General features: G+C 47.7%; 1 protein-coding gene and 1 long non-coding RNA gene across 3 annotated transcripts; one reads left to right on the top strand and one right to left on the bottom strand.

Moving 5' to 3' along the window:
* Positions 1–858: 858 nt before the first annotated feature.
* Positions 859–30,941, bottom strand: LOC128120494 (uncharacterized). 2 transcript variants are annotated; one of them, XM_052754578.1, is made up of 9 exons: positions 30,735–30,941; positions 27,890–27,943; positions 27,423–27,506; positions 24,757–24,822; positions 23,293–23,523; positions 22,273–22,355; positions 19,622–19,714; positions 2,641–2,686; positions 859–1,552 (listed from the first exon to the last, which is right to left on the bottom strand). In XM_052754578.1, the coding sequence occupies exons 3-9, from the start codon at positions 27,471–27,473 to the stop codon at positions 1,448–1,450; spliced, it is 675 nt and encodes a 224-aa protein (XP_052610538.1). In that variant the 5' UTR covers positions 27,474–27,506; positions 27,890–27,943; positions 30,735–30,941; the 3' UTR covers positions 859–1,447. The 2 variants fall into 2 exon arrangements, with proteins under 2 accessions (XP_052610538.1, XP_052610539.1); XM_052754579.1 differs by lacking the exons at positions 859–1,552; positions 2,641–2,686 and adding an exon at positions 16,989–18,456 and having other exon boundaries at positions 30,735–30,936.
* LOC128120495 (uncharacterized) lies at positions 11,939–17,827 on the top strand. Its single transcript, XR_008221882.1, has 4 exons — positions 11,939–12,070; positions 15,868–16,048; positions 16,915–16,981; positions 17,716–17,827. It is a non-coding gene; the product is annotated as an uncharacterized LOC128120495 (long non-coding RNA).
* Positions 30,942–53,652: the final 22,711 nt, after the last annotated feature.

Raw genomic sequence — 53,652 nt, 5'->3', positions numbered from 1 at the left:
TCCAACTTCAGTTCCCAGCACCCACACTGAGCAGTTCACAACCACCTGTAACTCCAACTCCGGGGTATCTGACACCCTCTTCTGGCCTCTGTGGATACCTGCACTCATGTGTCCACACTCATGCACAGACACACATAACTTAAAATAGCAAATTAAGCCTTTAAAAAGGAAGTAGATCCCTTAATAAACCTCTTGTGACGCAGCTGAGCATTGCTAGAAGTCATCTTTTTGTTTGTTTTTGTTTTTGTTTTTGTTTTTCGAGACAGGGATTCTCTCTGTAGCTTTGGAGCCTGTCCTGGATCTCGCTCTGTAGACCAGGCTGGCCTCGAACTCACAGAGATCCACCTGCCTCTGCCTCCCGAGTGCTGGGATCACAGGCGTGCGCCACCGCCGCCCCGCCGGAAGTCATCTTTTAAGGCTTAAAAGATGAGGCTTAGCTCAAGGACGGTCACTCAAGGAGCAACCTTCACAAGCGGAGTGATAAACAAGGTCCCCTGTCACAAATGTGGCTTCCCTTATGCTAGGTGTGACCGGGCCCCTGGTGCCGCGCATACAGGACAATGAAGATCTGTGCAGACTGTGAAGCCTCTGAGATCTGCCAGAGCAGGATTAGGAGGCAGATCGGATGGCAAAGCGGGCGGTTAGTGCCTCTGTCCTACAAATGATCTGGTTTCTCTTTCACACAACCCCGAAGCTTAGCAAAATGCCAACCTGAGATGTTTAACACTACATTCATTTTAAACCTTTTCCCAGACTGAGGGAAAAAAAAATTTTTTTTTGAAAGGATCATCAAATGAGGTCTTAAATACGGTTTGAAAATGTCATGACTTTTTAACATTCAAATACGGCTCCGCAAAGTCACCCGTGACTGACATTTTTATTCCGTCTCAGAGCTGTTAATTAAGAAGCACAGACATGAGCGGCAGAGATGAAATCAACGGAAGCCGCAAGCCATTCTTAAAATAAAACGCAAGCCCCGTTTGCTTAGATCCGGCACCCCCTGGGTGCCTGTCATGTCATTCACAGGGAGTCCAGTAGGGGGCAGTGGATGATTGTGTCTCAAGCAGGAGGGCGTTCGTGCCGGCTACTGTCTGTGCACCTGAGTGTGGCAGGCGCTTCACACAATGATCAGAGCCGCAGTGGTGACAGGTAGGGAGCAACCAGTCATCGCTCCCAGCGCGTCTGTCAGAAGGATAAGGTGAAATGGGTCATTTGCATTTCCAGCAATGAACTTGCATTCTAATGAGCAGCCGGCGCTGCACGGACCTGTCCTGGCTGCCGTCTTCGGCTTGTGCAGGAAAGCAGTAACCAGGCCAGACCATACCCAGGGAAGCATCCAAGAAGAGGCACGCTGGACACCGCGGACATCGAGAGGCTTCCCTCGGCCACGAAGTCCCTGCCGGCTTCCATTTGCGGAATTCCAGCCTGGAGGCTGTGTAGCACAAATTCAAGACACCCTTCCTGCACTAGTCTGTGTGAACGGCATCCCTCGGACTGGGGCAACGCGTTGCTCGTCCCCTCTTCCTGCACCTGGGCCTTGGGTTGTAGATCGCTGTAGGATTAGATGCCCCCTTCTGTGCTCAGTCCTATGAAAAACCTCTGCATGCATGAAAACATTTCAAGAAGCATAGAGAGACAGCGCCCGGGTGAGACTGGGAAGGGAGGCCAGATGCAAGTCTACACGTGCTCCATTCCCTCTTGTCCTGTCTAAATTAGAAAGGGTGTAGAATATCCTGCCACCCAGTCACAGCTTATGTCTGCATCACTCAGTCTCCTCTGCTGGGGGAACCCGCGTTAAGCCTCCTTTCTAACTGTGAAGCAAAAGGCAGGTGAAGGATTTCTCCATCTTGGCTGGGTGAAGACCCCCCTTTCCCTAGCATGACTCCAGGGGTTTCACATTCCATTCCTAGCCCATGTCTTCACACGTGTTTCCAGGGACATTTTGGGTTGTTTACTCACTTGGTGGCCATTAAGGCCCAGAGCCGAGGGCGTAGACTGGTCACCCAGCTCAGGAGCACAGAACCCTGGACAAGCTGTGCAGCTCCACTGTCCCTCGGGTCTGGCGTTCTTTTTTTTTTTTTTTTTTTTTTTGGTTTTTCAAGACAGAGTTTCTCTGTGTAGCTCTGGCTGTCCTGGAACTCACTCTGTAGACCAGGCTGGCCTCAAACTCACAGAGATCCACCTGCCTCTGCCTCCCAAGTGCTGGGATCAAAGACATGTGCCAGCCAATTTACTCATTCTTGTAAGTAGCCATGGTAACCTCTGTCTTTGTGGGGTGTAGTGATGTGAATAGATAAAACTGAAAGCATCAGACTTGCTAGTGAGCACAGTGGGTGTCTTAGTGTACCCGATTTGTATGTTAGTGAGCACCACGCACACTAGAGAGCACCACAACACACACAAGTGAAGGAGGACCATGCACATTAGCGAGCACCACTCACATGTTAAGGAGCACCACACACGTTAGCGAGCACCCCTTGCATGTTCTCTGAATGCTCTTGTTATTTCCTTTTCAATTTTCCTTCTCAGTCTGTCTCAGCCTCAGGACACAGATGCCCCCATGGGAGTACCCCACCTCACCCCTGGAAAGTACAGCAAACACCTTTCTGGTTCTTGATTCAGTTGCACCCCCACACCTACCTGGTCATCGCCATAGAGGATCAGGTACTTGTCATGCTCCACTGAGCTAAAGCAAAGACATAAACACAAAACATCACCTCAGACAGGGCATGGAGAACAGGAGCTGCCCAAGGCCTTCACATCAAGCCCGGTGTGTCACAGTCTTGGGAACACACTTGTTTGCCTGGGTGAGAAGTGTTTTCTACCTCTCTTTAATCATCTATTTCTGCTGTGCAGATTCATGATTAAAATAAAAACAAACAAACAAACAAACAACCATCACATTGAAGGGGCTGAGAGACTGACAGGAAGACGCCTAGGCCAAGGGTCTTTCTGAGAGTTGGTTATGAACCATCTTAGTGGCCTGGAAGGAGGCTTAAGGACTCCCCCGACATGGCCACCATCCATCTGTCCCATCAGAAGGAGAGTGAGAAGGGAAGGGGAAACTCCCATTTGAGTGGCTGTCTGGCTTTGGATGCCATACTTGTTAGGGCAACTAGAGTTCTCCTAATGGAGAAGGACTTGATTAGGGTGGGGCTGGCGGGGGGTGGGGGGCAGATGTGACAGATGGGGCAGAAACTTAGAGAAGAGAAGAGAGTGGGAACCTTGTGGGAAGGCACTGAGTGTCGTGACAAGCCCCAGGACCCTGTATAGAACTCCCATGATGCTTGAAGTGGCTGGATCCAAGGATGCGAAAGCACCAGCTGCATCCAGGAGTCATCCCTGTGACCGGTGCAAGGCTTGGTGGTCATGCTGTGGCTCCACTAAATGGTCACGGATAACGCATCAGTGAATATCAGCTTTCTTCAGCTCCAGACAGAAAGGAGTAAATGAATGCATTTCTTTCTTGGGTCAGCATCAGAGAACTGCCTGTCTTTGGAATACTTTAATTACAATCTTCCTGTAGATACTGCACAAACCTTACACTGAATGCTGGTTCTGTGTTTCTGGAAATCTGGGCAGCTCAAGGAGAAAGATGGTGTTTGTTTCCTAAGCTTGTCGAGGGTATTAAGGGCTATATTTCATTTATTGATTTTTATCTTCGTGTGTATCTTTCACTTCTGTCTCTGTTCATGAACGTGTGTGTTAGAATCCTATTGCACACGGTCTTCCATGTTCATCACTGTAAATATGTCTGGTCCCTCTTTTGGACAGCAGTGTGATTAATAAACAAAACCACACATAACTACATTTTGCTTGGATACCTTTCCCTTTTACCGAGCAAAATAAAATGGCCTGAAGTTCTGTCATTGTGAACTGTGTTTCTCACATTTGCCTTATGCTCCTGTTTTTGCAAACATTTTTTTTCTCGCGCCCCACCAATATGAAGAATTTCTCCTCACCAACCATGGTGCCACAAGCCTTCAGTCCCAGCAATCAGGAGAAGAGGCAGGGGGATCTCTGTGAGTTCCAGGCCAGCCTGGTCTACAGAGCAAGTGTCAGGCCAGCCAAGAACACACACAGAGAAACCCTGTTTCAAAAACAAAATAAATAAAGTGCTGGGTGGTGGTACACACCTTTAATCCCAGGAAGGCAGAGGCAGGCAGGTGGTTTTCTGTGAGTTTGAGGCCAGCCTGGTCTACAGAGTGAGTTCCAGGCCAGCCAGAGCTACACAGAGAAACCCTGTCTCAAAACAACAATAACAACAAGAACAAAAACAAAAAACAAAAAAACAGCAAAAAAAAAACCCCTATATTTTCTTCTAGCATAAGGCTTAAAAATTTTTCTATCTTTGCTTTACTTGGACTTTTTATTTGTTTCTTATTAGCATGCAAATACTAGGTTTTTGTTACGGAATTTTTTCCAAAACAATTGTTTTTGTTTGAGTTTCCTCCCCCTTCTCCCTCACCCCACCCCTTCCTTTGACCTTTCACCCTCCTTCCTTTGCCTTTCTGCTTCCAGGTCACCTATACCTGTACTTTATTTTCATACCTAACACAGGGGCCCAATATCTTCCCTAGATAATAAGTATTCTAGTTTGCCTCTTTGTTGCTGTGATAAAACACTGACCAAAACCAATTTGGGTTTATTTCAGCTTCCAGGTCATAGTTCACCATCCGGGAACTTGGAGGCAGGAGCTGATGCAGAGGTCATGGAGAAATGCTGCTTATTGGCTTGCTCCTCGAAGCTAGCTCAGCCTGTTATACAACTCAGAACCACCGGCCCAGGGATGGCACCGCCCACAGTGAGCCGGGTGAAAGAAATTAGCAATCAAGAAAATGCCCCATAGACAGGCCCACAGGGTATTTGGATGACGGATGATGGCAGTTCCTCCAGAGAGGTTCCCCTCCCCAGGTTTGTGTTAAGTTGACCACTGAAGCTAACAATGACAACAAACAGTGGTTATACAGCTCTCCCACTAATTCGGGATCTGGATTTTGTTCACAGGGTCGATCTCTGGCCTGCTCGCTCTCCTCTGTAGGTACATCGTACTGTAGCTCTTACCAGCTTTAACTTAATGGTAGGGGTGAGTAGCTCTAATTGGGTCCTTCCTCATTTATTCTGTTTCAACATTTTCTTAGCATCCCCACATATGTGCTCTTCCGAATAAACTTCAGAATAAACAGGTTTAGCTCCAAAACCAAGACGACCTCACAGAGGTTCTGATTGGATGTTGAATTGAGCTCTGGTGTTTGAGCATTTTGACAATGTTGAATTTTCTGTTGAGGACCATGGATGCTTCCTGTACATACAAGCTTTCTTTTATGTCTTTAGAGAGATCATTGTTAAGGTTATTTCCAGGCACATGGAATGTGCCAATCCACTCCTTCAGGCAGAGAGGAAGTGAGAAAGATTGTGGAGTGTTGAGATTCTGTCATGCTCACTGGCAGAGATTAGGCCAAGCTTCTAGCAAAGCATATTTGGTCATGTGGGACAGCAACAATATTAGCTAAGAGTGTTTGAATAATTGAGCCAGCAGCAAAGGCAAAATATAATTTGCATCTGTTAAGAAGGTTCTCCTCAAGGGCTGGAGAGATGACCCAGTAGCTAAGGACCCAGGTTCAGTTCCCAGCACCCACATGATGGTTCACAGCCATCCATGACTCCAGTCCCAAGGAACCTGGCACCCTCTTCTGACTTCTGACCAGGCATACACATAGTGCACATATACACAGGCAGGCAAACGTACTCATCATATGCGTAAAATAAAATAAAAAGATCTGGAAGAAGAAGAAGAGGAGGAGAGGAAAGGGGGAGGGAGAGAAGGAGGAAGAAGAGGAGGAAGAGGAGGAGGAGGAGGAGGAAAGCCAAGAGGGCTTTTTGTACCTGAAAACTGTTTTTCTCTATAGCTCGTATTTCTACTGAAGACTTTAAACAGAATTTAGCCCCTTGTACCCTGCTGTCCTGGTTAACTTTAGCTGTCAACTTGACATGGCCTAGAGTCACCAGGGAAGGAGGTCTCACTGAAGATGCCCAGAGCAGAACAGCCTGAGGGCATGTCTGTGGAGGGCCTGGGCTGTTAATCTATTCGGGAGGGCTCAGCCCACTGTAGGGAGCAGTGATCCTGGGCTGGACAAAAATGCTGGCTAAGCAAGGGTCTGCAAGCAAGCCAGCAAGCAGTGGTCCTCCACGGTTTCTGCTTCAAGTTCCTGCTGAGTGCCGGCTCCCCTCGGCGATGGACTGTGACCTCTAAGCTGAAATAAACCCTTTCTTTCCTCTGGGTAATTTTGGTCCTGGAATTTGTCACAGCAACAGAATGAAGCTGAAAACACCTGCCTGTATTTCTTGATTTTAGTATCAATTTTTTGTTTTGTTTTGTTTTTTCGAGACAGGTTTTCGCTGTTGTTTTGGTGGCTGTCCTGGATCTCGCTCTGTAGACCAGGCTGGCCTTGAACTCACTGAGATCAGCCTGGCTCTGCCTCCCGAGTGCTGGAATTAAAGGCGTGCGCCACCACCGCCCAGCTGGTTTTAGTATCAATTTTAAACAATTCTTCTAGTCTATTGGTCTTTTGTTTCCTTAACCGTTTGCCTCCACAAAGCCTTGCTCGCCTTTAACCATAACTCAGCCACCGTCATTGCCTTGACTTTGTCATTGGTGGTAGCTGGGACACTCCCCTCACATCACCCAGCTCTGAGGCTGGATGTGACACGCTAACACACTTTCTGGTCCCTGTACCTTGTGTGGTATCCCCCCCCCCAACAACCTGGCTTGCCCCACAGCCAAGCAGGGCCGCTTCCTCCTACACCCTCAGCTCCCTGGCTCCCTTCCCTGTTTGCTATGCTTAGCCCCAGGCTTAGGGAAGCTGCTCTCTAGGTTAAGCCTGGCTTGATTTGCCTTTGTCCATATGCAAATGTGGCTGGGGACAGACCACAGGACTGAGTGGTTTGACATGAATTCATGGCCACAAACCACTAATGGGTTCTGAGTGCTCCAGGCCCTTGGTCCTCATCTTTCATTCTCAAAGACATTTCCCTTCTCCCTTCCTCTGCAAATCTCCATTACCTCATCCCCGGTACCCATGCTCGGACAGGAGCTGTCCCAGTTTGCCTCTCTGTCGCTCTGATGAGACACTGACCTGAGGAGGGGGTGGTTTGTTAGGTCTTACAGGGCACAGCCATTATCAAGAGAAGCCCAAGGCAGAGCCCAAGGCAGCAGCCTGGAGGCAGAACTGAGGTCCTGGAGGAACCTGCTTACTGGCTTGTTCCCTCTGGTGTGCTTAGCCTGCTCCCTTACACAACACAGGCCCACCTGCCTAGGGATGGTACCCCCCACAGTAGGCTGGTCCCTCACACCTCAACCATCAATCAAGAAAACGCCCACAGACTAGTCGGATGGAGTCAATCCTTCAGCTGAGGTTCCTTCTTCCCAAGCGACAAAAAATAACCAGCACAGAAACTTTCCAGGGCATGGGAAAGCAGCCCCGAAGGGACCCTCCATCATATGCTACCACACAAGCGCACACAGTTGTTCTGGACCGACCATGCCAGCTCAGCCTTCCCTTGGGTTCCCCCAGACAAACCAGCCAGGGTCCCCAAGAAGCAAGCTCTGATGCACGCCTTGGGTCCCTCCCCTTCTCATCCAAGGTTTCAGCTCAGCATCTCTTCCTCTTCTACATTGCCCACTTTCCAGTTTTGACTCGGTTCTTCCCTCTAGCACACTCGATTTCTCCCACTGGGGACAAGAGGCGCTGTGACATTGTTTCCGTCATCCCTTCCCATGTCTCTTGACGGCCCCCACAGCAGCTGCCCCCCCCCCCAAGTCAGCGGCGGTCCCCATGCTGACAAAGCCCATGGACAGGTTCGGCCCTCTTCTTTCCAGCAGTTGCCCTTGACCCTGGTCTCTGTGGGCTCAGGTACCTGGGCTCAGCCCGCGCCTGGTACATTTGGGCTACTGGTAAGAACAACTGTCAACCACATGGTCAGGAAGCAGAGTAGAAAGGGGCCCGGGCAAGACGGAGTCCCAATGACACAGCTCTACTTCTTTCTTCTCCAGCGAGGCCCTCACCTCCCCTTCACCACTTCCCACCTATGAGTCAGTCACGGAATCAAATTATCCATTAGGTGAGAGTCCTTATGATCTCATGGTCTCTGGAAACTCCCATACACACACGCAGAGGTGAGCTTTACTAATTGACCAAGTCTTTATCGATCCAATCAAGCTGCCAATCAAATTAACCATGGCGTCTTGCTTCCAATTAAATGAGTGTGGCATTTAGCACAGGGCCTGGCATATTCTGGGAACTCTTCCAAATCCGTCTACTATGGATTCTAGACCCTTGGGGCATAATGGATTAGGACTTTCCTATCACGACACTTGGGCTCCAATGGGGGAGGGGAACAGATGATAAAAAGTGGAGCCTAATACACACAAGTCACATGATGGGAAGTACCACGGAGGTAAATGAAGCAGGTGAGAGTCGCAAAGCCTTCTGGGTCTAGGGGTGGGAGAAGGCCTCTCTAAGCAGGGCGTGCTGAGTGAGGAGTGAGTGCCAAGGGGGAGGTTCTTCCTAAAGGAACACAAAGGTACTCTGGGGTGCCCGGGAGTATGGGGTGTTGGGAGAACACAAGGAGTGGGTGCCCCGCAGTAAAGCGAGTAAACATGGTGAACAGCGCTGGTTGGTCGGTGCATGGGCCATGGCTACCAGAGTTAGAATGGGCTTTATTAGAGAGAAGAGGGGACAGGAGGGAGAAGCCAGGCCTGGGGGAGGGAACAGAGCAGAGACAGAGAGAGGAAGCACAGGAAGAGAAGCACAGAGAGAGAGGAGAGCGTGGGGGTCTGCTGTGGGATGTTCTGTATGGCAAATGTGTTGCTGATTGGTCAATAAATAAATCACTGATTGGCCATTGGCTAGGCAGGAAGTGTAGGCGGGACAAGGAGGAGAATAAAGCTGGGAAGTGGAAGGCTGAGTCAGAGAGACACTGCCAGCCGCCACGATGAGAAACAGCATGTGAAGATGCCAGTAAGCCACGAGCCATGTGGCAAGGTATAGATTAATGGAAATGGATTAATTTAAGCTGTAAGAACAGTTAGCAAGAAGCCTGCCACGGCCATACAGTTTGTAACCAATATAAGTCTCTGTGTTTACTTGGTCGGGTCTGAGCAGCTCTGGGACTGGCAGGTGAGAGAGATTTGTCCTGACTGTGGGGCAGGCAGGAAAACTCTAGCTACAGGGGTCCGTGTTGGCTTTTTAAGGCGTGGTTGCCTGCTGATGATGTAAGGCGCCAGACAAGACACCCCCCCCCCAGCTGTGCACGCACAGAATCCTAACACATGGGCCAGGGGGCACCAGCATTCGATGGCATGGTGGGGGAGGGGGGCATAAAGGAAGATCTTCCCCAGAGTAAACGAGCCCTCAAAGCTGGAGGAAAATTAGGCAAAGCAGAATTACAAGAGAAGAGGAGACAGAAGGTTCTGAGTGTACTGCGGGAGGATGGCAGTGAGCACCCACAGAGGAGTGACCGGAGGGGCTGGGGTGTAAAATCACATTTTGAATGGACCCTCACAGGCTCCCCTTTGACGGATCTCCCGGTAGCTGGTGCTGTTTGGGGAGGAGGGTCTGACTAGAGTAAGTCCCTGGGGGTGTGCTTCTGAAGGTCACAGTTAGACCTGGCGGCTTCCTCCTGCACGTCTGCCTGCCACCGTGATATTTAGCCTTACCTCGGGTCCAAAGCAACGGACCCAGCTGGCCAGGGGCTGAAGCCTCTGGAACTGTGATCCCAGGGTGACAGAAGGCTAATATCACTCATAGGTGGAGACTGGCGTGGGCCACTGCATACAGAGCCTTGGGTTGAGATGACGCAAGGCCCGTGTGCTGAGAGCATGCTCCCTTCCCAAGGTGGCACTATAAGGTGGTGATGGGACCTTCCGAGGTGGGCCTTCCAGGAAGTCTTTATGCCACTGAGGATTTGACCCGGAAGGGGTCTCAAGACCTGTAGTGTCTTCTTCTCTTGGCTTTGTTCAGCTATACACTACAATGTACTATGTCACCACGGGCCCGTAACAGCAGGGCCAGTACGAACACCTCTAAAACTGTGAACCAAAATAACAATTTGCTTTTTATAAGTTGATTATCCCAAGTATTGTGGTATGGTGACAGAAAGCTGGCTAATACAACTCATTGGACGCAGATGCTGTCCTATACCATGGGCCCTAGAAGTAAGACATCGCTGAGGAAACCTTGAAGTGGCTGATACTATTCTCATTGACAGGAACTCAAAATAGGGATGAAATTAAGTTTTGGGGACTAGGGTACATCCTACAGACCGAAATCCATACTTGCCACAGTACCCCTGGGGCATGTAAACAAGGCACAACATGAAGTGCGTTTTTTTTTTTTTTTTTTTTTTGGTTTTTCGAGACAGGGTTTCTCTGTGTAGCTTTTGCGCCTTTCCTGGGACTCACTTGGTAGCCCAGGCTGGCCTCGAACTCACAGAGATCCGCCTGGCTCTGCCTCCCGAGTGCTGGGATTAAAGGCGTGCGCCACCACCGCCTGGCTGAAGTGCGTTTTTGCTCCCAGATGTCGATGTGTTTTTCTCAGAAGATTCTTGAAAAAAACAGAACTGGAAAGAATAGCCTGAAGTGGAGATTTCTGCTCACCCCCCAAAGAGTCTCTAATTCTACTTCAAAGAATTGAAATGACCGAGTGCTTTAAGACAGACAGACGGATCTCAATGACAGTTTGCTCTCACACCCCAGCAATGAGCCCATCTTGGTAAAAGAGCCCAGAAATTATTCACACTGCTCCAAAGCTCTGGCAAGAAACCAGATCCCAGGAATGGGGACTGCCGTGAATTTCATTGGCCCTGCAGCAACAGCGGCCTCACAGACAGTAACCAGGCCGGGTTTCCTTTGAAGATTGGAGGGGGCCAAATTTAGGCCTGGGAGGTCCCTCTGCAGGGGTTTCTCACCTGTAGCCACTAGTCTCCACGCTTCACCATCCATGTAGGAAGCAAAGGAAACCATCTCCTTTGAGGGTTCAGGCTGACAAAGCGAGTTTACTTAATTAGCTTTAAACGCAGTGATGGGCAAGAGCGTTTCAGCCCGTCAAACACCCTGAGTGCCCGTAGAGCGATCAGGACAGGGCAGGCCCAATGCGAGCCACTGGGAAGAGCAGGGGGCTGGGACGTCGCAAATGCCTAGCCAGATTTGGACAGACTCCAGTTTCTGTTTCTTTGAACTTTTTTGGAGTCGCAGGGAACGGCAAGGGGGACAATTTCTGACATATCTCAGGATTTGAAATCCCGATGACCTCACCACCTCCACACTGGAACTGCTTTTTATTCAAAGGACCTTTCTTGTTTGTCTCCCTGCCCCCCTCAGCCCCAGCCCCTCCACCCCCATGGGGTGGGGAAGGATGAACTGCAGAATGAATCTTCTGGTTTTCCTCTTCAGGATGGAGAGAATCATTGACTTTAGTTACAAAGGTGAAGGAGAGACTGAGATGGATTGAAAACCTTCTACAAGGGGCTGTTGGCCCTTTGAGAGAGCATACGAAAAAGGGAGAGCGCCCTCTGATTACAGCTCACACTGAAGGGTCTCTAGTTGCTGCTGTTAGATCTTTTCTAGACTCCCAGAAATAACAATCGCACACGTAACCCAACTAAGAAAAGACGGGAGGTCATCTTTGGCTTGATGTGTGCTTGTTAGGAACAAAATTAATGGTACCACAGCCTTGAAGGGCAGCCAGGGTCAGGTCACTTAGGTGCTGTGGCTCATTTTGGAGAATCATTGGGATTGTCGCATCTTGAGAGGACCAGCCAACGTCTTAAATTCCATTTGGATGAAAACCAGAAGCCATTAGACATGCTGATCACATATGCATTTCAGAGTTGCTAGTTGAGAGTGCAGCCCACATGCTGAGCCCAGCCGCAGCGGCCACAAAGGCTCCCTGCAGGAGAGTCAAAGCCCCCTGGATCTGTTGAAGGCTGTTGGGCACAGCTAATCAGACCCACCCAGAGCCGGGGCTCGGTTAGAAAGAGAGGCTAGAAGTCGATCTATCAACCAGCGTGGGTAAGAAAGGATGGGGTCTCAGATGGGGACTCACGAGAGGGCACTGTTAACAGAAATGAGGGGACAGACAAGACGAAGTCAAAGGGGAAAAAGAAAAGAAGCAACTCCAGGAAATTCAAGGTCAAAACCGAATGATGAAATGGAGGTGAAACCATCCATCACACACTGCACAAATAAGGGGTGTGTGTGTGTGTGTGTGTGTGTGTGTGTGTGTGTGTGTGTGTGCACATGTGGAGAACAGAGGTCGATGCGGAGTGTCTTTTTCAGTTTCTCTTGACCCAGTTTTCTGAGACTAGGTCTCCAGTGGAACCTGCAGCTCACTGATCTGCAGTGATCCCAGGGATCCTCCTGCCTCTGCATTCCCAACTCTGAGATTACAGGCACATGACCACCACATACAGCTTTTTTTGTGGGTGCTTGGATCTGGATTCAGCTCCTCATGCTTGTACAACAAGCACTTAACATGCCGAGCCATCCTCCCAGCCCCTGGTGTTTATACTTCATTTTCAATCTCCTCCGACTCAAATTGCCACTACTGGACGGACACAAAGATCCCCAGTGTCCAGAGCAGTGGTCCCACTGTGGTCTTCGATGAGTGGCTAGAGATAAAAATAAAATACCCTGGGTCTCAGAGAAGAAATGAATTCTAGTTCAGAGGATTAGCAAAGGCTTGGGGGGAAAAGATGGCATCTGAGTCGGATTTGGGGGCTGGTAGGATGTTGGTGGTCAGAGGCGGACGGCCAGCATGTGGGTCGGGAGAGAGGACACTGAACAGGATGCTGACTGGACACTGTCCACAGGTGCAGTGAGAGGTGAGTGACCCAGAGGGTGGAACCTGAGCCTTGGGAGAAGCCGGGAGGGGCAGAGTGTAAACAGTGAGGAACGCTCACTGTCACTGCCATAATGTTCAGGTACCTCTGCCATTTCGAGGTGCGGGAAGTTGCGGGGTGAAAGGGTATTTGAATGCATGAGGCAGAAATTTGGAAGAATGGTCTGTGTTAGAGACACAGCCTGGGGGATCATGAGCGTTGTGGTAGTATTTAAAACAAGACGAGAGGAGAAGGCCAAGGGGAGGAGTGCAAACAGAGGCCCAGCAATAGGAACGGAGCATGCTCCGAGGGTGTGAGGTCTGGGAGAAGGGGAGGAGTCAGCAAAGGGGGCTGATAAAAGGGTGCTGGCAAGACGGAAAGGAAATGGGGAGTGGAGTGTGTGGAGAGGGAGGTGAAGAGGTCTATCAAGGGCCTGATTGACTCTGTCTTCGTTACTTTTCTGTTGCTGTGGTAAAACACCAGGACTAAGATTCTTACAGAAGGAAGAATTCGCTTCCCTTATGGTTCCAGAGGGTTAGAGTCTGTGGTGGTTTGAAAGGAAATGGCCCCCAAAAGGAGTGGCACTATTAGGAGGTGTGGCCTTGTTGGAGTAGGTGTGGTCTTGTTAGAGGAAGTGTGTCACTGTAGAGGCGGGTCTTGAGGGCTCCTATTTGCTCAAGATACAGCCCACTGTCTCAATTCACTTCCTGTTGCCTGCAAGATGTAGAACTCAATTGCCTCTCCAGCACCACATCTGTCTGCACACCATGTCCCACCATGATGATAAGGGATTGAACCATGGTCAATCTGGAGAGACGGCTCAGTGGTTAAGAGCACAGGCTGCTCTTCCGGGGGACCTGGGTTCAATTCCCAGCACTCACGTGACCTGTCTGTAACCCCAGTTCTAGGGTTTCTGACACCCTCACACAGACAAAACACCAATAAACATAAAATACATTAAAAAGAAGAAAGAGTTGCCATGGTCACGGTGTCTCTTCACAGCAATAGAAACCATAACCAAGAGTCCATCACGACAGGGAAGTATGACAGCAAGCCACAGACAGGTTGGCCGGAGCAGAAGCTGAGAGTTCACACACTGAGGCAGAGAGGCACACAGGAAATGGTACCAGTCTTTTGAAACCTCAAAGCCCACGCCCAGTCATATACCTCCTCCAACAAGGCTACCTTCCCAAACAATTCCACCAACTGGGTCCAAGTATTCAAATATGAGATTATGGGTCCCATTTCACTCAAACTACCACAATGACTGGTGTGTCAAGTCAGGTGGGCTTAAGAACTGATGAAGGATGCTCAGTGTAAGGCCTGTTGGTACCCAGGGAAGAGCCGCTTGGTGCAGGCAAGTTGGGGTGGGGGAGGTGGGGGTGAGTGGAGGAGTACGGATGACGGGGGGGGGACGGGGGGGGACAGGACGGGACACACCTGGTTACAATGGATTGGAGAGACTAACTATAGCTAATCTTTTTTTTCTATCTATCTGTCTGTCTATATATCATCTATATGTCTATCATCTGTCTATCATCTATCTGTCTTTCATCTGTCTGTCTATCATCTATCAATCAATCAATCGTCTATCTGTCTGTATCTATCTATCTATCTAATTTATTATCATCTATTTACCTACTTACTTATGTTGAGACCTGGCTTCCTTGAGTAGCCCTGCCTAGCTCAGAACTCAATATATAGCCCAGACGAGCTTTAAAACCTCAGCCCTCAGCCTCTGCTTCCCCAGCGCTCCAATTACCAGCACGCACCACCATTCTGTCTGGCCCCATTTGGTTTCTTTTAAGGAGTTCTGCTGTAAGTTGCATGGTTTGGTTTGAATGTGTTGTCCCCTTTCTGAATTCATGGGCTGGAAATTTAACCCCCCAATTGATATGTTAATGGTGTTTGGAGGTCCAGCCTTTGGGAGCTAATTAGGATTGCATGAGGTAATGAGGGTGGAGGCCTGTGATGGCGGTCCTGGCTTTACAGAACAGGAAGAGCCGCCATGCTCGCACTGTGCTGTGTGATGCTCTCCCCCACATTGTGATGCAGGAAGAGGGCCTTCCCAGATGTCGAGTGAGACTCTATTCTTCATAAATTACCCAGCCTCGGGTACCCTAACAACAGAAAACAGACCGAGGTGGGGTATTAACTAGCAGAACAATTGAAATAGAGAGAGGACATTTTTTTTCTTTTGCTTCTTTTTCTGATATGTGGAAACAATAGCACTTTTATTAGCAGATGGCTGGATCTAGTGGGGAATGAAAAGTTCGTGGAAGATGAGGGGAAGGGAGATTTTTTTTTAAGGAGGCGTGGAGTGGAGAAGGCAGACCGCAGGTCACGGTGCTGGCCTCCTGGGAAGCTCCACCTTCCCTCCCTCCTCTCCGGCCGCCTACACCCTTGTTGCAGCCTCTATTGGCCAGCTTCAGCCCCACCCAGCTGGAGAATCACAAGGGAAAGGGCTGCTGGGTATGGAGTGCATGCTACGAGCCATTCAATAGTTAAGAAGCTGATGGGCTGCCCACGAAACAAACTCCTCATTTTACAAGTGAGGGACCCAAGACAGCTGCAAATATTCTCCCCACTGATCTCTCTGACCCCTCACTAACACCCTCCTCAGTCTGTCACCAGAGTTCATTTCCTTTATCATCTACTTAAAACATACATGCTGGGGCTGGAGAGATGGCTCAGCTGTTCCGAGCACTGGCTGCTCTTCCAGAGGTCCTGGGTTCAATCCCCAGAGTCCGTATGGTGACTCTCAACCATCTCCAGTTCTAGAGGGCCTGGCGCCCTCTTCTGGCCTCCTGGTCACACTAGGCATGCACATACATGCAAGCAAAACACATGTTCTATACATCTATAAATAATACATTTAAAACAGACACGTTCTTAGGATCCAGGACAAAATTCCTAGCAGGACAGAGGTGGCCCTACATTACCAAACCTGACCATGTTGACTGGCCTCTGTTTCTCTCCTTCCAATAGGTCCTTACGCCAATCTATTGTCTTCTCCAAAGAATCCAAGTTCGCCCCCCTACCCTGCATTCCTCGTGTTCTGTAGACCGAAATAAATACACCTGTCACCTCCCTTCCTGGTCCTCCAACTCAAAGGTGTTTCTTTAGGAAGGCTTTGTGGTGAGCCTCATCTCTCCAGTAACCCGAAAAGGTGAGGACCCCCACCCCAAGCCCTTGATCCCCAGTTGTAAGATGGATGGATGTGGATCTGAAGGGGTAAGCCCCCTGTCTGGGTCTTTGATTCCCACCTGTAAGGGGTGTGTGTCCACCTCGTCCACAAGAGTGCAAACACATGCAAATCGGAATTTTTCAACAATCCATACGTTAGAGCCCATTTCTTAGAAAGTGAGCTCCAAGGTTCAGGTTCCTCTTTCATGCAGAATGGAACTGGAAGCCCTTTAGGGCCTGAGGTCCACCTCCGTTCTCTCTGCTATACCACTGTAACAAGAGGTTCTGAAACCGTATTTTATGTCTTGTTCGAAAAATCCTGGGCATAGTTTAACATCATGATCCCTAGTTTTTTTGGTTTTGTTTTGTTTTTTGTTTTTTCGAGACAGCGTTTCTCTGTGTAGCTTTGAGCCTTTCCTGGAACTCACTCTGTAGACCAGGCTGGCCTCGAACTCACAGACATCCATCTGCCTCTGCCTCTCGAGTGCTGGGATTAAAGGTGTGCATCACCACCACCCGGTATGATCCCTGGTTTGAAAAGGATTTTTTATTTACTGCCTCTTCTTTAGCATACAAGAGGTCAGCATCTTTCTCTAGGTGAGCAGATAGTAGGTCAGGCTGGAAAAATAAAAATTGTTGCTAAATATGTTTATTCATCCTGTCAAAAGTAGCTCTTGAATGTCGTCTGCCCTCTGCAGCCTCTATGAGATAAGCATTTGTCTCATTAGCAACGTTTCTGTTGGGGATCTGGCTCAGGGGTCGAGGGCTTGCCTGGCATGCTTGCCAATCCAGACTCCATCTTAGAAAAAAGAATTCTCTCACCCCCTTCTGCTTTATTTTTGTGTATAGATGTCTTCTGGCTGAGGTACACCTCAGAGTGTGTCTACACCGGAGTGAACACAACCAAACAGAAACGGTATTACATTTGAAATCGTGCATTATAGGTAATGATAGAGTGGGCCCCGAAAGCGGTAATTAGCTTACAATGTGCTCCCAGGAAAATACTCAGACACCCTGATTAATGTTCCCTCAAGCAGCCAGCCCCCGTAAGGAGCTACCATTGTACTTCCCAGAACTCACTCTCCCAGGATATTATGATAAATACCACGTTGGGTTGTGCTAAGTGAATAGGTCTGGGTGCGAGAGGGTGGCGAGATGAAAGGGAGATGAAGTCCAAGGGCTTGCTTTTCCTGCTCTGCTAGAAAGGAAGAACCAGCCAGCCATAAGGGGGGAGGGGTGTTTCAGAGTCCAAGGACGCAAGCTGAAGCCCTCCTGGTGCCTGCTCAGTCTGTGAGATTATAAACTGCTGTTCCAAATTGGTTTCTGTGGGGTATGCCAGGAAACTGAACAACAGAAAGAGAAAAGCGGGGTCCCCTTCAGAGCAGCAGAGAAGCACCCTGAACTTCTCTTTGAGACTCTTGGACAACCCTTCCCACAGGATGCGGGATCATAGACTGGCTTGCCTGGGTCTGGCTCCATCCCAGATGAGCTTCTGGACTGTGGTTGCTGACCAGGCCAAGGCAGGACATACAGCTGCAGGCCAGAAGCTTGTGCTCAACTCGGGGATTCTGTGACTCGGGGAGAGAATGGACCAGGAGGGTCTGAGCAGCTCTGAGGGCGAGGACTGTCTACCCCTGTTTCTTTCCTCAGAGCATGTGAGTTGGAAGAGGAGAGTGCTCCCCTGTGGGAAGTGCATGCTGCTGAGTGCTGTGTCAGGGGCTTTATATCCAGGAAGGCTTTGATCTGCTCTGTGGTGGTTGCAGATAAAGATGTCACCTGTCCAACTCTCCAGAGGTAAGGGGGCTGAGGGTGTGATTCAGAGCCTCTGCGTGTCTTCACCACCCAACCCAGCTTCCCCGGAGCCCTGGAAGTACCTGAAGTAGAAAAGCCACCTAGGAGTGGCCGGCTCAGCAGGATAAACTACATCCCCGTGAGTTTCCTATATGGCCCCGCCTCAAAGCAATGTTAGCATTCCATGTCATTTTGGGAAACTGTAAGTGAACATGGTTTGTTTGTTTGTTTGTTTGTTTGTTTAAAGCCATTAATGCCAACCATCACCAAGGAAACTCCTGTAGGCTGGGAGCCTGGGCACGCATGCTGGGAGTGTTTGAAGCGCCCCCCTCTGGCCTGACGGTAGACTGCAGGTGGAGAGGAAGGGGTGCTTCTGTCGGGTGGAGGATAGGTACTGTGTGCCCAAGGTTTCTCACTCCTAGTACCTGCCGATTGGTGTGTAGGAGCCAGAGAGTAGCAGCAAAGCCCAAGGTGCTACTGTCACCCATGAGTCACCAGCGGCTGGGTGCAGGAACAGCGCAGTCAAGAGCCAGGGGAGCTCCTCGGGTGCTTTAGGTCTGAAGGTGCCTCAGGGGAGTGTTCACAGAGATATTACATGAGCTGTGGAGAATGGCAGCATTTCAGTGGGAGCCACCTGCTCGGAGCCTTTATGGCCTCGTGGGAGCCGGCTCTTATTTATGAATGTGCCCCGCCCCCTCCCATATTCAACGACGTGGGCCCACAGTGAGTGCTCAACAAACCCTGTGGGTAGCATGGTTGGAGGAAGAAGCTGTGCGGGGGAACACTGGGAGGTGACTCTGTGTGGCATGCGTTGGGGGAGTCCTGCTCACTAGGTTATTGTGCCCAGGACTTGAAAGTGGAATGGGAGGTTGGGGAGTCAGAGGAGGCTGGGATGCCATCTGCACTAGCTTGAGTATTTATATTCCCCACCAAAACTCATGCGGGGGCTTAGTCCTCACTGTAGCAGTGTTGTGGGGTGGGGGCTGGTGGGTGTGTGGGTCATGTGGGTCAAGACTGGCTGAGTTGCCGTGAGAGACACTTTTGTTCCAGAACAGGTCTAATCCTTGGGTTTTCTCTCCCACACCCATACACTTCCCTTCCCGCTGTGAGTTAGAGCAGCAGAAGTCAGAAGCAGGAAGCCGGAAGCCCTCTTCAGAAGCAGAGAGGATGCGGGTACCACACTGGGATGCTTCCTGGACCCCAGAGCCTCAAGTTCAAATAAACCTCTTGCCCATTCTTAGGCATTCCGTTACTGCAACAGGAACCTGACGAAGGCCCTCCCAACACAGTCAGCATGGCTGGACAGGAGTTGGCAGACAGGAAAAGCGGACTACTGTGGTCAGAGTCGAGTTTCAAGAAAATTAATCTAGCCACATCTAAAATACCATGGATAAGTGCATGACTCAGAAACCAGCTTCAGCTCTTTTTGAGACAGGGTTTCTCTGGGTAGCCCTGGCTGTCCTGGATCTCGTTCTGTAGACCAGGCTGGCCTCGAACTCACAGAGACCCGCCTGCCTCTGCCTCCCGAGTGCTGGCATTAAAAGTGTGCATCGCCACGCCCCAGCTCAGTTTCACTTCTTTGGTGGTCATCTCTTTGCTTGGTAAAGGATGGTTCCTCAGCCAAGCAGAACCGGGTTGTACGGCATGTGGCAGCAGGCTGTGTGGAGCCCTAGGGTGTGCTGATGGAGTAGCCACCCAAGGAGCAGTTCCTCATGCCTGGTGGTGAACCACCCACAGGCAGCCTCCCTGGAGTGGCCCTTCTTACCAGCAGTCCAGTTTCAGGGGGACAGCTTCCAGGCCACCAATCTGACAGTAAGGCTCCAAGTTTGAGAGCTCATACAGCTGTAGTTCCCGGCTCCTGTTCAAGGCAAGCATAGTTGGTGGTGACTGGGAGCTCCTCACTCCATCTCTGGCGAAGTCTTTTAAATCCCACGGATCCCATAAAGAGAAAGCCCCCCAACCAGCGAAAACCCTGCCCTATGGGGCCTGAATCCCAAGGCTTCCTGAAGCTCTGTCTGGAGACTTCTTTTCAGCTGGGTGCTAAGCCTGGCCACACAGCTGGCCCTTCTCCATCAGGGCCTAGCTGCTACAGTTTTCTGCCACCCAGGCTCTGGAGCTCACCTCTGAGTTCCCTTCTCTGAGAACTATGGTCCTAACAATGTCTATATTAGGGATGAGCTGCTGAGACACCATGAGATGATACATGAGAGAATAGTGGGTCCAAAGCCTGGGGACTGTTGAGAAGGATGTCAGGGCATCAGACTTGAAGAGGAGGGGTGAAGGGCTCTTCACTAACTAAAACGTTAACCTGATCTTCCCTCTATGCCCCCTTCCCTAGATCGTTACAACTAGTACCGTGACCGACCCTCCCGCATTTGACCTACCTTGGGAAGCTGAGAGGAGAGCAATTTTGTGAGGGTAACAAAAACAACTGAGAGTTCACACCACTCGCTATTCCAGGCCCTAGGCCTGAGCCTCCTTGTGCTAAATCTCACTTTCTTCCTTTCCTTTCTAACGGTGCAGTTCCAATGTGGTTCCCTGGCCCCTGGTGAAGTCTGCTGTCTCCTCTTTCCACCGGCCAGTTCAGAGTGTTTAATGAGCTACCACATCAGCCTCTGAGCCGTGGTGACACCATGCACAATAAGGTCTTTCTCAAAACTCAAACGGTGGGGGGAGGCCACCATGCCAAGTGAAATGTGCCACAGAGAGAAAAGACAGACATCGTGTGTTCTCGCTGGTGGAGCTGACACACGTGGACCTCACGGAACTGAGCTGGGTCGGGGCCGCTGGAGACTGGGAAGGGCAGTGGAAAAGGGGGTGTGGGGGAGGGTGGAGAGAATTTAAATTAGGAACACTGGACACAAAGAGGAGTAATTCTTATTTTCTCTAGCACTGCAGGGGGGGGTGTAACTATTATTTAAAATAAACTATAATAACTTTCATTTTCTCAGTGACTAGAAATCTCCAACACATAAAAATGATTAACACTTGACTGATGATTAATTGAAGTAAATATTACCACGATTTGCTCATTACACACAGTATCCATATATCAGATTAGTATATTGTATCCAATAAAGGTGTGCAAATGTTATGATTTAAAAAAGGGAAATAGGGGCTGGCAAGATGGCTCAGCTTGATGCTCTCCACGGGTCCTGAGCTCAGTTCCCAGCACCCACATCAAATGGTTCACAGCTACCTGTAACTCCAGTTCCAGTGGCTCTGATGCACCCTTCTGGCCTCCCTGGGTATTGCACTCACATGCATAAACCCGTACACAGAGACAGATACACACACACACACACACACACACACACACACACACACACACACACACACAAATACATACATAAATAAATAAATAAAATTTTTAAAAAAAGATGATAAAAAATAAATATAGTAAAAAATTAAAAAATCGCCGGGCGGTGGTGGCGCACGCCTTTAATCCCAGCACTCGGGAGGCAGAGCCAGGCGGATCTCTGTGAGTTCGAGGCCAGCCTGGGCTACCAAGTGAGTTCCAGGAAAGGCGCAAAGCTACACAGAGAAACCCTGTCTCGAAAAACCAAAAAAAAAAAAAAAAAAAAAAAAAAAAAATTAAAAAATCAAAGCAAGCTGAATTTATCAACTTAAATTTGTTGTTTAGTAGTTAGCATAATACTAAATTGATTATATTAATTATATTGATATTTTAATAAATATATTTTGTGATGATGAACTAATAAATATAGGAAGCATTTAAACAGCATGAGCAATTGTATCTAATAAAATAACTGGGATAGGCTGGGGTTGGGTTAGCTATTAGGTCATGAAAGTGCTTAGAGTAGCTAAGGCCTAGAGCCCCAGTGACATGTGGAAGAGAGTGATGGAGAGGGCTTTGCAGCATGAGGGGCTTGTATGGTAGGCACAGCCCGGAGCTTAGCTGCCTTCAGCTTCCACACTCCTCTGTGATCTTAGTTCACACTCCTGCGGGGGCGGCGGGGGTGGGGGTGGGGGGGGACCTTCAGGACCTCGCTCTGCAGCCTCAGCAGTGACAGCAGCAAGGGCTCCCTTGTTGGCACTGTGGACTTTACCCTTTGACTTCATCCAGTGCAGTCAAGACTCAATTTAGACGGATAAGAAAACAAATACACCATTTAATCCAAATAAAGTGTACTTAAGAAGTACTCAGACGGATCGTCTCCTCGTGTGGCCCTTTCTTGGTTCCAGAAGTATTTCCTACAAGAGGGCATCCTCTGAGCGAATGTGATCACTGCAAGAAGCCACACAAAGTGCATCTCTGCGCAGACATGAGGGTTCTAAGACTTTGGAGACGCTCACTTTAGCCCCACACTGCACATGCATACGTTTGCGTGATCTCAGGCGTGGATATGCATCTCATCAAACCACTCGCTCTGAGTTGCAACTTCCCATACTTACCCAGTCCCGACGATTAGTTTGTTATACTGTGGCATGCTGGCAATGTCTGTCACCCACTGGGACTTCTGACTGGGGGACTTGCCCTACAGGATAGAAGGTGAAAGTAAGCGGATGCACGTGCCTTTTTAAAAGAAATTGCATTTATTTAATATAAATTTATTTTTTTATTGAAAAGATTTTACTTTTGTTTTATGTACATGACTGCTTGCCTACACATATGTATGGCCTCTACATGTGTGCCTGGTGCTCTCAGAGGCCAGAAGAGGGCGTCAGTTCTCCCTGGTCTGGAGTTACAGATGGTTGCGAGATTCCAGGTGGGTGCTGGGAATTGAACTCAGGTCCTCCAAAAGAGCATCCAGTGCTCTTAAATGGCCATTTCTCCAGCCCCTGTAGTTTTCTTTATTGCTTTTCTCCTTCAAGGGGAGGAATATGTTACCTTTGAAGAACTGATCCAGTGCCCTCCCCTGGAAGGGGCTATTCAGCAACCTGAGAGGCTTAACTGTAACTTCCAGTTCTAAGCTGCCGAGGGGCAGAGACAGGGCTTTCCATCCCAACACGCCGGTTTTATCACAGGAGCTCAAATATTTGTTGAATGAGAAGGGCGGTGGGCAGAAATGGGCCGGGCATTCTCTCTTCTAATTACACTTCCCAAATGCACGTGGGCTTCCGAGGTTCTGATCAGCGATTCAGAGGAAAGCCTAGCAGAACTGCCTCGCCACAGGCGGGCATAACCACGAAAGGGGGCGGGACTCAGTTCCATTTGTCATCGAGAAAGGCACGTGATAAATTACATGACAGAAGCATGTGTAATTCATCATTTCATCTGGTGTTAGAAGCAAAACGGAGCATTATCTCGTACTCTCGTGTTTTATTTGCATCCCAGAGACTCAAAAAAATCTGCCACGAATATCTATTCAAGGGCACAATTTGTGTAATCACGCCACTTAAGGAGCAGTTTAAAATAGCAAATAAAATCAAATCGTAGCACTCAGCATCCTTATCAAATGAAAAATCACATACAAAAATTGGCTTTTTTCTTTTCAACTTCAGCTGCGGGGACCAGAAATAAATGGCTCCATCTTCTCGGATGGTGATTAAGGTGTCATCAGGCATAGAGAGGATGCGCAGCACGGGCCTCCCGTAGGACAGCCTCTTCTGTGTGGCAGGCAGGAGGAGGGCAGCCTCTGCCCGCCGAGCCGCGGCCTTGGCTTGCTCCGAGTACTCTAGCTGTAGGTATGTGCAGAAGCCATCCTGGAGAGCAAAGGACAAGCGGTTAAGCCGTGCTGTCTTTGGGGGCTTTCAGAAATTCTCTTTCCTGTCAGGGACTGGATAGAACTCTTTTCTTGGACATTGATATAATTGTTAGCGCACACTGCCAATTTGGGGAGCGGTAACTGTGGGGTGCCTTCAGCTGGTCCTGGAGGTCTGTTATCTGTCTTCCTATACTTTCCCTCCTCCTCGAAGGGTGGTTTGGGGGCGAGGTGGGCATCTCAGCAATGGCGGTGGTTGTTTCTAGCCACGTGCCATGCGTGACCCACACAACATGGGCCTTCACCTCCATTCTCAATAGGAATATAGTTTGTCCCTTTTTACAAGTTGAAAGGCTCAAGCATGGAAAAGTCCAGTGGTTTGCTTAAGAACGAATACCTAAGAAATGGCTGGCCAGGGACTTGCCCCCTATCTGCCCAACTAGACAGTCCACGTACCTCCCTTAGGATCTTAGCAGTATGCCCACAGAAAGATACTTCGCGGCTCAAGAAAAGGAAGGTGGCCCTTGAACCTGAGACGTGGAGATAGATAGCTTTGGACAATAGGAATTTTTATTTCCTATCAATTTCTCCCAAGCCCCCACTTTGCTGGACGCTTCCTTTTTGTGCACCCAGAACCTCGAATGCTCCCTTTCAAACCAGATGACAATCCAAAGCACTTACATCTGATTCGGTTGGTGAATTGGCCAAAGGTCTGAATAGAGATGGCTTCCTGCTCAATTTGTCATTTTTAAACTTAATTCATCCCCAGACAATGGAAGGGCATTGATGGGCAGGATGGCAAGAATGGTAAAAGCAGATGTCTTACCTCTTCATCATCACACATTGGAAACTGAGTAATATTGATGACGGGGGTGGTATTTGTGGAGGACTTATTCTGTGACAGTCCTGGCTCTAAACCCTTTGCAGGTGCTCACAGCATCGGCCACCAGCGGCCATTGCACCCAAGGGACTTCTTGCTTCCTGTTCTCTCTTTGGCAGTTAGGTGAAGTGGTGGGCGTGTCTCCAACTCTTGGTTTTAGGGTAGCCTGTGTGCAGCCTGCCTGAGCTACTGAGATTCCCAGGTTAGCTCCCTCATAGAAGAATTTGAAAGTTGCAAGCAAGCACTTCTCTTGGGCTCAGCTTTGACTGGCCAAAGGGACTAAGCCAGCCTCCAAAGGATGTGTCATGTGCCTTCCTGACCAACTTTACGTTGGATTTACACAGTGTAACTTACCCACTGGATTCTCCCGACTGCCTCATGGTCTATTTTCATGAAGAGTTGCTCTATTTGTCCAGTACTCTGGGGAGGAAAAAAATAGGTTTATAGACTTCTCTAGATTATTAGAAAAAGATGTGCTGATATGGCAGACAACACCATGAACACAGGTTTAATGAGGTTTTTGGAATGTGTCTAAATAATCCCTTTCACCCCGAGGGATGGTCTCATAAGAGCTTGAAAGCAGAGATGGGACAGAAAACAGAAAGCTCATGGTGATAGCCACCACAGACTGCATACAGCCTGCCTGTCCAGATCACAGTGGAGCCTGGGAGATCTTGAGTGTGTTCAAGGGTCCCTCCCGGGCTCTGGATGAGGCAGAAACATAGCTGTGCAGCATTGTGAGTCATGTTGTAAGGATGTGGGCTAGCAAGATTCACCCTGCTACCCTGTAGCTGTACCAGGAGTGACCCAGCCTGAGGAAGCTGGGATCAGCCCAGGGTTGGGGTACACATGTTACTGAATGAGTAGGCCCGATCTCGTGGGCCACTGAGGGGCATTGAGCTCCCCCCTTCATATTAGTCAACTCACTGAGAAACCCCACAGTGAGCACCGAGGGTGTGGCAAACCCTGGGAGAGGTCAGGGCATCAGAGCTGACAGATGGAGGAGTAAAAGCCTGTGTCTCACAGGGGCCTGGCTGGGTGACGGCTTTCTGTCATTGCAGTTAGAACGGAACCAACACATGGACCACACACGAAAGATTTTCCTCATGACATGAGTTACAAATGATAAAGGACAAGCTGTTTGGACTCTGTCAAGATTTCATAATGGTCTCTCATCATACAAGAACACTCAGCTTGAAGCTCCAAGATGTGGGCTAGAGGCTGGCTCAGTGGTTGAGGGTGCTTGCTGCTCTTCTAAAGGACCCAAGTTCAGGTCCAAGCAGCCACGTCGGGTGGCTCACAACCACCTATAACTCCAGCTCCAGGGGATCCAATACCATCTTCTGACTGCCTTGGTCACTGCACACACACACACACAAAATGAGAGAGAGAGAGAGAGAGAGAGAGAGAGAGAGAGAGAGAGAGAGAGAGAGAGAGAGAGAGAGAGAGAGAGAGAGAAGGAGGGAAGGAGGGAGGGAGGGAAGGAGGAAACTTGGGAATATGGTTGTCGTACACAGGGAGAATTCAAGACAGATATTGCACTGTCTACAGCCATTTATGCCGAGTGAAATGTGGCCCGGAACATTATGAAGGAGCCATGAAGCCCTTTGCCACTTATTTACAAAGAGTTATTGATTTCTGACTGTCTACTCACATGGCCTCAGGGTCTCTGTGTGTTTTATTCCATCAGACCCCAGAGTGGCAGAGCAGCCCCTGTTCAGGAGGCATCTCCCTCCCACTTCACCACAGAAAGAGAGGCTTACAGCGGCTGAGTCACTCCCCTGAAGTCCCTGGCTTAGAAACAGACTTGGGTGAAACAGCCCTTAGTGCCTCCAGCCCCGGATCTTAGAGCTTCGTGTTGAATTTTCGTCTGTAACCAGAGACTGTTATGAAACCTTGACGGACAGTACCTCACCAGCGTGTCCTTTTTCGTGTATAACTGTCGTCGTGAGTAAAATCTTAGGTGCGTAGCGTGTGTGCGAGTACATGTTCAGGTGTGCAAGCACACGTCTGCACATGCGTACAGAGGGTTGACACCAGGCATCTTCCTCTATGGCTGTCCACCTTATTTTTCAAGACTGTCTCTCACAGAGCCTGAAGTTCACAAATCCAGCGAGACTGGCTGGCCATCAGGCTCCCGGCATCCCTGCTCCTGCCCCCGGTCTCCCCCCATCCTGCACACACACACACACACACACACACACACACACACACACACTCCGTCACCTCCAGCGCTGGAGCTACAGATGAGTGCCACTACACCAGCTCATTACTTGTATGGCAGGGAGCTGAACTCAGACCCTATGCTTCTGCAGCAAGCACTTTACCAACTGAAGATTCCCCCGGGCCCCTAAAGTCTTGCTCACTAAGACTTTATACTCTAGTGAGTTGCCCAGGCTTCAGAGAATCACCCCACCCATGCTCATGGAAGCAATCCTAATTAAATTCAGGGGGCCACCAAACCGAAAACCCAAAAAACCAAACCAAACAACAAAGCCGTGAAAGCAGGAGGGAGCTGCCGGGAACAGGAAGGGTTTAGTAGGCATAGAGGAGGGGTAAGGCAGGTGCGAAAAACGACCAAAATGCATTATATACATTCTATGTGTGTATGATTGTCAAAGAATACAAAAGAAAATTAAAAAAAAATAAAATAAGAAAAATGTTAGTATTCTGAGCTAGCCAAGATGGCAGCTAATGAGTAAACTATTGGACTCCAGCTGTCAGGGGGGTGGAGGAAGACCTAAGAGAAATTAAGTGGTTGTCTTTGGAATAAAAGCATATATATAATTAAGCAATAACCTAATAAGAGTCTTGTTCTCCTCCTAAGAAAAGGCCCTACATGTCTCATTGCTGTAGTCTACGCAGTAGTTTAAAACCCTCCCCAAGGTAGCTGTCCAGTAAATCAGCCAGGTTTTAGTAGAGAGGAGCATCATTTACAGAGATGCCGGGATATAGTTGGCGTGTGTGGTTACACCACTAACTGCGCTCTCCTTGATCCGATGTTTATAAAACCCACTTACGTGGCCATGCGACCTCATACTCTGCTTTATTACGCATTTGAACGTTTCCATATCCAGCAGATGTCTTCCTTTCTTTCCATGTTCCTACAAGTAAAATAAAAAGAAAGATAAACACTTGGCTGAGAACTTACAGACATTGTGTTTTGTTAAGTCTAGGAGTGAAAGTCCAAAGAGTTGAATGTCTAATTAGACTCACCTAAGACTGCTGATTTCTCATGGGATTTTTGTTTTGTGCACTTTTTTGAATCAGTCAAAAATTAAACAATTAAAATAAAAACAAATTAAATGGTGAAAAGAAAAGCAATGTGTTTTTAATTCCGTTAAGAAGTGACAACCAAAAAGTTATTCTTCGTGGTTATTTTTTTAGAAATTTTAAAAGTCTGTACTTTGTAGTGAAATATCAAGTACCAAGAAAAGAATCAAATCACCCAGATAGGTGTTTGAAAGTTTATCTGGCTTGTACCTACCTGAAAGAGTGTGTGTACGTGTTGGAGCTCATCCAGGGTCACTTGATGCTCAACCTCATCAAAACAAAAGACAACAAATTACGGCCAATAACGCAAAGAATAATACCCATTAAATGGAATTTCTCGTCACTGGTAATTTATTTTCCCATAAAGCCCGTGACAGGAGGTGGTGGTGCACGCCTTTAATCCCAACACTTGGGAGGCAGAGCCAGGAGGATCTCTGTGAGTTTGAGGCCAGCCTGGTCTACAAAGCAAGTTCCAGGAAAGGCTCCAAAGCTACACAGAGAAACCCTGTCTCGAAAAACAAACAAACAAACAAAGCCCATGACAGAGCTGAGCAACCCAGTTGTTGGAATTTCTGTGTTCGGAGCCTCTGCTGGTCCTGTTCAGCGCCCATCCCCAGATTCTGACATCAGGTGGGCTGGGCTGGGCTGGGATGGTAGAGAAAGAGGACGTGAGAGAGGATGAGGGTAGGTACCAACTTGGAGGAAATAAAAGAAGGGAAGAGACCGGAAGCTGGACCGGAAGGAGAAAAGGGAGAGGGAGACTACTTTGCCTTGATTCTAAAGACCCTGTTCAGTGACCAGACCCCGGCCCAGGACCCCTGTGCCTTCCAGCTTCAGGGCTGCCGGGGATGTTCTGGGGAACGAGTCTCTCCATCTTTTCCTGGGCTGAACGTTTTGGCGGGAAAGAGGCAGGTTCTCTCTTAGTCCACCCCCCTCAGCTCAGTACACAGATCACCAGCGTACATTTCTCACTCCCAGTCTCTTATCTGCTATATCAAAATTTTGTCTTTTTATCCGTACAAGTCCCCAAACTTCTGACTTAGAGTGAAAGGCAGTGAGTAGGGATGAGTTCAATTGCAGAGTGACCTATGATAGACAGAGACGGAGAAACTGGCATTTCTAGGGAGCAAATTCAGTGTTTTCATCAATCAGACTTTGCTCGGGATCCACAACAGATGATGCAACTTTCCCAGGCTCGTGGACCATACAAATGAGAAAGTATGTCAGCTGAGCTTTCACAGGAAAGCCTCGGGAGGACCAGGTAACTACAGGTTTGTACAAAGCGATTAGATAGATAGATAGATAGATAGATAGATAGATAGATAGATAGATAGATAGATAGATGGATAGAGATAAATAGATGATAGGTAAATAGATAGATGATAGATAGATAGATGATACATAGATAATATAGATAGATAAATAGATGATAGATAAATAGATCCATAGATGATAGATAGATGATAGATAAATAGATGATAGAAAATAGATGATAGATAAATAGATAATAGATAGATGATAAATAGATACATAGATGATAGATAGATAAGTAGACGATAGATAAATAGATAGATGATAGATAGATAGATAGATAAATAGATAATAGATAAATGATAAATAGATACATAGATGATAGATAGATAAATAGACGATAGATAAATAGATGATAGATAGATAGATAGATAGATAGATAGATAGATAGATAGATAGATAGATAGATAGATAGACAGATAGATAACATATATTTTGAAATGGCTGGGCATGTTGGTGCATACCTATAATCCCAGCTTTTCAACTGACTAAGGCAGGAGGATCATTTGAGCCCAAGAGTTCAAAGCCACACTCAGCAACACAAACAGACCCTGTTTTAGAAGGAAAAGCCCAGAGTGCCCACGTGTTAACATGGGCCTCCATCTTTCTACTGCCCGGAGAAAGTTTTTCTCTGTCTTAATGTTCCTGAAATTTTACTTTGTCATAAAATAGGTAGAGAATTGGTCTTTCACATTCCTGGACCTCCATTCTGGAATAAACCAATTAACAATAGCAACAAAATATTGCCCGATACTGAGGGCTCCCCAATCCGGAAAGACACAGACTTCTATTTGCTCTGTGAATGTACTGGAAATACTGCTGAGAGAGCGGAGTGAAGGCCTTCATTCATAACGGTAACAAAGGATGCGCAAGCCAGTGTGGTTGTATAATTGATAAAGGCCTCCACGGTAATTTTCATTTATGAGTATGACGTGACCCTCCCCAGCTACTCCCCAGAGCCAGACCCTGAGAACACAGCCTTCTCCCAGCCACCTCCAGTATCCAAGCAGGATACACTGGCAGCCTTTTTTGGTGCCGGGCAGGGTGTGCCTCGTACCCTGCTGGTGTTTCTGTACCTTTACCTCCTGACTATGCGTGGCACACAAACCTTCCTGCCTGCTTCTCCACCTTCCGTGAAAGGAAGGGACAGAGTGCAGCTAGAGAAGGCTTATCAGTTCTTGTCAGACCCTGTTATCTGAGTCCCCGTTGCCCTTAAGGAAGCCATCTTTAGCTCTCGGAGACCTCATCAAATTTTCATCTGGGACCAAGGAAAGTGGAAACCCGAGGGATTGTTAGCCAAGTTCTTGGGGGGGGGGGGGGGCAGGGGAGCAGCAATAAACATACGTTTTTAGAAAAACACTGCAACAAAACAGCGCCATTATTGTGCTGTTCCTTGAAAATATAAATCAGGCTTTCCTGTAATTGCACGTTTTTAAGGCATATTTGGAACACGAGTCAGAGAAAACATATGTCCCTTCTGGGTGCTCCTGTGCTTGGCAGGGCTTAAAACTTCCTAACTGCCATCGCCATCGAGTCACATTCCATCACTAAGATACTTGAATGACGTGTTTTCCTACAAATAAAACACAGAGGGGAATGGCTGACTGTTTTACATCCAAACTATCGTGGCTATACAGTGATAATCATAAACAAGTCAGTCTGCAGTCACGGATTGGACTTTTAAAGACACCAGCCACTGCCAAGCATTGCATTTGCTCCATTCAAATGCAATTTCGTGGAAAATTTACCTGGATCCTCCCCTTGCAGGCCCTATTAGAGGGAGTTGGAGGAGCCGCGATTCTGCTTGTCCACACGTGGCAGTCTCCCCAAGGCAAGCGGGCTGATGAATAGAGTGGTTTTCCCAGAAGGGTTCATTTGCCTGCTGGTTGCTCATTTACATTGCAAATGAGCTCTTCTATTGTTAACAGCCCAGCATCATTTTGCTTCTTGCAGTAAGAGTCTCCTCCGCCAGTGTGGTTTAGAGATAATTTCTCTTCTAGACAGGGGAATTGACTAATTAATCGAATAAAGTATCCCTTTGAAAATCTATTTCTTCCTACTGGGCCTTCCCGCTTCCTGCCTCTGTCTCAGGATAGAGTCCCTTTTGAAAATTAAGCATTATAGGAAAGAGAGGAGGGGGATGGATGGATGGATGGATGGATGGATGGATGGACGGATGGATGGATGGATGGACGGATAGAAAGAAGAAAGACAGTCAGGCCAGCCTATATCATGAGTGGCTGTCCCTACAATTTCAGAAAATGACATGACCTAGCAGTCCTGAGAGTCTTAGAGAGAAAGATGATTCCAGAAGGGCAGGGAGACAGGTCCTGAAGGGAATTAGCTTCATGGAATTATGATTATTTCTATAAACTGGATCTGAAGCATATCTCAAAGGCCCAGGTATTAGTCTTAGTCCCAAGCCTATGGCATTCTTGGGAGGTGGTGGGGCATTTAAGGGGTGGCGTCAGGTGGGAGGAAGTTAAGACATTAGGAGAATTGTCTTGAAAGGAATGTTGAGCATCTGGTCTTCCTTTGCCTCTCAGCCACCCTGAGGTGACTGGGACTCCTCTGCCAGATGCCCTCTCTACAGTGGACTGGGATGCCACAGACTCAAAGCAACAGGCAGGGTCCATTTACCATGGACTGAAACTTCTGACCATGTGAGCCAAAATAAACCTTTCTTCCTTTTAAGATGCTTACCTTGGGTACTTTGTCACAGCAATGGAAAGCTAGTACAATTGTGAAAACACTTTTTTCTTTAAAAAAAAAAAAAGAAGCCGGGCGGTGGTGGCGCACGCCTTTAATCCCAGCACTCGGGAGGCAGAGCCAGGCGGATCTCTGTGAGTTCGAGGCCAGCCTGGGCTACCAAGTGAGTCCCAGGAAAAGGCGCAAAGCTACACAGAGAAACCCTGTCTCGAAAAACCAAAAAAAAAAAAAAAAAAAAAAGAAAAGAAATCATCATATGAGTGAGGGAAAAAGGTAACGTCTGGTCTGGGAGATTGTGTCAAGGCCTCTCAGAATCACAAGGATATGAGGTCTTTTTTTATTTTTTATTTTATTTTTTTTTCCCCACCCCGAGATCTTTTTTTTTAAAAAAAAAAAAAAAAAGAGTGTCTTGAGGGCCAGAGAGGTGGCTCAGTGGTTAAGAGCACTTGCTGCTTTTACAGAGGACCTGAGTTTGATTCCCAGAACCCACATCACAGCTCACAAACATTTTTAACTCCAGTTCTAGGAGATCCAGAAGGCACATGCATGGTACACACACATGCATGCTTACGAAGCATTCATACACATAAAATAAAAATTTTTTAAAAAATTAAAAATAAAAAAAGACTGCCTTGCTTTAGGAAGGTTGAAATTGGAGGGTTGGGTGTTCAAGACCAGCCTGGGCCACACAGAAACAAACAAACAATTCAAAAAACTTAAGCCCAAATCATCTTTTTTCTTTTTACCAGGTGTCAGAAGATGAGGAAAGGGACTTCAAGGCTAAAATAATTCACACAGGCTCAGGCCCCCCTCTGCTACTCTCTGATCCATTGCTGAGATTCTCGTGCGTCACACGCTAAGCGTATTCCGTGATCGTGGCAATTGCTAGCATATCTGGCCTCCAGTTCACGTCACCACTGCAAAACACTCCCAAGAGGGGTCTGCCAGAGGAAGAGACACACATGCAGCAGGCCAAATCGCCCCAGTCACCCTGCCACACTCATCTGAGGTCAGCCCGTGTAGCTTTGCTGTTTCCCGAACATGTGAGCCAGCCACGCACTGGGCACAGAGCTCTCTGATGGACGCAGGCATGGGAGAAGCCAGAGCTTCTGGTGCCCTTGAGAGTCTGTGGTTGTTAGACAGCATTACCAGGCAACAGATAGCTGATACACCATCTCTTAATGCATGCCAATACTTGGCTGCATCATAGACCTGGAATATCACTCCCCCCGGAGGTACGTATGTGTGTACAGACACATACACACAGCATTACATACATAACATTTGTGAAGTGCATTTATCTTAACTATCTATAAGGCACTGTGCGACTTTGCTCTCATTCAATTCTGTTTTTCCTTTCCCTAAGTTGGGCTCATTATCTACTGAACTGATGTCCTAATCCCGGAGTGGCCAGGACCTGCAGTTTGGAAGTCACAGGATGCTCTATAGGAAGACTGTGCTGTGTTAGCAGGTGGGACTCAGTTACCATGGAACTCTCAGCTGTAAACAATGGGCATCGCGGGCACTTAACAAATATGTGAGAAAAGCTTACAGCTACCAGCTTCCTGGGTTTGCCTCCGGACCCCTCCCCCACCTCCAGGATCTGACCTTCCCCTTTTAAGACTTCAGAGGTACAACCATGATTGTCTCCTTCGGGGAACATTTTAGGAGTCATTATCCCTAGCTGTAACTAATGGACGAATCTTCAGTAGTGCTGGCCACGATAGTGGCTGGCTGGCTGCCCACACCATGACAGACCTGTCCCCAGAAACAAGAATGACCAGAGTCTGCAAGACTGTTTAAATGAGGCCGGAGGATGGAGTCTACTGCACATAGTGGCTCAAAAACCACCTGAGTGAATTGAAGAGATCTCATGCTTCTGACTTTTATTTTATCACCAAAGGAAGGAAATTCAATCTGATTCCTTCCACCTTTGAAAATCTAGCCCCACGGGTCACCAATCACGTCACCAACCAAACTAACAGACTGCAGAAGAGGACACCATGGCCTGGATAGGATCCTTTTACCGGAGGATCCCAGTGTGGCAATGTTAGGCTGTGGGACCTTTAAGAGGCGGGGCCTAGTGGAAAATAAGGAGGTGGAGGGGTGCTCACGTGATTTGGTTAGTTCTAGAGCGAGAGGAATCAGCTCTTCTGCACGCTGCCTGCGCTTCTGCCCTGTCGTGGTAGAAGGCAACCAGCTTGGTCCTCTCCGGACACAGCGAGGGCTCTGGTGTCATAGGAATCACGAGCCACACAACCCTCTTTGTATACTGCACAGCGTCAGGTGTTTTGTTACAGCATCACAAGCTGCCTGGGACAGTAGAATGCCATGTTGTGCGTGCCTCAGCCAGGGATGGTCGCTGTGTGTGCCTCAGCCAGGGATGGTCGCTGTGTGTGCCTCAGCCAGGGATGGTCGCCGCCCTGACAGCTCTCCCACCAGCTGTGACAGATAGTCCAGTTGCCGACCACACTTCCGGCTGTTTAGCTACTCAGCCTTGCTGAACAATGACAGTGTCTTCAAAGGCCTGAGAGAGAACCCTCTAGAAATTCCTTGGGAGCCAGATGTGGGGAAGGGTGAAGTGCAATATGAAGAAGCTGGCCTAGGGCGGTGGGAACAAGTGTGGGCTCCTCAGAGATGAACGGAATCCGATGTTTCTAGTCATAAGCCGGGGCCGGTTCACACGTGGGTAGGTCCTAGTTATAAACCCGGGCCGGGTCCTCCAGCCCACTTTCATCCTGGGCTCTTTGCTGCCATCTGTCAGTGGAGACATGAGTCTGACGATATTTTCATTTCCTACATCCAAAGCCAACATTCTGCCCTATGAACAACTCCGGCTCTTGTCTGTTCTAACATAAAATTGAAATAGCTCCTGCGGGCTTGTTTTCCCACAGTGGATTTAAATCCGTGCCATTTTTAGGCTGTCTCTCTTGCAATGATATCATCCCACAGCCCCGACACTCTCGACTATGTGCTGGCTCCCACACCCCCACACTGGGAATTTCTGATCCTATCATATTTCTGACATGGCTAAAAAAAAAAATAAAACTCATTGTGGCTATAAGCAAAATGTCTCAGGGAAGTACAGTCCACAGCCAAATGGCATTCCATCCCTCAGTTATGCCTGAATGGTTCTGTATTCACAGGGATTCATCTTTCTCTTTAGAAACCTCCTCTAATTCTTTTCAGGTGAACCCAGGGGTAGAATCACTGGCTCTTGTGGCATTTCTCATCTTAGCTTTTTAAAGGACCCCCCTCCCGTCCCCCCATGAAACCACCATCCCAAAGATGAGTTGGTTCTAGCGATCTGCTGTGTAGCATGGCATAGTGGCCAGAACCATACTGGACTGTGCACCTAAAAATTTACCAAATTGGAGGGCCTCTAGCTGGAGACAGCTTGGTTGGTAGAATGCCCCCTATCATGTATGGGGCCCTGGGTTTGATCTCCAGCATCTCATAAACTGGGTGTGGTAGCACATGCCTGTAATCTCGGCACAAAAGATGGGAGACAGAAGAATCAGACATTCAAGGTTATCCTGGGTTACATAGGGAATTTGGGGACAGCCAGAGCTACATGAAGCCTTTTCTTAAAAACAAACCAACAAATAAACAAATGAAGTGAGACCCTTGTAAGTAAATGTTCCTAACCCATACACAGAAGGGTCACGGGGGACTTTTAGGGCTAATGGATGTCAGTTACCCTGACTGTGGGGACAGTTTCACAGGCCTCAGCTTATGTTCAAATGTGTATGCCAGACATGTGCAGTGTATTGTACACAAATCACACCACAGTAAAGCTGTTTGGAGAGAGGGGGACCATGAATGGCAGCTGTATGAGCCAACTGGAGAGACGACCACAGATTCCCAGGAGACCCACTGTGGCTGGGAGTCTCAGCATGAGGCAATGGATCCCAGGTGTTTTCACCGTGTCCATTTCACACCCTGACTCGGCACTCACGTAGAGAGCCAGAGTCCCATGATGCACTGCCTATGCTTATGCTGGAAGACACTCGGATGTTACCTACCATGTGGAATTATTTTTGATGGCCGCCATAACCCAGCCCATCAATTTCCTGACCCACTGATCTTACCCACAGTTTGATGACCCTGCCCACAAGGAAGCCCCTCTAGTTATACTGTCCCTTATGCCCACAGCAGGAAAAGTTAACCCAGTGCCTACCGCCTTCCCTCTCCAGTCTCACCTTCAACACAGGACCCATTTCTGCTCCTCAGCTGCTGTGGGCTTTAGTTACTTGTCCTGTTTCCTCTGCTCCACACGGTCAGTGGAAACTCCTAGACATCCCTCAAGGCCCATCTCCAATGCTACCCTCCCTATGAAGCCTTTTCTAGGTCTCTTGGTCATTTTCTCCTCTTTGGGAGCATGGACATGGTTTTCGGACACATGGCTTCCTGCCTTGTAAAAACCAGCTGAAGAGTCCACCATCTGCACAGATCTCGCTATTTCTGAGTTGCCTCCCAGATATTCTTCTTTAAATGGTCTTGGTTGAAGATAGTATGTAAAATGCTATCTTCCTTGGAACCATTCTGAACAAGAGTAATCATTAAATCCTGAATGTGACACGCTTGTTATCACCCCAGTGGTCAGTCTTAGTTTAAGGTCTGCTGCTGTGATAAGCACCATTACCCAAAGCAACTCAGGGAGCAGAGGGTTTCTTTGGCTCACATGTCCCAGTTACATTCTTTGAGGGGAGTCAGGGCAGGAACTCAAGACAGGAACCTAGGGGCAGAAACCGAAGCAAAAGCCACAGAGGAACACTGCTTGCTGCCTTGCTCTCCATGGCTTACTCAGCCTGATTTCTTATCTAACCCAGGACCACCTGCCTAAGGGTGGTACCACCCACAGTGGGCTGGGCGCTCCCACATCAATCATAAATTAAGAAAATGTTCCACAGGCTTGCCAATCTAATGGAGGCATTTTCTCAGTGGAGGTTCCTTCTTTCCAGATGGTCTAGCTTATGTCAAGTTAACAAAAGAACCAAACAGGACAGACATGTACACTAACAAAAAGATCCCTACCTCTCTTTCATTCCTTCTGTCTTTGCTCAGAACCAAACCCAAGACCATGTGTTTGATAGTCAAGTGCTGTACCATTAAACTAAACCCCCCATTTATTTATTAAAATCTCAGCATGCTGTCACCTACAACTACCTTTGAGGCAAAGCTGTGCTAGCCAGGCCAAGTTCTGGGCTAGAGTCTGTTAAGTGTGGTTTTCTCCAGGGCTAAGCTCACATATCCTCTCCATAAATGTTGGGGACTGGGGTCACTGGGATTTGTTTAGACCCATAGAGTATCAGCATGGCTGTAATTTATCCTAGGAGCTAAGAAAGAAAAAAAATGGAGCTGGGCCTTGGAAAGCTGTGGTGGGTGTGGTGGTTTGAATTGGTATGGCCTCTATAGACTCATGTGTTTGAATGCTTGGCCCATAGGGAGTGGCACTATTAGGAGGTGTGGCCTTGGAGGAAGTGTGTCACTGTGGGGGCAGGCTTTGAGGTCTCATATGCTCAAGCCACACCCAGAGGGACACACAGTTGCTTCTGCTGCCCATGGATCCAGATGTAGAGCTCTCAGCTCCTTCTCCAGTACCACATCTTCCTGCACACCAGTATGTCCAGCCATGATGATAATGGACTAAACCTCTGAAACTGTAAGCCAGCCCCAATTAAATGTTTTCCTTTATAAAAGTTGCTGTGGTCATGTGTCTCTTCACAGCAATAGAAACCCTAAGACAGTGGGCATCTGAAGGGAAGAGAAGAAAGCATTAGAGGCCAGCACGGCCCTGGGGGTGTTCCAGCAGCAAAGGGGTGGCCTCCAAGTAGATGCAGAGGGATCTGATTATGGCCCTAGGTTTTTACTGTGTTGCTGGCAGTCGGTAAACTCCTGATATACCTAGCGGATCCAGTCCCAAGCTCTGCTAGAGATGGCCCTGGGGATGAGCATGCAATCTGCTGATTCTCCTGATATACCTAGGGGATCCAGTCCCAAGCTCTGCTAGAGATCGCCCTAGGGATGAGCATGCAATCTGCTGATTGCTTTCTTACCTTTTCGGTTCTCAGGCTCTGGGTCAGGTCTGCATGGTGTGGAGTTGTCTTCCTCAGTGTGGGCTCCTGGATGCTGACTGAATGGCTCCGCATCCTTTCGTGAGTGAGGCAGGCCCGCAGCAGCCAGGCTGGGGGTTGGACGCTCTGCAGTCCAGGCTCCCCTGAAGGCTGAGGCCTTGTGGGAGATGTCTGAGCTCGAAACATCACAGGCTCCCCCAGGATGGCTGCTGGTTTCAGGATGCTGCACGGACACCAGACAGACATAGTTCCTTTAGGGGACGCCGAAGGACTTAGATTCACCCTACCTGGCATGTGCAACATGCTGAGCAGCATGGACAGCCATGGCTTTAGATAGGACTCTCAAATTCAGAAAAGACTTTTAGGGGTGTGAGGGCAGGGTCTCCACCTTACATGACCAAGAAGGGGAAGCATAAGCTGAGCCCTTCTCACTGTGGGGAGGAAGGAGGGAGGGCGGGAGGGAGGGTTGATCCTAATACCCAGGTCCTCATAAGTAGTTTCCCTTCTGAACAGAAAATAGCAAGGAAGCCAGGATGCATTCAGGCAAAATCTGTGAAAGTGAAGGATTGTAATTAAATAAAGTCAACAACAAAGTGAATCTGACACATATTTCATGATAATTTTTATTGTAGTACATAGTAATTAGATATAAGTGACGGGATGCTTAAACAATAATCCTAATTACAGTTCATTTTGCCACAGTGTCACGGAATCCCCAGTGGTGCCTAGGATGGCTGGTTCACCCAGAGAGAGTTTGCATCTTAAGGAAACAGAGCCAGTGTGGGTTTGTAGACTTCTCTTCTGAAACACGGAGCTCTCTAGGTATCTGTCCTTAGAGTGGCGTCCGCCAGTCCCCTGATACAACACTACAGTGCAAAGATCTTCCTTGTTAAATCTTTTTTTGGTTTTGTTTTGTTTTTGTTTTTGTTTTTCGAGACAGGGTTTCTCTGTGTAGCTTTGCGCCTTTCCTGAAACTCGCTCTGTAGACCAGGTTGGCCTCGAACTCACAGAGATCCACCTGGCTCTGCCTCCCGAGTGCTGGGATTAAAGGCATGTGCCACCACCGCCTGGCTTAGATCTTTTGATAAACATATGCTAGAGAGAAAGTTTTCTCTTTGGCAGCCCAGCAAGGCAAAAGGAGTTTGTAATCCCATTTCTCCTTGTCTTAAGCGTCAAAAGACAGATCAGTTACTCTGTGGAGAGGCTTTGCAGAGGTGGTTGGCCATACCACGGTCTTCACTGGCCCTGCCTTCCAGTTAGAAACCAGCCTACGGAGCTGAGCTCTATCTCAGGCTACACCGAGCGCCTGTGCCATCCATTCGTTCTCTACCTGTTCTCATCGCCTGCTGACCCCGGACAGCTCCTTCTTCTACCCTCTGCGCATGCCCAGCCTGCGGAGACACAGAAAGTATATCAAAGAAAGCCGGCGCGCGAGGGGCTTAAAGAGCGCGAAGCAATTCAGACAAGAGCTAATCCAAAGCATCACAGGGGTGCGTTTGTGCGGCAGCCAGATCAGAGCCAACCCGGGCGCCCTGGGCTCCCTAGAACTCTGTCTGCCAAATGTGCTCGCAAGGCTGGGAGACAGCAGCCTGCTTCAGATCATGAGCTGGCATGCCCTGGTTGCCCATGGCAACCCAGCTGCACTGGAGTGCTAGCATTTGTAAATGTGTGTGTGGGCTTAAAATTGTATTATTGATTCTGTCTGAAAGACGATAGTCTGATTTGTATATAGCTTGGAATAAATTAATCGTTATCCTTTACAGCCAGCAGAACATGAATTTCCTTTTTCTCCACCTCGCCTTTTTTAGTTGAGAGACAGCAAATTGTATCAGCAGATGTGAGATGAAATGTTTCCCATAACAACCACACTAGAGGAATCAACATCCAGAGCAGCCGCCTGGAGAGCCGTCCGGCATCACGGAATAAATAACAAATGGACCGGAGTGGGTTGGAGCCAGCATTGGGGCAACCTCTTCTAAACAGACTGCAGGGTGTGGTTTGAACTGCAGTGAGACACAGCTGTGGAAAGAGAGCACGCTAGGTCTGCCCTGGGCACCCTGGCTTCACACTTGCCGGGGGGGGGGGGGGGGTTCTCTTCTGTTGTCTTTAACACACTGTATATCCCCGGGCAGGTTGAGGTATCATTGCTCGAGTTCCCCACCTTCTCTCTGTCCATGTCCCTTGCCGGTAACTCTGTGCATCCTCCCATGAAAGACGTCTTGCATTGCCCTTGACCATGGCCTTGGTTTTGTAGCTTGCTTTGACTAATTTGACAAGGTGGCAGAGAGCCAGTTCTGAGTCGAGGCTTTAAAAGGCTTCAAGAATTGCCCTGCTATGCCGCTGTCATCCCTGTGAGAGGAGTCTGCAAAGGAAACCTCTGCACCTTTAATGGGAATGCAAATGAACACATGGTAGACAGCCACCATCCCCACCAAATCCAGCCCCCAGACCTCAGCTTGGAGAGTTCCCTAGTCTAGACCAGTTAGTTACTCCAGTCAAGATGCCCATTGCTGAACGGATACACGCCCATTGCCGAATGGATGCATTCCCATTGCTGAATGCAGTCAAGGTTTTGTAGATGCTTCTTAAGAAGATGTAGCTGACTAAAACTGCCCTCCAACTGCTTATATCAGGGTCATCAGTGATGCAGTTTGAATGTGGTTTGTCCCCTAAGGCCCACTGAGACCAAAGGTCCCATCTGTAGGGTAGTGGTGATGGGAAGTGCTGTGGAACCTTTGGTCATCATAGGCATGAGGTGACCTCTTGGGTTCTTCAGAGAGCTCTGTGGAAAGGAGCAAGTCTGGCCCTTGCTTTCTGCTCCTGGTTTGAGGTGTAAGGATTGGCTTGACCCTATGCACAGTCCTGGTATCTTCTAGACCATGAGGTGATGAGGCCAAGGGGTGATCTTTGTTGAGCCTTACACTGCTGTGAACTAAATGAATCCTTTCATGCATTGTTAGAATTTCAACTCGCATTGAGTGTTCACTGTGTACTGTGCCCTGAGACATGGTATCACTGCTGGGAGCACTGTGAAGGCCAGTGACCCTCAAAGAAACTTGCAAGATCCTTATCCCACTTCTGTGCTTAGGGAAGTCCACCCACAGATGAGGAGGGATATGTTTGCATTGGGGAGAATGGATGGTTTTATCCTCCTCAGAAGGTATGGTAAACACTGCCTTCTATCCATCTCAGAATGAACATTTCTACAGGATGTCACATCTTACCCTTGTGCTTTTTCTATCCTTCTTCTTTCCACTTCTCAGAGTGTCTCATTTTAGACATGACCATGTGACTCAACTTTGGCCAATCGTATTTGAATGGACGCCCACAGAGTGGCTTTTGGGTAAGATTGCTGTGTCTGAGACAAAAAGGAAAAACTATCTCTTCACTGAATTTAGGTCGAGATGCTCCAGCTTCCATCTCACGGCCGGGAAAGCACCATCACCCAGGTTGATGTTGGGAAATAAGTACTTCTCTAAATGTTTAGGCATAGTGACATAGTCAGGAGCTGGTGACTGTGCCTCCACAGATTAGGTGATGTTTAGGCCATAATTCAATGGTTAATTTAACTTATTTGGGAAAATAGAAATTGCTCGCTGCTTCAGAAACATTGTTGGTGGTCTTATCACTAACTTAATATTATGGTTGCAACAGTCAGAACAAACATTTTTCTTCCACCATGAGAACATATCACCTCAGAAGACATGGATTTTATTTTATTTTGAAAGCAGGATCTTATATAGGTCAAACTGGTCTCAGACTCAAGAGCCCCTTGCCTCTGCCTCTGGAGTGTTAGAATTACGGGTGTGCACTCTCAGGTGCTTAAACACTTTTTAAGAAGCATTTCATCAACATTTGGCAAATGAGGAGGGTGGGCTGGAAGACTGCCTTGCAAATATTCTAGAATTTATTTTCCTGTAAATGTGGAAAAGATGCATGGTAGGGCACGAGACACACACACACACACACACACACACACACACACACACACACATACACACACTCACGAATCCTCATGGTCAGAAGATTAGAATCTGACATAGAAAGTGCTCATGAAAACATCTGTGATGACAGTTAGCGCCCTGAGCAAGCAGCTTCTGAGGCCATGGCTGTTGCATCTGTAGACGTTCAGGACAGCCCTACACTTCTTTGGATGGTCTTCTCTTCATCCAATTAATGCTCCTGAAAGAGCTTTAATTTTGCATTAATCAAAAGCTCTCTTGTTTTCAGGATTGACTCCAGTTCAAGTGTGTGTGTGTGTGTGTGTGTGTGTGTGTGTGTGTGTGTGTGTGTGTGCAATTAAGTTATCAAGGCAGAGGGTCTGATTCTGAGGAAAGATTCCATAGCAACAGTCAGTTAAACACACAGAGCTGTAAGCGTTACTGCGCATGTTCTTCTTGCCAGGCTCAGGGGGAGCTGGTCACAGTGAATGGGACAGATGTCTCTCCATCTTCCTTGACAACATAAACAGTTACCTTCCTTACATGGCCTGTTTTTACAGTAAACAGACCCACGCCTATACCCCAAGCTAAGAGAATTCTAGAATTTTTTCAACAAAAACAAAATATACTTTTCCTTACCTGTTATCCTGAGATGTTTCTAATCTTCCCAGAGCAGAGCATGATCTTTGCCTCCAGCTCATGGCAGCAGGTGGCAGGAATTCACGGGGACCCCTTCACAGATTGGAATCGTGTCCACTCAGCCCTTTGGGACAGTTTTAGATGACCAGAGGGATGCTTCATGAAGAAAGTTGTGTGCTTTCTCATTGGGAGCAGCCCATGTTGATGAAGTCTAGACAGGACGGAGGCTCCGGTGCCCACTGTCTGTGCCAGGATGTGTAACTCAAGTACCTACGGGCTGTAGGTTCCTCCTCCCCCTCCCCGTAATCCCTTCACAGGTGTCAGTACCTGACAACATGTGACACTGTGGGAAGGGAGAAATGTGAACAGCTCTGGAAATAAATACACTCTGTCACCTTGTCCAAAGTACGCTCAGTGTGACATAACACAAGGTACCATCCTGCCACCCAAGACTGAACCCTGGTTACCAACCCCTCTTTCCCCCACTTTCCCCATCTCACATAGCAAACTTCATTCTTGAGGGGTCTTTGGGTAGAGACTCTGCAATCACCGGAACCCCTCTTCCTCGCACTAATATACACCGAGTCCTCCATGAAGTCCTGTTGGCTTTACCTCTGCTGTACACCCATCCACGACCCCAGTCCTCTCAACACCCACTGCTGGCAACCCTTCTCCTCTGATGTGCAGTTTGGCACAGCCTCCAATGTCTCTCCCTGTCACATGCCTACTTCCCTTCCAGACAGAGAAGACATGATCGTTTGAGTCAGATAGCAGGTGATGCCAATCCTCGAAAACCCTGACATACCTCTCATCTCATTGGAAGAAAAATCCAAAGACGTTACTATGTCCTCGGAGGCACCTCCCTCCTGTCTGGTCTCTCCCCCTCCCCTTCTCTCTTCGCTCCCAGTGGGGCATGCAGAACTAGGCACTGTCCCTCTGCCAGGAGTCTCTTTCCCAGACAGCAAGATTCTCCCCTCCTCAGTGACAGCCACCAGTACAAACTCATCCGTGTGGTATTGTGTTCCCCCAAATATTGTGCATGCTCATAAACTTATCTGGGGTCAGAGACAGAGCAGCCACAATATTAAACATAAAGGATAGGCAGTGGTAGCATACACCTTTAATCCTAGCATTCCAGAGTCAGAAATCCATGTGTTCAAGGATACAGACAGGCATGGTGACTCATCACGCCTTTAATCCCAGAAAGCAAGCCTTTAATCCTAGGGAGTGGTGGTAGAAAGCAGAAAGGTATATAAGGTGTGAGGACCAGAAACTAGAAGCATTTGGCTGGTTAAGCATTCCGGCTTTCGAGCACCAGTTCAGCTGAGAGCCATTGGGATGAGGACACAGAAGCTTCCAGTCTGAGGAAACAAGACCAGCTGAGAAGTTGGCCAGGTGAGGTTAGCCGTGGCTTGTTCTGTCTCTCTGATCTTCCAGCATTTCACCCCAATAACTGGCCTCGGGTTTGATTTTATTAATAAGAACTTTTAAGAGTCAAGCTACACATCCGTTTCAGCCCATCCCCACACCTTCCGAGGGAACAGTTGTCCCTTTAGCCCACTGGGTTTTTTTCCTCCTCCAGGGTTCCTTACTGCAATGCATGGCTAATGGCACATTCTGAGTATATCTCAGACATATGTGTGGTTTTCTGTATCTTACTTGGATATAACATACAGTTCTTATTTAGTCATCAAGTTTCTCCCTTCATAACATAAGCACTATGAACGTGAATTTATCTCTTTTCATAATGAGTCCCCAGAACCTAGAATTATGCATGTATGGTATAGTTGAATAAATGAGCAAGCGAGCGAGCGAGTGAGCGAGCGGGTGAGTGAGCAAGTGATGTTTTCCAGTTTGCCAACAGTTTCCAAAGACTTCATCTATGAAACCCTTATAGTAATCCCGCCACCGAAGTGCTGAGATTTTCCCAACAGAGGAAGAAGCCCGGAGGGGGTGTGGCTACCTTCAGCTTCAGTAGTCCCCATGGTAGGATCGGTTCTGTTTGGGGATGGGCTGGCTGAGCTCTGTCCTAAATGTGGGCTCCTTTGAACTGTTCCATAGCTCTGCCACTAATGGCCTTCCATAACTTCTACAGAAAGAGTAGGGATGCGCTAAACTTTATTTGATTTTTTCATATTTTTGAGAGTTTCATGCATGAGTACTGTATTTATATTACTTCCACCTCTCCCTATGTCCACTCCCTTTCAAAGTCATGATCTCTTATTGTTACACACACACACACACACACACACACACACACACACACACGTCTATTTAGTGTTGGTGATATGGACATGTGTTTAGGGGCTGACCATTTGGGTTGGATAACCTATCCAATCTCTGGAGGACACAGATTCTTCCTCAGCAGTCACTGAATGCCTGTGGCTCTTCACATAGCGGTGGGGCATTGTGAAATTCCCCCACTCCGTCCACACTGGCTGTCAACTGGTGTTGTCATTATGCAGGTCTTGTGTAGGTAACCGTGTTGTTGAGATTTCATGGGTATGGCTTCCTGTCACGTCTGGAAGACACCGTAGCTGCAGCTGTCCTGGCCCTCAGACTCTTACAGTCCTTCTGCCCCCTCTCCCGCTCTTTACTCCGGATGTTTTAATCTTAAGTGCTAGACATGCATCCTTATCCAGGATAGATCTCTGATGTTAAGGTCAAGTTTGCTGTGGTGAACTTCTGTATAGGTTCAGCCTGACTTTGTCACAAGAGCTGGGTTTCCCCTGTGCCTCAGAGGAATCTTCTCCTGTCCAAAGTCCATTTCGTTCCAGGTAGAAGGAGGACCATGGACTTTACTGACGTGTGTGTGTGTGTGTGTGTGTGTGTGTGTGTGTGTGTGTGTGTGTTCTAGAATAGCGCTTCGATTAGCAATACCAATAAACTAGTTTTATGTCTCTCCCATTTATTTAAAGAGTTCCTTAGGGTGGGTTTATAGAAGTGTTATCTTGAACAGACTGTCAGACTGCCAAGCAAAAAGGAAGTAGGTTAGGAAGTGGTGAGATCCCATTTACAAGCAACGTTTGACGAGTTAGTTAACAGTGGTGGTGACTCTGCTTCCCCTTCCCCCATAGTAACTGGTACCCATTGGAAGCCATCAACCAGCATTCTGTATTAATGACATTTTCTAGCCTACTTGTTCACTTAGCAAGATAGCAGGACTGTTCCAATATCAACGTCAACAAAAGGTGTGCACGACTTTCCGTTCTGAGTTTACTGACTATATCAGTTACTTTTCTGTCGCTGTGACTAAAATGCCACAACCATGGCAACTTACAGAAGGGAGAATTTATTCTGACTTACGGTTCCAGAGGCTGAGCAGAGGCAGTGGGCAGGCACAGCAGCTGGAACAGGATGCTGACAGCCACACACACACACACAAAGCACAGAGGACAGAGGGCGGGGGGACTGGAAACAGCCAGAATTTAGCTCTCAAAGACTATTCCCAAGTGACATTCTTCCTCCAGCAAGGTTGTATCTCCTACAACTCCCCCAAACAGTGCCACTAACTGGGGACCAAGTCCTCAAATATCTTAGCTTATGGGAACCATTCTTATTTAAACCAGCACACTAATGGTCCTTGCTTGATGAACAGAAAGCCTTTTGGCACTTTCTTTCATCTTATCTGGTGATTTGATGAACGCAAATGACAAACTTTAAAAGTAAAATTTCTGTCTGTATGAGGAACTCATTAGGAAAATGAATAAAAGCAGCATCTGGAACATACTGCCAGTGGCTTCTTAAAAGGTCAGTCCTTAAAAGTCCAGTGTGGAGCCGGGCGGTGGTGGCGCACGCTGCTGTGGGATGGTCTGTATGTCAAATGTGTTGCTGATTGGTCAATGAATAAATCACTGATTGGCCCGTGGCCAGGCAGGAAGTATAGGCGGGACAAGGAGGAGAAAAGAGCTGGGAAGTGGAAGGCTGAGTGAGGAGACACTGCCAGCCGCCATCAAGACAAGGAAGATGTAAAGTACCGGTAAGCCACAAGCCACGTGGCAAGGTATAGATTAATAGAAATGGATTAATTTAAGCTGTAAGAACAGTTAGCAAGAAGCCTGCCACGGCCATACAGTTTGTAACCAATATAAGTCTCTGTGTTTACTTGGTCGGGTTTGTGCGGCTTGGGACTGGCGGGTGTCAGAGATTTGTCCTGACTGTGGGCCAGGCAGGAAAACTCTAACAACAAATGGCGCCCAACGTGGGGCAAGAGTTTCCACCTAAAAACTGAGAAAAAAGATTCTAAAACGGAGCTAAAAACAGTTCCTAATTGTCTCTCTCAAATGAGCGGCAGCTGCCGGTTTGAGCTACTGGCGGGTTCCTGGCGTGCGCGCTCGACCTGCCGCCATATGGCGGGAATGAGGCCTCTGCAAGTGGCACATTAAGCTGCATTGTGGATTTAGCCTTTGCTAGTACAAAACAAAAAAAGAGGTTTCTGGGCTACACGCTGCTTGGATAAAAACATAGACCCACGATAGCTCCCAGAGCTGGCGGTAAGCATACCGCCGCCATGTTGGGAAGCTGAGGTGGGCGGAGCCAGCAGCCACAGCTGCTGCAGCTTAAAGCAACAGATTCACAATAAGACAGATTCAGATGTAATAGTTTAAAATGTGTGTAAAATATACGTAGGCTTAAAAGAGACAAAAAAAAAAGGTGATATATACAGTATAGAAACAAATACATGGTTTTAAAAAATAAAGTCTTTAAAGAGACAATAAAATTAATATAAAAAATAAGCCATGTAGAGATGACTATTACACAGAGAGTCTGGATTGTGTTGTCTTTGGGATTCTTAACTACAGAGAGATATTTGATTGTAAAGGAAGCTGAGTTAAACCAGTATGTATATTTTAAAGATAATTTGACTTCAAAATTTGGATGTAAGGATATGTTGCTTTGAAAAAGAGTCTCTTTTGTTTCCACAGAAAGCAAGAGGCTATGGATTTGTTCCAGATTAAGACACATCAGGTTTGACCAGCCAAGACCACCTGAAAGGTCTCCGATGACACCATGGCCCAGATGATCCAACATCCAGAACCGTTTCAAGGCAACTGGCTCAGATGATACAGCCTCACGGACTACTCCATGATCCTAAAATTTTCTTTGTTTCCCCAGAAGATACAGCGCCCCCCTCCAGCAGGAAGTAGTAAGAAAAGCTACGCCCTAATTCCCAAATATACCAAGCTGACTTTGGAGATGTGTAAAGGTTAAAACCTTCCTTTTTAAGAAAAGAAAAGGGGAAGTGCTGTGGGATGGTCTGTATGTCAAATGTGTTGCTGATTGGTCAATGAATAAATCACTGATTGGCCCGTGGCCAGGCAGGAAGTATAGGCGGGACAAGGAGGAGAAAAGAGCTGGGAAGTGGAAGGCTGAGTGAGGAGACACTGCCAGCCGCCATCAAGACAAGGAAGATGTAAAGTACCGGTAAGCCACAAGTCACGTGGCAAGGTATAGATTAATAGAAATGGATTAATTTAAGCTGTAAGAACAGTTAGCAAGAAGCCTGCCACGGCCATACAGTTTGTAACCAATATAAGTCTCTGTGTTTACTTGGTCGGGTTTGTGCGGCTTGGGACTGGCGGGTGTCAGAGATTTGTCCTGACTGTGGGCCAGGCAGGAAAACTCTAACAACAGCACGCCTTTAATCCCAGCACGCGGGAGGCAGAGCCAGGAGGATCTCTGTGAGTTCGAGGCCAGCCTGAGCTACCAAGTGAGTTCCAGGAGAGGCGCAAAGCTACACAGAGAAACCCTGTCTCGAAAAACCAAAAAAAAAAAAAAAAAAAAAAAAAAGTCCAGTGTGGAAGAAAATGATACAGACTGAGACAAAGAACAATGGCCCTGGGGAGGCACAGACAAACAGGGGGTAGAGATTGGAGTGATGAATCCTAGATCATCAGAAGCCAGAAGCAGGGATCCTGCCTGACAAGCTCTGGAAGGACATCCCCAGTGTGGTGATTTGGATAGGAATGGCCCCCATAGATACATGGGTTTGAATGCTTGGCCCATAGGGAGAGGCACTATTAGGAAGTGTGGCCTTGTTGGAGTAGGTGTGGCCTTGTTGGAGTAGGTGTGGCCTTGTTAGAGGAAGTGTGTCATTGTAGGGGCGGGCTTTGAGGCCTTATATGCTCAAGCTATATCTATGTGACACACAGCTGCTTCTGCTGCCTGTGGATCAAGATGTAGAACTCTCAGCTCCTTCTCCAGCACCATGTCTGTCTGCACACCACCATGAAGAGCATGGATTAAACCTCTGAATTGTAAACCAGCCCCAAATATATGTTTTCCTTTATAAGAGTTGCCATGGTTGGGCCGGGCAGTGGTAGTGCACACCTTTAATCCCAGCACTCGGGAGGCAGAGGCAGGTGGATCTCTGTAAGTTCAAGGCCAGCCTGGTCTACAGAGTAAGTTCCAGGATAATCTCCAAAGCTACACAGAGAAACCCTGTCTCGAAAAACCAAAAAAAAAAAAAAAAGAAAGAAAGAAAAAGAAAAAGAGTTGCCATAGTCATGGTGTCTCTTCACAGCAATAGAAACCCTAACTAAAAACACCTTGATTTTTACTTTTAGTATGCAGTACTACAAGACTACATTTTTCATTTTGTTTCAAGCCATTTAGCTCATGGTACTTGGTTATAACCCTAGGAGACATACTCCAGCCGTCATGAGGTTCCCTCCCCAGTAGTGTTTGGTTCCTCTCTGTCAATATGACAAGTTTTTGCCTATGTTTCCATGGAGGCGATGGCAATTGTTAAATTTTTATTGGTTTAGAAGAAGTATTGTTTTTTTATTACTCTTTTCTCTTTTGGGGGGCCTGCCACCCAGCTTCCAAAAAAATCGCACATGGAGACTTCTTAATTATGAACGTCCAGGAGGCCCCTTGCGTCCTCCTCCTTTTCTGTCCACTTTTTTCTCCCAGATTTCTCCCTCTATATATTCTCTCTGCCTGGCAGCCCCCCCCCCCCCCCCCCGATCCTTTCTCCTGCCTTGCTATTGGCCGTTCAGTTCTTTATTAGACCATCAGCTGTTTTGGACAGGCACAGTAACACACTTCACAGAGTTAAACAAATGTAACATAAACAAAAGTAACACATCTTAAAATAATATTCTCCAACAAAGAAGTATTTAAAAATGGTCCATCGGGCTTTGTTATAGGTGATACAAATAGTTCATTGTCTCCTAAACATTTATGTGGCAGAGATTTTCCTTTCTTTTTTTCTTTTTTCTTTTCTTTTCTTTTTTTTTTTTTTTGGAGACTAAACATTGTTTCAAATTTATTTTCAGGCCATAGTGAAGATTTTTAGTTTTAGAAAGCAGTCTCTTTAAGTTGTGAATTTTACGGACTTAGTTAGAAAAGACTTCCTTAGAAGAAATTCTTGGAGAAGTTAAATATTTTTATTTTCTTAAAAAAAAAAATGACATTTAAACAAAAAAGGTGACGGAATGGAGCGGCGAGGGCAGAGAGGAACGGAACTAGGGACTCTGGCGACAACAGGTATGGGCGAGGGGCTGCTTCCCACAAAGGAGCTTGTGGCTGCTGAGTGGAACTGGTCCTCAGGGAATAGCATGGTGCTGCCACTGGACCAGCAGGCGCCACCCAAGGCAGGGAGCCCCTGCTGCTGTTGCCACTCCTGCTGGGGTGAGGAGAGGTGGGACTGCGGCTGCCCCAAGGCTGCAAACACAATGCTCATGATGGTCGTACCAGCAGGGAGGCGACCCCGAGGGCAGGGGGATGTGCTGCGGGCAGCAGGAATATATCATAAGAACTCAGCTGGTTATGGCAAAGTCACTACCTGGAGGGATCAGGGAATTCCTCCAGAGGAAGCCAAATCCCAAGAAGTTTTTGGTGTTACTTGGCTTGTTATATATCAGCTGTATTCTGTTATGAAAATCATGTGTGCCTTCATAGTTTTCCCAATTGACTTTTCCCTAAGAAGGACTAACAGTGTGGACTGATCACTCTCTAGACATACACATTCCAGGCATTTGGAAGAACAGCCTCAGGAAAGGCTTTCTCTGGAATCAGATATCTCCCCTAGCCATTTTCAAGGACTAAAGGAGACACCGCCCAGGTGGTCGCCCAATTTCCGAGGACTAACAGTGATAACAGCCCACATACAAGTCTCCTGACTTAAGGTAAATTCCACAAGGAGACACCGCCTAGGTCAGGTAGACATTAATAGCTTTACACAATTCAGCTCAGACCCCTCCTTTCTTACAGCCTTACTAACTTTATAGACCTCTAACTCCTTACCTAACCACTTCTAGGAATATTTGGATAACCTTCTGTGCTAACACGTATGCTCAGCCAGAACTCCCAGTTCAAGCCTCCCTGTAATTATCCTTATTGGTAGCATCTGGCCAGGTCCATCACCGGATGGAGGAAAGTACCTTATCAGAGATACCTCTGTACTCTCTAAGAACAGACTTAATCCAGGCTACCTGTTTGAGAAAGCCTGGCGGATGTGCCAATTAAGCTTAACTTCCTCCTTTCCCAAATCTTACCTCCAGTTCCAGATCTTCCTTTAACTATCACCAGAGGCATCCAGCTGTACACAGGTTGCCTAGCGACTGAGCACACTTTCCCCCACCCTGCAGAAAAACGGCAGACAGCTTGGACAGATAGGAGCCACAGGAAAAAAGAAGACACTTTTATTCTCTCCCATTGACCTAGCAACTTATAGATTTTTAACATCTTTTACCAAACACATTTAAGATTATAGTTGTGCACATAAGATCCCTCTTCTTAGATATTACCCGTATTTAGCCTTTAGTTAATTCATTAGTCACTTCCCCTTTGGGTCACAAATGGTAATTAACAACTAGTGCCCCTCTTTGTGATTCTTATCACCCCTCCATTTGATCCTGATAGCGGACAATCACTGCCTGAGGAAGTTCAGGCTGAGTGTCCTGGGTGGAGGGGAGGATTGTGATTTGGGGGGGATATATAACTGTAAAGCAAGGGACGTGAGGATGGAATTAAAGCAAATGGACCAAAGAACTCTGCGTGTGTAGATTGATTTGCCGACTTTAAAGAATAGATTCTCAGCTGGTTGATAGATTCTTCCCCGGACCCTGGAAATGAGACTATTAGGGGCTGGACCCCAATAGTCACCGACAGGGATGTACTACAGATCACTCCGACTCTGAGCAACAACAAGATACCCAAGATACAGAATGGTTCATTTTCTGGACTGAGTCTCCTCGAACTTCCCCGTGGTCTGTGATGCTGCTGGAGGCCATGTTGGTGTCTGTGGTCCCTGCTGCCACCAGAAACCACGTTCCTGTCCATGAGCCGTGCGGCGACCAGCTGCGGTGGGCAAGGAAGCTTCTTCGGCAGTGGTGTGGATGAGTGCAGACTCATCACTGAGAACGAGAGACATTGAAGGCTTCTGTGCCAACCTTCCCCGCGCCCCACTCTACCTCCCACTCTCCACCCCCGCATCCCCCAAAGAGAAACAGTCCAGACCCGAAGCTGTTGAAGACAGTCCTTAAAACAGTGATAAAGATGCTGAGCTCTTCACAGTTGATGGCTTCCGGCCGGGTGGACTCAGTTTCCTGTAAGGCGCTGGCCACTGGGAGTTTGACCATGCTCCAGTGAGTATATGAGCAGCGCAAATTGGGCTTGGTGGGTTTTTCCTTTTCTTTTCTTTTTTTTTTTTTGGAGGGGAGGATGGACCTGGGAGGAATAGGAAGTGAGTGTGATGAGGTGCGTTGTATGAAATTCCCAAATAATTAATAAAAACATGTTGGTGGAAAATTGATATTATGTCAATATAAATAATAAGTCTATTTATTATATACTATGATTCACCCACCTGGCTTTTGTTTTTATTGACGAGTGATATATAAGTACATCTTTTCCCTGCAAAGGTTAGCTTTTGGGATTGTTTATTCAATAAGCCAGCTTCTATGCAGCTTTTTATTGGTACCTTTATTAAATATCAAGTTCTCACCTATATATACTTTATATTATATTAAATTATATAATTTGTCTTTTTCTAGACTATTTTTTTGTTTCATTGGCCTCGTCTCTCCTTGCACCTGTAACATAGTTTTAAATGACTTTTAATACCTTTTAGTATTTCTGAGGGAGCCGCTGACCTTTGTGGATATGTATTCTTTCCAAACCAGTTTTCAACTTTTTCTCTTCAAATTGTGTGCACACCCATGCAACACCCATGCAATGACTATTGTTGGAAATGTGGTGAAATGTTGAGGTCAATTTAGGAAGCCCTGGCTTGTCTGACCTCTGCTCTTCCTGCCTAAGATAGCAGTGGCCACTCCTGGGCATATACCCAAGGAATGTTCAATCATACCACGGGGACACATGCTCAGCTATGTTCATAGCAGCATTATTCGTAATAGCCAGACCCTGGAAACATCCTAGATGCCCCTCAACTGAAGAATGGATTAAGAAAATGTGGTACATTTACACAATGGAGTATTACTCAGCAGAGAAAAACAATGACATCATGAAATTTGCAGGCAAATGGATGGAACTAGAAAATATCATCCTGAGTGAGGTAACCCAAACCCAGAAGGACAAACATGGTATGTACTCACTCATAAGTGGATACTACATGTAGAGCAAATGATAGCCAGGCTACAACCCACAACTCCAGAGAAACTAGCTAACAAGGCAGACCCCAGGAGAGACTCATGGATTGCCCTGGGAAGGGGAAATAGATGAGATCTCCTGAGTAAACTGGGGATGAGGGGTGGGCAATGGAGGGTAGGGGGTGGGGGATAAGAACATAAGGAAATGGGATGGTTGAGCTGGAACAGGGACGGAGTGGGAAAGCAGTGAGAGAGACACCATGACGGAGGAAGGTATCATGGGGGTAGAGAGAAACTCAGTGCTAGGGAAGTTGCCAGGAGTCCCCAAGGATGACCCCAGCTTGTACTACTAGAAATAGCGGAGAGGGTGCCTGAACTGAACTGGCTTACCCCAGAGATCAGATCGGTGAATACCCTAACTGTCATCACAGAGCCTTTCTCCAATGACTGATGGAAGCAGATGCAGAGATCCACAGCCAAACACCAGGCAGAGCTCCAGAAGTCCAGTCAAAGAGAGAGAAGAGGGATTCTACGAGCAAGTGCATCAGGATCATGATGGGGAAACATGCAGAGACGTCCAAACCAAACTAGAGGGAACTCATGACAGTTGGATCAATGGCTGTGGAGCCTGTATGGGACTGGACTAGGCCCTCTGCATGGAGACAACTGTGTAGCTTGATCTGCTTGGGGGGCCCTCTGTTGGTAGGATCAGAATCCATCCCTGGTGCATGAGGGGGTTTTTTG

Source organism: Peromyscus californicus, unplaced genomic scaffold (assembly GCF_007827085.1).
Source record: "Peromyscus californicus insignis strain IS unplaced genomic scaffold, ASM782708v3 Scaffold_2__1_contigs__length_46816999, whole genome shotgun sequence".
Taxonomy (NCBI): Eukaryota; Metazoa; Chordata; class Mammalia; order Rodentia; family Cricetidae; genus Peromyscus; species Peromyscus californicus.
The sequence above is the reverse complement of the archived record's forward strand: the minus strand, read 5'-3'. Positions and strand labels throughout refer to the sequence as shown.

Bases quoted from the DNA above. Each gene is read 5' to 3' on its own strand.
- LOC128120494 (XM_052754578.1), bottom strand. From the start codon at position 27,473: ATGGAAACGTTCAAATGCGTAATAAAGCAGAGTATGAGGTCGCATGGC. The intron at 23,524-24,756 runs GTAAGTTACACT...TTTGCTCTCCAG, and splicing joins CAGTCGGGAGAATCCAGTGG to GATGGCTTCTGCACATACCT. The intron at 2,687-19,621 runs GTAAGAAGGGCC...TCTTTGCTTTAG, and splicing joins CCCCTGAAACTGGACTGCTG to CTCAGTGGAGCATGACAAGT.